The sequence below is a fragment of the Uloborus diversus genome, chromosome 7 (assembly GCF_026930045.1).
Source record: "Uloborus diversus isolate 005 chromosome 7, Udiv.v.3.1, whole genome shotgun sequence".
Taxonomy (NCBI): domain Eukaryota; kingdom Metazoa; phylum Arthropoda; class Arachnida; order Araneae; family Uloboridae; genus Uloborus; species Uloborus diversus.
In genome coordinates this window covers 72408286-72463704 of record NC_072737.1, presented here as the reverse complement: position 1 = coordinate 72463704, position 55419 = coordinate 72408286, and the positions used below count along the sequence as shown (strand labels likewise).

Sequence of the window (55419 nt, the reverse complement as noted above, 5' to 3'; positions counted from 1 at the left end):
ATCTACTGTGATGTTGTATATATGAAGATCAAAATACTACTAGAACAATGATACTAAATGAATTTCCTGTTTGCTTCAGAGGAGTCTTTATTCAAAAATTGCGATATGACTACGAATGATTAATGCAGGGGAAATAGTTAGGGAGGAGGGTACTCCCCCAAAGGAAGAGCCCCCTAAAAAGGAAAAATACCCCTCAAAACAGCCTCCCTCGCCCATAAGGGGGCACCCCTGACTAATATTAATGTTTTATGGTACTTTCTTTAACACTGAGTAAAGAAAGTACCTTTGTTTTATCGGGGGCACTTTTTTTAACAATGGATTTTATATTTAATCGTTTGATATTGAAATTGAATGAAGTTTATTGCTTTTTGCTATAACTTTTTTCTAGAACAAATATGGTGAAGCAAAAGTTTGGATCTTAAGTTAGATCCCTTCTATGCATTAAACAAAAAAAAAAAAAAACATAAAAATCGTTTCTTTAAGTGAGACGCTATGAGTTTACAAACAACACAGCACGAGTATGAAATTTATTTTATAATTCCAGTACAAAAATCAACTAAACTAAACACCTAGTTATAAAATAAACACTGATTTAATTACTATACGATGAATTATTTTAATACCTAACTAATTATGTACGATATCTTTTTTATAAACCTTTGAAGTCGGGGCCTCCTATAAACTACTACATAACGTAACTGACATCCCACCTGAGTTGAACACTAATTTAATTAAACGTGAAATTAGTCTTTAAATCTATCCTCTCCCTCGATTTCTCCAGGATCCCTTATACCCGGACTTGAAGACCATTAGACGACTAGACGACAGGGAGAAGTATACCGTTTCAAACAGAAAAAGAATTTTCCTATCTGTACAGGCGTCTTCTAGTAATCGGGGAGCATAGTGCATAAAAAAATTCCAACTAAATCTGTAAATTAATATTACCCTAACTGTAAATAAAGCTGACGGTGTCATGAAGTATTAAATCTAGAATACTAGTCAAACTTTAGAAATCGGACGCCAGTTACGATATATTTTTTAAGAAACATAAATTTAATCTTCAAAGGGAGCGGGTGGGGGATTTTTGTCTTAAATTCACCTTGAATGTAACACTAAATGCATTTGAAAACTAAAACATTAAAAAAAAAAAAAAAAACTTGGATGACTAAATGAAGTTATTTATTAGCAAAATAAAAAATATAATACATTAATTAATTCAACTATTTTCGTAGCAAAATGCATTTAATTTACTGATTTGCTACATGAGTAAGAAATGCAATAGTAAGACAAAAATAAAATTAGCAGGCGGCGCCGTGAAAATCAAACCCCGATGCGAGAGAATTATATACGTACTAGCCGCCTGCGGCGACCAGCCGGTCCGCTTTCTTACGCCATTCGCCTTTCTATGCAAGCAGCCACCTACGGCGGCTGCTTGGCTAACTTGTCATTTAAATTTTTATTTCAAGTTTGCCGCCTTCGGTGGCTGTTTAAATAAATTTGGCAGCAGTATTAATCACATATCTCTATCTTTTGTTGTGCCATTCACATTTTTACGTCAAGATTCTTCGGCGGCTATCTACCTTTACGATCTTTCTCTAAATTTTCTTATCCATCTCTATTTATTTTAACCTCCCCTCCCATTTCCTAATAAAAACAAAGATCACTCAAAAAAAAAAAAAAAAAAAACATCTTTTTTTTATTTAAGTAGAGCAAAAAAAAATAAAAGAAAAGTTATCTTCAAAATTCCCCATAGTGTGCAAAAAGTAGCGTTTGACAAAGAAAAAAAAATCTGTTATTATTGAATTAAATGTGCATAACTATGAAATGTAACGTAATATAGATGCAGCAAAACGTTCCAGCTTGGGGGGGGGGGGAATGGAAAAAGAAATAAATGCAATCCCTAAATAAAACAAAAAAAAGGAAAGAAAAAAGCAAGCTCTGCCGGAAAACACGTGGTCATCACGTCATAAAATGTAGAAGTAAGCTGTATAGTAAAAACAAAAGATAAACATTGTTTGCGATTAAGATTCCATCGTAAATACCGAATCGAAATCCAAGTAGTGACGTCAGAGGCATAAAAGATTTAAGAACGCTTTTTTCGACCGATGCGTGGAAAGACATAATGTGTTCAGCATTAAAAAATTGTTTAAAAAAAACTATTGCGTATTTTTAAGAACTTTTTTCTTCTGAAGAGGGCGAAATGGTTTTACTATTACCAACTTAAATTTTAGAAATGGGGCTTTGATACTTCTCGCAGGATGATATTTAAAAAAAACAAAACCCAGAAAAAATGCAAATTAAAGGTTTTTTGAAAAATTCATAAAAAATACAAAAATTGCTCCACTTTCAAAATTTTTTCACTCATCATATTTAATATTAAATCTTCTACTTTATAGTGCAAAAAATATTTGTGTGGCGCGATTGGTTCGGGGTCTGTGAGGTAAAAAGTGCAAAAAAACACATAAAACATTAAATAACTTTTTTTCTAATTAAAATATCAAAAATCGAAGCCCGAGGTGCACATCTTCAGCAAAAACTGCACCAGTATACCAAATTTCATCTTTCTAGGTCTTACCGTTTTCTCGGGATGCGCGTCACACACACACACAAACATCTTATTTTATTATATGTATAGATTGTTCAAAACAAGATACCTCTGTCGAAAAAATGCACCGTTCACGCCAAAACCACGCGACCTCCTGTGACGTATTGCGCAGTGACGAAAGCTGGTCTACGTAGCCACAACGTGTGAAATTTAAAGTTTCTTGGATTTCTCCGGGACCCCTCAACAGATCAAGACAAAATTAACATGGGACCATCTGGGAAGCATACCCTTCCAAAAAAAAAAAAAAAAGAATTTTTCAAACCGGTCCACTATTCTTCAAGTAATACGAAAACACACATAAAAAGCAAGCCGAAATCATAACCTCCTTTTTTGAAGTCGGTTAATAAACAATAGAAATACAGAGCAAAAGTAACAGATGAGGATGAGGATTTATTGGAACTGAAATATTTGAAGAGCCAAGGAAAGGTGTAGACTTTTTCTGAAGAAGTTTCGGGGGAAACCAAAACTCAACTGATTTGAAAACTTCCACAATCTACAATAATAAACTCGAGAAGATAGCTAACCTTCAAATGGAAGTCTGTATTTTCATTTTCACATATTTTTGGGATATTCTTTTCTAGAACGTCACATCTTGGGTTGTGCTTGATTCATTAGGCATGAAGTATCTGTGTCGTGAAAGATGATATTATTTGTTTCGAAAACAAGTATTGCACACACACAAAAAAAAAGAGCATTTTTCATTCTTATTTTTAAATCAAGAACGCGCTATTTGCATTTATGTTGGTGTTGTCGGTATTGTAAGGAGAACAATTAGTAACAATAATGGCATATTTTGAGACACTTCAAAGAGTGTCTTTGAAATTTAGTCCTAAATTAAACGCAACTTTTTAAAACTTACACTTCATGGAACAGAGAAGAAACACCATATTTTCTTGAAAAAAACGTTACGCGTAAGAAAAAGTTCAACCAATGGCTTGAAGTATAGTTAATACATGATATCTTACTTTTAGACTTTAACAGCGCTCTCCTGAAAAATCGTGTTTTTGAGGTATGACGTTGCTGAAAGGAGTGAGCGATATACCCACTACAGAAAAGTACGAGTACTTTCCGACATTTTAACGCAAAACCTTACTCGAATTTGCGCATGCGTCAGTTCTCTTCTGATTTTATCAAAACAGGGGTGATAGCAAGAAGGAAGTAATGAGCAAGCAAAAACCGAATGCATCGGGAAGTTTGGAACACCTGCTAGTCGCGGAGTTCGAGAACAGAGATTAACACCATCAACATTAGTAAAATAAATTGCTAATCAGCTTACATTTTTGATCATTCAGTGTATTATGTGGCTTGAAAGGAGGAAAACTCATGAATGTTGTTTGAATTTGAAGAGAAAATATATAATATACAATAAGGCCGATTACTTTAAAATCCGGAAACTTTTAGTATCATTAAATAAATAGATAATACTGAAAGTTAAAAAAAAAAAAGAAAGAAAGAAAGAAAGTCGTACATAAAATGTTTTTTTACGAGATTTTTTTTTTTTTTTTTGAAAGATTTAAGCGGAAAGAGCATCATGTGTTTCTTGGCTCTCATGTATTTTTTATGTAATAATTTGGTTTTGATATAAACAGCTTTAATTTTAATGTAATTGTGATGACTGAAAAACGAAAAAATCTGCAAAAAATAATCAAATTAACATTTTATTGGTTGAACAAAAATGCGCCATCTTCATACAAGCACAATTTTCTTTTCCAGCATAAAACAATTCTTTAGTGTTGTACACATATCACTCGCTTTTACAATGAATCTATTTTTCAGAAATGATTGTTCACAGTCTTTGCATCGTTTGACACAACGAAAAATATTACTCAGTTTTCACTGAGTTTATTGAGATTATGTTTTGTTAATTGACAATATTTGATCGAGCCAACATTACTTTTTAAAATCATGTAAATGAGTTTGTTTTATTATTTTTTTATCTTCAGATACGTTATATCAGTTTGTCTGGATTGCGTTTATCCAGTGAATCCCTTCTTCCGGGAAAGTTTGACGTTCGTAATTTGTGCAATTTCTAGATTAGGATCATTAAGTTGGTTGACGTCTTCCAAAGATTCTTCTGATCCTTCGTCGTAGTCGTATCCGAAAGGACATTCAAGGACATCTTCTCGTGCAAGAGAGTGAGAATCTACGTCATTAGGGTGGTAGCGATGTCTGTAATACTCTCTGTTTACGACCATAGTTGAAGTAATTTGTTCGACGTGTTTGACTCCTACGAAGAAAATTGAAAGAAGAGAAGATGGTTAAGACGAAATATTATCAATATTTTTTGTAATGGAAAAAATTAATAAAATGACATATGAGGTAAAAAGGGGGTAAAGTGGCAAAATAAAAAACAAATGGAGATAACCAGTACAAATGATAGGTGAACCTTTTTTCAGTTTCAGGGCAAAAGATGGTACTAGCAGCCCTGGTAGGTTCTGTTATACAGCATGATTATGGAAAACTTTTCAAGGAAAGCCTAACTAGGATCCTTATCTTTATACGCATTTTATTCAAAACTTGAAAACGTCCATTTACATCCCTCTGCTTCACACTGCTTCATATGTATCTTTATAATTATTACCTCAGTGATTGAAAAAAATAACATTTGTGAACACAAATAATCAAACTTTATAAATCTCTCATTCAAAAACATTGAACAGAGGACCTTGATGTGATAGAAGAATATATATTAACATAAGTGAGCACATGACAGGGTTGTTACCGGAGGAAACATACACTTTTCTGTAAAAAAAAAAGGGGGGGAAGACAAGAGAAAGAAAGTACAGGAAGTTAAGAAAAGAAAAAAAAATGAAAAAAGAAGTGAAACGTGTGTGTGTGTACCTAAATACTTTGCTAACAAAATTAAAATTGCGGTAAGTGTTATACGGTTTTAATTTACCCTCGTTTCAATAGAAATTTTCATTTGTAGCTTTTTTTTTGTGATTTTCAAAAGATTTTATTTTGGGATTTTCTAATATCATTCCTCAGATGGCAAAAAAAAAAAAAAAAAAAAAGTCCTGATCTTGCTTGATTCTTTAACATTTTTTGTTGAATACACGGTGGAATTTCCATTATGTTGGGGTGTTCCAATCTCATGTATTTCAGGGTTAGTTGTATCTCCTATTCTACAGTTCTGCTTAAGATTGTGTACATTAAGGCAGCGTTTTTTTTATCCTTTCAGTGCTCACTACACAGTTTCAAAAATTTATTTCCATCGGGCCTTTCATTTCTGAAACTTCAAGAGGGATCAGTAAGGTGATTTTTTGAGCACTGTGAGGTTCACACATGTTGTATTTTAAGTATGAAAATGTATCTTACCCATTAAGGCCATATCTCGATCCAGTTGATTTCTGAGTTCAGAAAGTACACGTCGCACGCCACATTTTCCCTAAACAATTACCAAAAAAAAAAAAAAAGTTACAATTTTAACGATATACCTTTTCAAATACATAGAAGTACTTTATAATGTTCAGAATTAATAAGAATTAAGAAATTCCAAACATTTATATAAATTATACCAGCAGTTTACACTTAATTTTAATATAGTATGTACTTGCATTAAAAAATAAATTAAAAAAGTGAAAAAAGAAGGAAAGAGTTGTTTAAGACACTTCTGAGAGTAACTTATATTTTCTTTTGGTAAAATGAAATTTTAATTTTTCAATGTAAAACAACATGAAATTCATTGTTTCAATCTATTAGAAGAAAATTGTAATTACAAGAATAATGTTAAGAAGCAATGGAAAAGCATCTTAAGTCCTTTCCGAAATTTACGTGCAAGTTTACTCTCTACTTAAGTCATTGAAAACTCATATTGCTTCCGATCAGGATTTTTGGGAATCGTTAAACTTTTGGAAAAAATGATACTTTCCTTGTCAATGATTGTCATCTGACAAAACATTTACGTTTCTGCATCCATTGACCAAGGAAACGGAAATGTAAGCCTTTTTCCCTAATTGAAGTTTGTTCTCAAGTGAAGTCCCCTGCGTCTTTCCTGTCGTTTCGGGTAATAAAACGTTTTTACATCCAAAAGCAGAAGAAACAAAATTAAAACGTAGTAGCTATATATTATCTTTCGGTCCATTTCATTATTTATTTTATGTTCACTTAATCGTTGTTTAGTCAATGACCATTATTTTTTGTAATAGCAAAAACTTGTTTTTTTAATCTCTCAATGGTTGTCGACGATTTTAAACTCTCGTTTTATCACTGTAATTTGTGCCTTCATAAGATTGAATGATTTTTCTCATCAGACTCAATCGTTCGACGAAATGAACATTTTAAAACATACCGATTAAACTTGTAACAAATTCTTGGCAGTAACAATGTTTGTTATATTCAAAATATAAGTTGCTTGTTTCGCAAAGTTCAATTTTTTTAAATACTAAAAAGTTTTTTTTTGCTCGTGCAGAAATTGTTTCAACAGTAAAGGACTTTCTTTGTTTTGCCTGAATAATATTTTAATAATTACAGTTATGAATTGAAATTTTCGCGCTGTATTCTTGCTTTGTCTTTAAATATATTGTAATAACTGAAAAAACAGAACCTACGCTGTGCAACATGGCCCAGGAAACTGGCCTCTGAACGAAAACTGCATCAGCACCGAGAGCAAGAGCTTTGATGATATCATGTCCCCAACGCACACCACCTTCTACAAAAATTTCTACATTTGGATAGACATCCAGAGCTTCAGATACTTCTGCGAGTGCCTCGATCTAAAAGAAGAAAAATCCATTTTAGAGCTGCTTACATCTTAAGAATAAGGGTTACAACTCATATTGAATCACTTAATATAGAGAGAGGAAGCCTAAAACGGGAAAGTTTGTACAAAACAGCATTAGCAATTTGCTAGTTCGTTTTGCATCATTAACATATTAAATTTTATTTTAATTCCTAATTTAATGATAACAAAAGTTCCGTTCAATACTAAACGGTACTACTTCCCCGTATACCAATTTTGACTTCTTAGTAGCTGATCCAAAATCTCAAAATTAACAAAAATTGCAAATTATTTTAAACGTGACTTTTTAACATGTTAACCTGATTTTTAGAAAGCAAATATGCCTATCTCATCTGCAGAAATATATGCTTAAAAATAAATTAACGAATACATCAAGTAGTAACACCTTTTTAATAAAGAAGCTTATGTATTTTTTTCCATTTAAAAAAAAATCTTTAATCGCTTTCAAAAAAAAAAAAAAAAGATTGAAAAGGCTCATTGAAATAAATACATTACGCCCAAAAATAATTTTTTTGTTGTCTTTTTTTCTTTGTTAAAAAAATGAGAAAAATAAAATAAAAAATGAATAAACTTACATTTCAAAAAATAAAAAAAAAATACATAAATAAATAAAAACAACAAAATTTCTACTTAAGGTTCATTAATTTTAGTTAAGTTAAGGGGTCTAAGGACCCTTAACCTTTAAACTTTTCGACCAAAAAGTTTTTCAAGTTATCGAAAAAATGGGTAAACTTTCCCCGTAGAGATTTATGTTAACAGCAGCTGTTTAAGCCTCTTTTTTCAGGTAGAGTTTTCTCAGGTTTCCCATTTTGCGTGCGTGATATCTCAGAAAGTTTCTCATATATTTCCGTAAAACTTTCAATACATGTTCGTCTGGTTAATTTTTATGATCTGAACCTAAATTTATTTGTTTATTTTTAATTATTTATTTATTTATTTATTTTTTGTAAATTTTATGTTAATCAGAATTTTCCAAAATTTTAAGTGAATATATATATATATATTTAATATTAACTTTCATTTTTAGTTAAAATTTAGGTTCAGTTCATAATAATGAAACGGAAATACATTAGAAACTTTGAGATATCACGCGCGCAAAACGAGAAACCGGCACCTGAGAAAAAGAGGCTTAAATAGCTGCGGTCAACATAAATCTCTATGGGGAATGTTTACGCATTTTTTCTATAACTTGAATTGTTTTTTGCGTATGGTAATAAATAAGGTATCGCATTGTTCAGAATTAAATTAGGCATAACATATATTTTTTCCAGAAAGTCGAAAATTTTGAAAGTTAAGGGTCCTTAGACCCCTTAAATTAATTTTAATAATAATTTTTTAAAAAAAAATCGTCTGCGCATATCCTTAAAGAAACATAAAGGACTCCAAATTTCTCCGCCAAACGCTGAATACTCAAATTAAAACTATAGAGTGAAAATAAAAACAAACTTTATCAACAATAATTATTTCAAAGTAAAAACATACCGACAGACAGACAAACACATTTTCCCACTTCAATATCCACTTTTCAATTTTTAATATTTATTCAATTATTTAATTTATTTTTGAGTTCTTTTTTGTTTTTCGCGATATTTTTAAGATGCATAAAGCCTTCTTTCATGCTTTTTCTTCTTTCTCTTACTGGGAAAATAGGCTAAAAACGGATTTTTGAAGAAGTACCAAAAGAATTATTTCACTTTTACAAAAGGGTAAAGTGATAATCTAAAATATCAGATATCACTCATGTACCTCGGTTACAAAAAAAAAAAAAAAAAAAAAAAAAAAAGATAATATTTATGTTGCGATTTTTTAAATAGCTTTGCATGCATATTTTATTATGCATATTAGTGCGTTACGTTTTACAGCAAAGGTAAGGAACAAAAATCGAAAACTGGCACTTTGCCTAGTGATATAGGATCTTATTGAATGATGAGACACAATCGTATTACATTGTACACTTACGGTTGCAGGAGCTGAATCCAAGCCATATCCTCCAGAATTGCTAACCATAACTGCTGCAGCACCACTCTCGACAGCTCTAATAGCATCGCAACCTAGTGAGAAGAAAAATCACTTTGAATTTGCTGCTATCATGGGACGATATTAATTTGAATGCTTTGAGTAGGCTCGGGATAACAGATGCTAAAAGACCACCAAGGTATATTTTCAAAAGGAAAATGTTTGCGAAAACTTATAGCGTACTTATGATGCACCTGCATCAACTAAGACAAACACAAATAAAGTTAATAATCCGTAAGTTACCGTCCTATAACCAGGGCTAAGGCAGAAATCCATGAAATACACCGCCAGTTCAGTCAATTCCAGCCGAGGACTGCAGTTTCGTGCTTATTAGCACTCATCAGCCCGGCATAGGAGTGACTGAGCTGGAGGTGGAAAATCCACCTGCCTTGCCTTCAATATTCGAGTTGAACCGAACCATTGTTTCGGTCACTCGTCTGGTCAGTGCTAATTCTGCATTAGCTACCAGTTTGTTTGGCACTCTTGACTTCCTTAAGAGGTCTTCCACCTCCAGCACAGTCACTCCTATGCCGGGCTGATGAGTGCTAACAAGCACGAAACTGCAGTCCTCGGCTGGAATTGACTGATCTGACGGTGCATTTCATGTACAAAGAAATTTGTTGTTGTCAATGTTCTAACAGTCCGTCACTAGGGCAAAATGTCTCATTAGGTCTCTTAGTTCATTTTCCGTCATGGTGTAGTCAGCAATCCATGGACTTCTCGGTAAAAATAAAAGATTCTATTTTTCAAATAAGCGACAGCCAGTGCGTACGTATGAGTGCTAAAGATATTAAAAATTCGAATTTTTTAAGAATTTAATAAAACTCTAATCATTTTGAAACTTTTGTCACATAAAAGGAATGCTTCAGCTGAGATTTTCCAATAAAAAATAAATCACGCATGCACTTAGAGGCAAAGCAACAAATTGGTGAAACAAAAAATTGAAAAAAAAAAAAAAAAAAAATTCACCCTTCATCGCAAATAGCGTGGAATAAGATGTAAATTTCTGGAATTTATTAACTTCGTATGTACAGTTGAGGCAGTAAGAAGCAAAGTGATGTAAGTAGACGTTTTCAAGTTTTGATTAATACGCAGTTAAAGATAAAGTCCTAGATAGGCATTCATTGAATTTTCTTTCTAAATCATGCTATACAGCAGCCATTTACAGGGCTACTAGTACTTGGGGCTCTTGCCCCAAGACAGAGGAGAGGTTCGGCTACTATTTGTACTGGTTACCTCAACATTTTTAATTTTGCCACTTACATTTCTTTGCTTCTCCCTGCCTCAATTATTCTATGTTCTATTCTCAATTATTCTACTCATACACGAAGATACAGGCATTCACTGCAAACTTCAATCGCTGGTTTTTAACAAGTAACTTGCAGAGCTTTTTTTCCAGAATCCCTTACCAAACATTCAGTAATCTTGTTATAAATATTATATTAAAATTAATTTTCTCTCTAAGTCGTTTAGTTTTTAATGTAATGCGTTTCCGAAAGTCATTATAATGCATCTCTTTAGCTTACCAATACTTTTTCAAAGTTTTTAAGATATTCAACTGGGTTATTTCAAAAGTTGCTACATAATTTTCGTTGAAAACGTATTACGTTGATAGTTATTAATTGCTATCTTTTGTGCATGCGTAGTAAAATTAATTGCTTGCAGTGTGGGGGAGGGAGGGGGAGTAGAAGAACTGCTAGGGGGCGCGTAGGTTTTAAACAAAAATATATAAAAGCAGAACTAACTATAATTTACTGCAGTCCTCGGTTGGAATTGATTGAGCTGGCGATATATTTTAAGTAACTATAATTTACTCGAATTTGTGGTTACATGGAAATATTTTCGACATTATCACGCATTTTTTTTTTTTTTTTTTTGAGGTTTTTAGTGCTGCTTTCATTCACATTTTTTTTTTGCGCATCTTGAGTTTTAGTATTAGCATACATGAAGTAATCAAAATATTGAGTAAAGTATTGAAAGTAACCTGCGGTGCTTTTTGTGACAGTTAAAACATAATATTCAAAAAATTGCATGGGAAACTTTAACAGACCTCCTATTGATGTTGTGAGAGTGACTCGCAGTTCATGTCATTCTCTGCTATACCCTTATTTACTTCAAATTAATTTGTAGTAAGTTTTTTTGATTACATGTTATCCAATAATTATGTTAAAAAAAGGGTAGTAATATTAAGTTTTTCTAAAAAACAAACTTTTCAAATTCCAAATGCATTACTTGTATTGACCACATGTGGTGGTGTGGAGGGGGCCAAGCCCAGTTGATATTGTCTCCGGTTAAAATCCAAGCCCACCAGAGCCCGAAGAAAACTTTCTTGTATCAAAAACCGAGCCTTCTACAGTCTAACATGATTTAATGAAAGATTAGTCTCAGCTGTTGTTTTTCAACAACTAAATATTGTTACTTTTAGTGCAACTGCGATTGGTACATTTTTTTTAACATCTATGTAAATGAAAAATGTTGTTTTAAATAGTCTCCATTAACAGAGAAGTTTCAAAATTTTCTCAAAATGTTCCTCTTCAAATGCATTACTGTTTGAGACACTGCAATAGTAATTGCAAAAAAAAAAAAAAAATATTATAAATAAGCGTTAGTTTATTTTCTGTTTTTTTTTTTTTTTTTTTTTTTTTTTTTTTTTTTTTTTTTACATTGATTGAACTGGTTTAAATATTGGTTCAGTTTCTCACAGCATGATAATGTTTATTTGCTTTGAATTTGTTTGGAGATAGACGATATATCTTAGCTTGAGTCCGAGCCCGAAACCCACTTTCGGCGAACCAACCCGAAGCGGGCTCGGGCTGAGCCCGTCTCATCTCTGGGCAGCAGACCAGAAAGTTTGAGAACACGTGTTTAAAATATAAAAGTTGCAATGAAAATCGTCACTTATTTCTTGTGAAATTGATAAAGTTGTGGATTTTTGAATCTGTCCCAAGTCCCAATACTGTTGGTTACATGGTGTACAGGCCCGTGTTCATATTTTCATAAAGGGAGGGGTTTTAAAACTTCCACATCCTTACCCGAGGGGGGGGGGGTTCAATCCACCACAAATTTTCGTTTTACGTTAAATTACAATCCCAGCATGGCATTTAAAGACCTGTAAAAACTGCCGTACTCTCCCCCCGCCCCGGAAAAATAATTCTATCTGTGCAAATAGCAGCAGCATTCCTTTATTTTACATCTTTTTAATCCAACCTTGTTTGTTTCTTTTTTAATCAAATTTGTTTACTAATGCGGTATATTGCAATTAATGTTAAAAACTGCCCACACAGTCTTTTACAATGTAGCATGTATATTAGGTTTCATATTCTGCTTAATAAATAAGAAAGAGCTTATTGCAGATGCAAATTAGATTACCAAATTCCTTCAATGCATCTACATAGCTGTAACATATACCGCATTCATCATAGCCTTCTCCTTGAGCATTGTTGCCGTTGTTAATACTTTGTGCTTACAAATCATTCAGCGGTTCTTCCACCATATTTTTTCCAAAAGGTTATTCCAGTTGGTAAAGCTCTAACAGCCTTAAATTGCTAAAAAACACCAGAAAGAAAGTTTATTATTTTTAAAGCCTTTTTTTTAAAGCCTTGCTCAAACTTTCACATTTTTACATAAAAGTTTTTCTTCAACTACAGTAAAATCCCTCTAATGCGGACACTAACGGGACAACTTTTTTTGTCCGCAATAGAGAGGTGTCCACAGGACAGGGGCTTAATAACGTTATTTGCATTTGAACTGTGGAATGAAAAATTGTCCGCATAAGAGGTCAGCTTTTGAGGGGTGTCCGTTAGGAGGGTTTTTACTGTATACATTTTCTTCTTTTGACTCATTATCTTTTCTACAATTAGAGGGGTTTAACCCCTAAAACCCTCCTCTTGAACACGGCACTGCATGGTGTAAAATGCGAGCAAATGTATGCGACAAAAATTTCATCTCTTTCACCCAATCGAAAAGATACCCACACGATCCATCCCTGAGAAATCAAGTTATAACGAACCTCTCGGTTAAAATTTATAATAAAAAGATCTTCACCTGTCACAACGCCTCTGATTACGATGGGTAAGTCAGTAAGTGTGGTGATCCATCGGAAGTCTTCCCAATTTTGCTCAGGATCAATGAGATAGTTTAGGTATTCATCCAATCCAAACGATCCAATACATTTTTCATATCGTTCGAATTTCTGATTTACTTTTTGGGTCTTGAAGTATCCTCTGCCTTTGATGAGTTCGATCTCTGCTAGGATATGATGTCGATGTAAGTATGCACCGTCACCGAAAAGCTCAACATTTGATTCATCATTTTCAATGTTTGGTACACTAAAAAAAAAAAAAACAAACAATTAGAGAAAACTGTAAAAGTCGATCTTTCTCTTTTTTTTGGCTCTCTCTCTTTTTTTTTTCTTTTTATTCAACTGCAAAAACATTTATTGTCTTAAACACAATAAGCATTTTGCGTCTAATTACAAATTGAGTTCTTATATTTATAGTTACATTAATTTTGATTTAGTATGAAGAGTACAGGAAAAAATTTTGTAGAGTACTTCCGGGGGTTAAGCCGCAATTTTTTTGTAGCTGTGTAAAATCTTAAGGCGCATATAAAATAAACTACATCCCGCTATGCTATTCAATGATAAATGTACAACATATATACTGCGACAAAAATAAAAATATTTATTTTTTTTCTAATTCCCTTTACTATGATGTGTTATTGTAAGTTCAGGGTATGACGCAGCACTTTTGCGATAGTTATGCCGTGCCTGTCAAAAAAGCAGAATAAAACAATGAATACCTGAACAAATGATTTTAGTGTTTTGAACTTGATACTGTTTGAACATTCGTAATACCTGATGATTCATCGCAGGGTCCTCACCTGATTGAAAACTAAGTTTTCTCTTAGCAGTTCTTCAGAAAAATAAAATTAAAAAAAAGGAATATATTCTCTAAATTTTGTTCATTTCCATTCCTATTATCGATACCGGCTAATAGTACAGGTGGTTTCTTGACTCACTATCACTTTTTAAAGCCTCGTAATAGAAGATATTTATTGAAGTGCTTATCAGGTGATAAACTGTTTTACTGTGCTGGTTCCAGGTTTTGCAGTTTGTAAGTTGATTCGAAGTATGCTGCTTTGAAAGCCATGAAAATATTTCTTTGTTTAGTATTTCCTTAAAAAATATTTTGGAAAACATGTGTGCGTAATGTGGTTAAATTGACGGTTTTGTCTAAATTTTTGAAAAATGGATTCCGAAATCTAAATATAATTTAAATTCGCTAATAGTTTTAATGTTATTTTAACGAAAACATCCTGAGAAATATTGACTATGAGGGAAAGGTGTTAGAAGTATGTATTGCAGAATTGTTATTATGCCTGAGAATGGGAGAGTTTCCGAAGAAAGAGGTTGCGGCTTTTGGAAAATATTTTACAACTATTCTGAGAGAAAATGATAATAAAATGGAACCAACCTTAGGTAATCTGGCAAAACAGGTCTGTCATGCCCGGATTTCACTTGTGTCCCGGCAACAGGTAAACTAATAGTGACAACAATTGCTCTATAACCTGCGGCCTCAGCACGTTCGACAATACTTTGAGTGATACTGCGATCTTTGAAAATGTAAGTCTCCATCCACAAGTTAGCATGAGGGGCCCTAGCAGCGACGTCCTCTAAATCTGTGTTTGCAAGAGCGCTGACTATGTACGGGACACCTTCACATTCAGCCGCTGCAAATGAAAAACATATTTATTGCAATCAGATAATCAAATCATAGGTGACGTTGTTTATAAACAGTAATGTTTCTAAGATGTTAATTCCAGAATAAAAGTGTGAACCAGTGCAGGAAATTTTAAAAATTAGAATATTTTCTCTTAAGTAGGAACATGGTCAAATTTTGATACTACATTCAGCATTTTACGTAATTTTCGAATTTTTTTTAAAAATTATTTGTTTGGTATTTACTGTAGAGGTTATAAATGCTTTGCCACGATGAAAGTAAAATTTCAGCATAAAACGAAAGTAATGAAGTGAAAGGCGCAAACGGAAGTACTGGCATGCAATGTTGACAATTTAGGAGCGAACTGGCTTCCAGATTGTTGAGCCTAATTCGATGAATTTGGCTCCAAAAATGAGACGTGAAATAAGCTGTTAGCTTAGTATTTTTTAGGCGTTTTTTGCACTTTTCGACATTAAACGATTGGCGAGGTTTTTTATTTGTAATGTGCTGTCCTTCACACATCAACGGTTCACAACAAACTAAGAAGTACTAAAAAAGTGCCAGTCTTCCCTTTAAGAGACTTTTAATTTGTATTTTTTTTTTCTTTAACACGTTCCGATTAGTTTTCTTTATTGGAATTTCAGATTTTAGATGCCCACAAAATCATCAAATTTTTTATACCTTATATGGAAATTAAACAAAACATTTTTTTTGTGCATCTAAAGGCCATTTTCACTAGAGACACATAATATTTTATAATTTTTTAGGAATAACGTGCTCTATGGTATAGCCTTTTTTTAATTTTGCTATGTTTCAAAATTCATGTCACTACCGTTTAAGAGACCGTCTAGTTTGTAAAAATGAAATTCTGAAAATTTGTTGCTGAGTAAAGAAACAGAAAAAGTTGTCTACAAAATAGTGTAATCTATCAAAATATTGCACCACTGTAACAGAGTTATTTCTATACATTTTTATAAGCTTTTTAATCTCTCGTAGTTGCAAATGACGAACTTTGTGCGCTGTTTACTGAAAAATTTGTATTGCAGATGACTCTGAATACCAGTTCCCGCAACAAAACGTTTTAAGTTCAATGTACCGAGTACACGACGCTGTAATCTGTAGCAATTAAGAACGGAGACACTCATAATGTCCGTTGAAATTAAATTGACAATAAAATGTGTTGATCTAAATGTGTGTGGTTATAAGTATGTGACAATAAAATGTGTTGTGAAACAAACCTAAAAATATACATGATTAAAAAGCTTTTTTGGTGGATAAAACTTAATTTAATTTTCGATTGAAGTCCTAAAAGCAATCCTAGCTCATAATATTAGATACCATTATGAATAGCATGATTCATCTTTATTAGTGTTGTTATAAAATTATTAAATTTACAAACTAATTATGTACATATTTAATTATCAACCAATAAAAATTGTTGAGAAAATTCAGATTGCTGAAAAGGTATTTATAATGTTCGTTAAGTTTGTATTTCATAACTTTTTTTGAATATATTAGGCAAATTGCAACAAAAATGTAAAAAAAAAAAAAAACTAGAAAGCTCGACATTGTTTAGGAAGAATTTAGAGTTAAAAAAAGAGAAACCTTTACATCTATTTAATTCTATTAAATTCAATTTAAAAAACCAGATAATTTTCAAAATTTCCTTCCCAAAAGAACTCGAATTTGTGTCCGGGAATAAACCAGTTTTAAAAATACATCATAAGGCTACTCTGGTGACAAGAAACCACAAATAAGTAATAAAACTGATGTGTTGTGCTCAGGTTAATGATAAAATCAGTGTTCCAAACACCGTAACAGCTATGTTTCCAACGAGCTGTTGTGATAAGTGCAGTAGATCTAAAGTTTAAAATAAAATCCAGTTTTCAAGAAAGAGTTATTTCTGTATTTTTACTTAAACCTTAAGCGATTTGTTAAGCACGCATACCTGGTAGTAGTCTAGAAATAATAACTTAAGTGCGTTGACATTTAAGGTACAAGCTGTTAAAAAGCATCAAATGTTTGATAACAAGTTTTATGGTTGAAAAGCTTCAAAATTCAACACAACACACACACACAAACAACAACACAATAATCGTAAACACAATAATCGGTTAAGCTCAATAATCGTAAGTACTACTGTATCACTGTTTTAACACCAATGTCAAGAAAATGGAATAATTCAAAAAGGTAGAGTTTCAGTGGTGGCAAAACAACTTGATAAACCATAAGACATCACCTGCCAGCATCACATTCCGATTTTTTATTCATCTAATTTACTGACCATTCTTCATCTCAAAAACATGACAAAAAAACCTAATCTTTTTTGAGCAATCACATTGCTTATTGTTCTTATTTGACTGTTTTGAATTCCTATGATTTTATTCTCCCCAACCCCCCCCCCCCCCTCCGCCTTCTACTGCAGCACCACCGGCGACCGGCCCCTCTCGATGCTACTACTCTACCGAAAACAGTCTCCAGGTTGCGTCCGTATCCTAGACACACACGCATACATACACACAACCTACATTACACACACACACCTACACTACACAGACACACACACCTACACCCACACACACACATACACACAATTTCACACATATACACTCATGCTTGCACGCAGACACAAACACACACGCCTACATACACACGTACATGATTGCGAAAAACATAATTTGAATTCAAGATGTCACAATTCAATTTTTTTGAGCAATACCGATTGCTTATTATTCTCAATTAACTGTTTTTGATGTTACGCTGATTTTAGTTTTCCGACAGCACCCTCTGCAGCATCACCGTCGACCGGCTCCTCACGATGCTGCTCCTCTTGCTAAAACCGTCTCCAGGTTGCGGCCATATCCTACACACACACACGCATACATACACACACCTACAAACTCACAGACATACACACACACCTACACATACACACACTCCTACACACACACATACACACACTCATGCCTGCACACAGACACAAACACACATGCCTACATACACACTCACACGAACGCCTACACACACACACACACACACACACACGAACGCCCACGCACAGCCACTGCATACACAACACGCACACACATGCATACATACACTCACACACATACGCCTACGCAAACACACACGCGCATACATACACACACACACTCGTGATTGCGAAAAATATAATTTGAATTCAAGATGAAAAAATTCAAATTAATATAATTTTTTATTATTATTGTTTTTCTGAATTTGTAATCATTTGCTTATCTTCTTAAATACTAACATATGTGTTACGTTTTGGGTTATAGCTTGTTTCATTCTGGGTGCTTATTTTTGTGGCAGGCTGTATTTTTGATTTGAAATATAACTTTTAAAGATAATCGAGCATATTGTGTAACAAAGCCTCGTTCGTAAATAAAATTTCAAAGTAGTATTATTATTATTCTCGAAAAAGTATTGTTATGCTATTTCAGGTAAAAACTCCAATTTACGACTGGTCGTTTACATTATGGTCGTTTCTAGAAAATTTTATTTTACTTTAATAGTGTCGTAATTATGAAATTTGAACTACCAAACTTCTTTAGAGCGGTGTGGTAATGGGTGGTCATATTTAAAGTTTCCTGTATAGACTTATGCAAAGCTCGTCCTACTAGACGTAAAGTATTCAGACTTGATGTACATACTACACGCACTACGAAAAAAGGAAACTTATAAAAAAAAAGAAGAAGAAAGGAAGAAACTGGCTAAAACATATCCCAGATAATGAAAAGGGGATGTAGGAAGAAAAACACAAAACTAGGAATTAAAAGCATCATTTTTATCACAGAATTTTCTCAATGGCTTTCAATTTGCTTCAATCATATGTTTAAAGTATGTAATGCGTTTTGCGAACAGTTTCCATTAATTTGCAGCAATTGGCATTTAAAATTGCAATCGATAAAAATGCAAAGAAACTCGAACCTGGTGGTAAAAACTTTGGACAAGTATTTGTTTTATGCATATTGTGTTATTGGTCCATAGATCGTGTATACCGATTTTCATTGACATACAATGATATTGAGACATTGAAAAGAGCACTAAGTGTCGCAACTGATCGAGGTTAGCCTTGGACTTTTATTTTGAACTTTCCTTCCACCACAGATGTGAAGTGAACTGAGTATAAATAAAAAAAAAATAAAACTGATGGAACACGGAACGAAGTTTTGGAGTCCGATTTGTAAATAGTTATTTGAAGTTGTAAATAATGTGTTGTATTAATGTATTGAGTTTTCTTTAAAAAGCACTGCGATTTTTTTTTGTAGTTGATTAAAATAACCCTCGAAGTAATAAAGATGCAGACGCCCAAAAAGAATCGGTAAAGGGTAAGAATTTTACCTTTTAATAAAATAAAAGATATCGATTAGTAGGTGATACACCTACTTTGATTAATTGTATCAATGTGTTTGAGAAAACAGAGTATACAGTGGCTTCCAAAAGTGTTCGTACACCTACGACTTTCAATGAAATAGGACCCTATCCATTGGTTAGATTTAATATTTCGGAATAGGTGTTTAATTATAAGATCTATGATCAATTATCTACAAAACTACATGAAAATTTTTAATAAAATATTGAAACTATTTTTTTCAAATCAAAAACCAAAAATTGCCGGAAATTTTATCTCACAAAAGTCTTTGTACACTTTAAAAAATGTCTATATATTATTGAATAATCTAAATTTTTATTAAGTTATTATTTAGTAGAATAACATCCAGTATCAACAACTCCTTTTAAACGACAGGGAATAAATTTCTTACTTTTGTTTTCTTTTTTTTTTTTTTTGCGTAATTTCTGAGTAAGTGTTCAGTTACACTTACTCAGAAATTAGTTTTACTGTTTCTAGCTCTATTTTTGTTTTAAAAACGAGTTTTCGTAATCTAGCCTCTAGATATCTCTAAGTATGTTACATTTAGTTCAAATCTGTGGAGATTGAAGGGGTATTTTCTAAACTTTAGGACAATTTTTGAGGCACTAGATGCAAACGTTGAAAACCGTGTGCTTCTCATCGCTATCTTGATAAAAAAAAAACAAAGTTGTTTCCGATAACCAAATTTTTGACTAATAATTTAAAAATGGTTTTTAAATATTTAATGAATAGCATGATTCATTATTTCATCAAAAAAATTAAAACTACAAAGTCCTAATGCTAATATGCACCCTTTCACAAGAACACCTTCACCGTCCTGATTAACTGGCCCAACTAAGTTCTTAAGAGTAAATTCCTAACTTTATTCTTCTATTTACAATAACAGAAGAATTGAACCAAAAATCTTGAATTAATTTTTATCTATGAGTAAGACGTAATTCCAAAACGTTTTGAGCTTATTTATCATTGATTTTACGACGAAAAGCGTAAACTTTCTGTTTTTTGTACGGCCAAGAAAATTTCTGCGGGAAGAGGTCCCATTTAATTTAGCTAATCAGAGAACTTAGCGAACAATTTTAGGTGAAAATTAAAGGTAAAAATTTTCATTTAACTCAGTAGAAACTTTTACAGCACTCACATGTGTATTTTTCATAAATTTTTTAATTGTAAATCCCCAATCACGCTTTATCAATTTTGCCGGTTGATTTTTTCTTACCTTGTTTTCGGTCCGATTCCTTTCTTTAAAGCATTCTATGAAGCACATTAATATAGAATGGAATAAATTAACTAATTTAGAGACATTTAAAACCAATTTACTTTTACTGTGAGGAAAGAATTCAAATTTCGAATGGTGTTTGTTTTTTTACGAATACCATCCATTTTAAAGTAATAAGACCAATATTAAGGAATAATAAAACAAAAAATTAAAGCCAAATGACTTTTAAGGATCAACACAATGCAAAAATAATAAAAAAACGGCATATGATAATTTTAATCAAGAATTTATTAGAAAATATTTGAGCGTACGATGACTTTTGTGGCGTATTATTTCTCTGTCTCTTCATTTTTTGACCCATTTCAAAAAGAAGATCCGTCAGTTTTTGAAAAAAAAAAAAAACTACAGGGTTTTGTTTAGAATAACATAGGAATGATGTGAAAAAATAGTGGACTTCATATTCGAATTCAGTTTCGCGTTATTTTTGCTTTACTAAAAAATTTCAAAGTGTACGAACACTTTTGGGAGCCACTGTAGCTCTGGAACTACAAAAATTATGTAGTTTCGGCGTTATCAGCAAAATATATTTTTATATATACAGGCGTCTCTCGTATAACACAGTTAAATTCGTTCCGTGTAGTATCGAAACCGTGTTATAAAAGATTTTTTAAAAAATAACTTTTTAACTATCGTGTTGTATCGAAACCGTGTTTCGTGTTATATCGAAACCATGTTAAACGAGACTTAGAAATAATGTAAATCAAGGGATGTGTACCGTGCTGTATCGAAACCAAGTCTCATAAAAACAAAGTAAAATATTGGAGTTATTACCAAAAATTAACAGAATGTATTAAATAAATTTGAATTCTGACACTTTGAATTCAAATTATGTTTTTCGCTATCACAAATTGCGACAGGACCCTACTCTTTGGGGTTATTGTTTCTAGAAATGACTCCTGTCCACCCAAGCCAAACCCTTCGCCTGGATGGTTACGTGTGTGTAGGTGTGTGTAGGCATGTGATGTAGGCATGTGATGTAGGTGTGTGTGCGTGTGTAGGCACCCGCGTGTGTGTAGGTGTGTTGTGTTGTGCGTGTGAGGAATGTGTGCACGCGTGTGTGTGTAGGAGCATGTGTGTGTGGAAGCATGTGTGTGTGCGTGTGTTTGCAGGAGCACGTGTGTGTGCGTGTGTTTTCAGGAGCACGTGTGTGTGCGTGTGTTTTCAGGAGCACGTGTGTGTGCGTGTGTTTTCAGAAGCACGTGTGTGTATGTGTATTGACAGTTCTGGCGCATTGGTGGGGAGAGTGGCGGAGGAGCAAGGGCCGGTGGTGCTGCAGATACCCCGGTTCAAACTGAAAAAGGAGCCAAAATATCAAGAACGGTAAAATAAAGACAATAAGCAATTGTGATTGCTCAATAGAAATGAAATTCCATCTTAAAAAAAATATCATTCGTGTTGTATCAAAACCATGAAGGATTAAATTAAAGCTTCCTGCCGTATAATATCGAAACTGTGTTGTACAAGTTCCGTGTTATACGAGGGACGCAGGTATTTCGTTTTAAATTGCTCATCTAATATGGCTAGAATGGGGTCGTTTCTAAAATTTTAAAAGTATTTTTTTTTCTGAAAGAACATGCTTAAAAACATAGGATCTGACCATTTTTTAAATAATTTGTTTAAGTTTAATATTTAAAAAAAAACCTCAATCGGAGCGCTTTCATTGTTTAAGCTTCTGCCAGAGACATCACAAATGATGAAATGCCATTTTGTGTTGCCATTCTCAGAGCAAAATATTTAATTCGCATCTTGACTCACGTGTATTGGCAACGATATGGTGGATAGCAAGAGTAGAGCGCAATTTTAATTCGCTTCTTGATTATCATAACGTGGAAATGTGGTGGAAAGATGCTCCAAAGAGCATCATTTGTGACGTCATCAAGACCACGTCTTGTTTGAAAAATCGGACCTTTTAAAAAATTAATTAAAAAATAATTGTTGGGAAAATAAAAATATTTCCTGGGTCCATGTTATTTTTTTTTCGCTTATTCTATCAATTTCACCGACTAAAAGTATTAATTTTGACTGAAGGAAACAACCCCATTAGGTGTTTTTCCAGGTTAGACAAAGCTCTTTCTCTGAATTTTCAAATCTCAACTTCACTCGAGAGATTGCAGCATTGCACCGTCTGATTCGGCGACTAACGTGGGGGACAAGTAAACGATCTCATAAAACCATAAAAGTTTTCAAGAATGTAGAGTTTTAGTAATGTATTCTTCTTTAGCCCATGCCAAGGGAGGGGAAAAAGCATTATATAACCGAGGACGTGAGGTCTTAGCGCTATTTTCTAATATTTTTAAAATCCTGTAGTTGAGATACATTCCTGGTATTTCCCTTAGATGTTCTTTGAACTTTTGAAAAAACAATATTTTGGAGTTTTTAATTAAAAAATATTTTTTTTCAAAGACATTTTACTAGAGTCATAAGATTTTTCGAGGAAAATCATATGCTGCGGAAAATAATGTACTACTCGTAATAAAAGACAAATAGATTATTTAGTAATGATTTTGTTTTAATTATTAATTATGTCGAGAAAAGTTTAATGCTAGAAAATTGATTACATCATATTATGAGAAAATTTCGGCGGTACCTTAAATATTAGTACATTATGTCGTATTTCCAGGAACAGTTCAGCTCTCTTTGTCCCTAGAACATTCATTGCATAACTTTTGGAAACATTTCAAACATTTCTCAACGTCATCTAGCAAGTTGCATCTCATCCACATTACGCGGATTAGAGAAATCATCTCTGCATTCCTAACGTAAGAGCCACGTATAGTACTGCCGAAAATTGTAACACTAAAAGGAAGGGGAAATCTCACAGACAGTTCTTGAAGAATGCAATGAAATTTTAACCAGATGCACTTGCAAAAGATGCTCATAAGCAAGAAGGGTGCTCAAGGTCACAAAACAAATAGCTATTGGGAAAGATCACGCAATCGGACTAAATATGGAACAATATGATGAAGTTTTGAGCGGTCTGTGTGGCCGAATGGCCCCTGTTACGGGTTTATGCTCTAGAACAGTAACACCGGTGTTTAACTATCAAATCCGATGGTAACTGACTCGAGCCTGGACAGACAAACAGCCGAAAAGGATGTCTTGATACATAGAAAAACATATTTTGATCGTCTTTGATACTTAGCGAGTTAGAAGCAGGAGACTAAGCGAAATGGTTTCTCGAGAATCTTCTAAATCTGGTGATAGATTTTCTGTTCTTACTAGACAGAAATCCGTAGTGGCGTGTGCAGAACCAGGCAGACTGCAAAGGTTTTAGTAATATAGATTCACTAATATAAATGTAAGATGACATCAGAACCCGGATGACGGCGTGAAACAATCCCAAATGTCAATCCATTAAAGCTCATTAAGTTGTTAAAAAGTATATATCTGTTATTTTATCTGATACTTTAAACCGGGACGAAAACTGGAGAAACTACTTTCCAATATGTTTTGAAATCATAACTCACAGATTTTGATATTATATTTAGCTTTCACTGAGCATGCGTGACTAAAAACGTACTCATGATTTTGTTAGTCACCAAAAAGTATATATATATATATATATATATATATATATATATATATATATATATATATATATATATATTTTTTTTTTACTATTTGTTTAACAAGTGCTATGATAATTTCAAATTTTTCTTCAGGGTGATTTGGGAAGGGGAATCGTTTTTATCAACATTTGTCAATAGCAATAAAACAATAAAAGGCACTTGTAATTAAAAGAAAAAAAATAACACTTTTACAAAAAAAGAAAAAACTGCAGTATTACTAGAAAAACTTTTTTAAAAGATAGATTACACATTTTCAAAATTTTATAATAACCTACACAGTTTGCCCCAAAAGTAATAAGACTCTTTTTTTTTTTTTTTGCTACGAGACTATCTTGCCCACACCTGCGCGACCGGTTGGAAGTGGTAGGGAGGGACTCTAAACTTTCCAGAGACACCAGGTTCAGTTGTCTACGAGCTCTCGGAGCGGTGGGAGGTCAATTTCAGAGAACCTCCGCGCAGAGCTTCGTAATGGAGAGACTTTGGAGCAATGCTATGCGATTAAGTTTTGCGTCAAACTCCAAAAGACGGCAGTGAAAACGTTTGATTAGTTCACTCAGGCCTTCAAGGATGATTGCTTGTCGTAAAAGGTGGTCAGAAAGTGGCGCATGTCGTTCAAAGACGGCCGGGAAGAAGTCGCCGATGAGGTTCCTTCTGGAGCGTCCATCATTTTCGCTATCGCGAACGGACAATAATGTCCCTCGTTTGCGAGATTTTCTGAATAAAGACCGCCGAATATGTGTTCGTTTGATGTCAGAACCATTAAATTTGCAGAAAACAGATGTTCATTGAACTGATACGAAGGACTTGGATTTGCGCGAAACTTTTGTCAAAAGTCTTGTACAACCGTTCCCATTGACGACTCCAATCTGACTTGGACCGGTGTTTCAACGGTGCCACTGACTCTCTATAGCCCCGGCAAACTACTTTCTCTCAAACGTGAAAAGGAAGCTGAAATGAAAGCATCTGGAGAACCTGAACAACATTCAAAAGACCACGTCGAGATGACTTAACAGCATTCCCAGAAGCGAGTTCTAGAGGACACTCGATGCGTGGAAAACAAATGGGCAAAGGTGTAGACGCAGGAGGAGACTATCTAAAAGAGTATTAAGTTTTATTACATGTTTGATCAATAAGAATTTTTTTTTTTTCAAGTCTCATTACTTTTGGGCTTTGGGACAAACCTTGTATATAGCTTATCCTGCAATAAAAAGACAATTTTACTTCAAAAAAGACAAAACGATTAAAAAAGCTGCATCGTTTACTGGAAAAATGTACGGAATCCTAGCTTCTCTAAGGGATTTTTAAGTAGCTACTTCAGTTTTCTTTTCCTTTTTTACAGCTTAGACTGGTAACGGTATATGCTTAATATTTTCCCAAGCTAATGTTATGCTTTTTGAATCCATCTAAACTAGGAAAGCTGAATCAAGACATCTTTTTTGGCACAGCTCAGTCAGAAGTTAATTTTAATTAGGTTTTACTGAAGCAAATCCGCTTTTTAGCTTACTTTCCCAGTAAAAGTCAGAGAAAGCAGATAAGAGCATGGAAGAAGGCTTAATGCATCTTTAAAATATTGCGAAAAAAAAAAGTCAAAAATAAATAAAATAATTACATAAATATCTAAAAATCTAAAATTGGAAAGTAGGGTATTGAGAGGGGGGGAATGTTTGTCGGTCTGTCCGTCTGTCCCCCCTAATAACTTTTGAGTGAATAGTCCGATTCGAACATTTTTTTTTTTTTTTTTTTTGTTGCTCGAAAGATCTGGGTGAGGAAGGACACTACAGACCTACATAACATTTTTTGGTTTGAACAATTTTTCGTTCAATTTTGAATACTTAAAAAATACATTGGCGACTACGGGAAAATTCAAGGCAAATATAAATCCTGAATTTAGAGGCGAATTTGCTTCAAAGAAACTTTGAAGGAAAAAGCTTTTGATGAAGAACATTTATGTAAAATATCTTTTTTATTTGAGCAATTTTCCATTCAATTTTGAACAGTTCAGATTCCTTTACATTAGCGCCTACGGTGAAACTGAAAGTCAATATAAATTCCTAACTTAAAGGTGGAATTACTTCAAACAAATTTTGTTGGAAATAGCTCTTGACGACCAACTACCGACTCCGAGAGTTTTGGGGCACTTGACTCCCATTCCGACTCTTGTGCCCGAAAATTAGTCGTACTCCGAGTACTCGACTTTGGTTATGACTTCGTAGTTTTGGCGAGAATTTATAAACGGAGGAAAAAAGACTGACCCCGACTCCAACTCCTTTATCTAAAGAAATTCCGACTCTGACCCCGAAAACATTGGTAGAGTTGCGTACTTTAAGGGAAAATGACTGATTCCTATTCCGAATCTTTGAATTAAAAACTTTCGGCTCCTGAATCTGACGCTTTTGTCCCAAAAGGAGATTGACTCCGTCTCCGAAGCTATGATTTTTACTGTGTAATTAATAATCATTGCTAATATGATTTGTTTTCATTTTCACTCTAAAATTTTAATTTATGTAATTAGTTTTTGCGGAGAAATTCAGAGTCCTTCATGTTTCTGCATAAAGGTATGCGTAGACGATTTTTATTTTTTTGGGGGAGGGGGGGGGGGGACAGTGAAAATTATTTCTTTAAGTTCACCTTTTATTGTTTTCATTTATTTTTGAAAGTGCATTAATTCATTTTTAAAATTATTTTTTGGCAACAGGGGAAAACAAACGATTTTTTTTTTTGATATGATGCATTTATTTTAATTAGCATAATTATTTTAATTCTTTTTTTTTCTGTTTGAAAGCGGTAAAAGATTTTTTAACGGAAAAAAATGTATTATCTGCTTTTTTTTAAAAGGTGCTGATAGTTTATTTGTTCGTTTATTTATTTATTTTTTCGCATTTAATTCTTTTAATGAGCGAGGCATATTTTATTTCTAGATATCAGCTTAAAACATAAAAAAACTGTGTTTTAAATAATTTGAGATTTTAGCTAATTTTGAGAATATTGATCAGATACCAGAATATACACTGGTGTAAGAAATTAAGAGAATTTTTAGATTTGGTCTATTATCTTCGGAACTACTGAACCGATTTGAATGAAATTTGGTATGTACATACATTGAAACAATACAAAACAAATAACCACCACGCATGATCATAAATAACACTCGTTAGAGTAGGATGGTATGAAACAGCGGTTGCAAAATTGAGCAAAAAAACTGGATTAGTAAGGGTATGGTCCCTTTAGCAGACACATAGGCCTTGCAGTGTGACTCTATACCTGAAATTAATTCGTTTATGGGATCCTGGGACAATTGTTTCCATTCGTTCAACAACGCTGTTCTCAGGCTATGGACGGTCCCCAGAGCAGTGTTTCGAATTGCGGTTGCCCTCCCTAGAGCGTCCCAGACATGCTCTATAGGATTGGAGTCTACAGATCTGCTTGACCAATCCATCCAGTGAATATCCTCCCTTCCAGAAATTCGTCGACCAGAAGAGCTCTATATGGACTTGCGTTAACATCCATTAAAATTAGCTCAGGGCTAGCAGTGCCCTTCAGAGGTGAGTAGAGGGTTCCAAGACCACATCCCCATACCTCGCAACTGTCACAGAGCCTCTCACAAACACATAGAGGGGTGTGCTGCCATCCAACATGATGTCTGCCCAGAGAGCCAAACCACCACCGGCATAATATTATATTTTGCGATATTGCAGGGTAGGTAGCGGGTTTCTATTTCTATCCAAATGAACATATGACAATAATAGTCGGTTAAGATGAACCGGGACCCGCTACCTGCCCTCCAATACCCCCAAAATCGACCATTATGGCGGTGGTGGTTTGGCGGACCGGGAAAACATCGTGTTGGATGACCGCACACCCCTCCATATGACCCCCCCCCCTGTGACAGTTGCGAGGTATAGGGATGTGGTCTTGGAACCCTCTGCTCACCTCTGAGGGGCACTGCTAGCCCTGAGCTAATTTTAATGGATGTTAACGCAAGTCCATATAGAGCTCTTCTGGGCGACGAATTTTTGGAAGGGAGGATATTCATTGGATGGATTGGCCAAGCAGATTTCTAGTCTCCAATCCTATAGAGCATATCTGGGACGCTCTCGGGAGGGCAATCGCAACTCGCAACACCCCTCCGGGGACCCTCCATAGCCTGAGAACAGCGTTAATGAACGAGTGGAAGCAATTGCCTTGAGATTTCATAAACTGCTTCATTTCAAGTATGGAGTCACACTGCGAGGCCTATATGTCTGTAAGGGGAACCATACCACCTACTAACACATTTTGTTGTTTAATTTTGCAACCGCTGTTTCATACCATTAGACTCTAACGAGTGTTATTTATGACCATGCGTGTTTATTTTAAATTTTGGATGGTTATTTGTTTTGTATTGTTTGCAATGTATGAACACGCCAAATTTCATTAAAATCGGTCCAGTAGTTCTGGAGATAATAGACCAAATCTAAAAATTCTCTTAATTTCTTACACCAGTGTACATATTGGATTGGTATACGGGGAAAAAGGCTCAGTTAATTCTGGACGGAACTTCTTGTTTAAGGATTTATATGCCCTTTGAACGTTTGCGTAAAAGTAATAATGAAATGTTTACTGAATATTTGTAGTGCTTTTGAAAACAACAGACCAAACCTCTTTCTTTTTTTTTTTACATACTCTACAAAAAGTCAGTTTTTGCTCAAAGAAGATCATCCTTCTGCCTAAACTATTATTGACTTACCTTATCTCTTTTGACTGATCTCAGCCATCTGAGCTCAACTACTTTTCTAATTTCTCTCAAGGTAAGTGAGGGGGACAGATAAACAAATCGACATGCATTACGTCTATTTCCAATTATTTTATTTTTCAATATTCGTTTTATAAATCATTTAGTTTTGACTTGATTTTAGTTTCTAGCGACGTTTTTGCAACGTATTAAACCTTCTCTAATGTCTTTATCCTTTTCACTTTTCGTGGTTGCGGCAAAACACGATAGTGGTTACACCGAAATTAATACACAGTTCCTAGAACGGTAATGTGTGAAACACAAGCTAATATTAACACCCATACTATGGCACCCATTTATCATCATATGCTGAAAAAAAAATTTGTTTTTCTTACCTTCAGCCACACCAATTTCTCCGTCAGGATCCGCATATTCTAGAAATGGTATTGGCGAAATTCCCAAGGGGAAGGAAATGCCATCCCCAAGAATACGGGTTGTTGTATCACGTACACCAACTCCTCGCAAAACTCTTGGTCTCAACCGCAGTCTAGAAAAAATAAAGTGTCAATAGATGTGCTTTTAACCACTAAAATTTACCTACTGTTGTCATTCATAATTATTGAGCAATCAAATTGCTTATTAGTTTTACTTTGCCATGATCTTGGCTGCAAAATTTTGCGAATACTAGATAGCTATTTACGTGAAATAAGCGAAAGCAAATAAACAAACGCATGTATGCTCGTAAGCTACTGTCTCTAGAAACGGCCGAAAGTTGCGCCTCGAGATAGTTATGAAAAATTCAAAATTCGCAGATAACTCATTTTTTTATGCCTCATCTTCATGGAGCAATAACTAATGGAGATACTGATAGTAATTTTCAATCATTTTCTACATGTAACGCTGAAAACATACTCAAACATACTAACTTTAAACTAATTGAATGAGTAGAGCTTTCACCGAAAAAGTTTTGTTCAAAGTTTCTAAGCTAATTAGAACTGAAGTTATAAGTATTGCAGCTCTAACTAGAAAGCCTTGACTCTATTAAAACCGTCCACATAATTACCTAACTCTTTTTCTTCTGTCGCCCTCCACTTTGATTTGGAACGATAAATTTTTTCGTACCTTATGGTGCTCCATTCCCCCCCCCCCCCCGCAAGTGTTATTTATAGGTATTTCGTTGAAGTTTACGGATAAAAAAGACGCTATTTTACCCTACTCATCAATAATTTCAAATGTTGATTTGTGCATAATTCAGTTTTCTTCTTTTAAGTTGTATTTAGTATTACAATTGCATACATATTATTTGACATGCATGATTTATTTTTAAAATATTATTGCATATTCGAAGCGTTTTCCAAAATTAGGGTTCATTTTGTTATAGAGCAAAACATATTCTTGAGAAAATCTTTTTTTTAACAGTACTTAATATTTTACTACGCATCTAGTTCCATTTTCTAATGGTTGCCGTTCAAATATACGTATAAAAATTCTACAGCGCTGCTATAATATCATTAACCCCTATCCAGAGGGTACAACCAAAGATATTTCACGAAAGATGTCCCACTCCGGTAGAAACGTATGTAACCTCCCTTTCGACCCCTGACGAAAAAGTGGTTCGACCAAAAAGTCGACATTCAGGAACAGGTTGGCGAGCCAAGTTTGAGAAAAAGCGTGCTTGAATGATCGAAAAGGCACTAAATCGCCAATGCTGATGTCGCTGCATTTGCAATGCGAATCCGGAGGTGAAGATATTTTCTCTATTCTCTCCCCTCGGCGAAAGCAATGAAAGGGAGGTAATTAAGCCTCATTTGCACGGTGGTTCATTGCTAAAGAGTAGTAAAAAAGTCATTGCAGAATCGTCAAGCGTAAGTTAGCTACACGTGATTTAAAAGAAATGGGGCGAAATTAGAATGGCGCAAAAGTATGAAACGAGTAAAAATTTTGAATCCTTAAAATAAAATATTTTGCAGGACAAAAGAAAACATGCGTTGTTTTTCACTTCCAAATTTTTTTTTTCTTTTGTCCTTTTTTTAAATCACAATTTGCTGAACACCAGGGCCTGTCATCAGTCGGTGGACCCTGGTATCAGATATTATAAAGAAACCGCTTGTGAACCCCCCCCCCCCTTTCACTTAATTTTTACGCGACATTTTTACCTCTTAAATATCCCCCCCTCTCTTAATTCTAAAAAGAGAGTACTAGTGGATTGGTAAGATAACTTTATATCAAAAGTACTAAATAAACGATCAGCAAACTTCAACATATTAATTAATTAGCATACTAATTTTCATCAGAACTAAACATCCGAAATCTAAATATTTTATTTTAGTTACTGGAAAAACCAAAGCATACTTTTTCATTGTGTTCGTGTGTTTTTCACTGTGGATTTCTGCAGTCACAATGCTCTAGACTTTTGATAAACGCTAAACACGTCTGTTATTTGTTCCCAAACGTGCTAAATACCCCTTATGTTGTTGTAAAACAATTGTTAGAAGATCTTCGAAAAAAAAAATTCATTTATTGAATTACCTTCTCAAATCAATTTGGCCAGCCTGAAAAATTGAGACAGATGGACATTCTCCCTATCCAATTCTAAGTTCCGCAGTAATTCTTAAAGCACGTGAATCAATTATATCACTGATATAGTAGAGATAGGCAATTTGCAATTATTCAAGTACATATGCATTTTCTTAAAATCTGAGCTCCCGTTATGTGTATGTGTGTGTATCTGTCTGTCGCTCTCTAGCACCAAAATGGATGGACAGCTTTATTTAAAAAAAAAATTCGAAAGGAGAGTTGATCGAGAGTGTTTTTAGCTAGGTTGCGTCTTTGGATGACAATAATTAACGAAGATATTAATTAAAAACCTCTAAAATGTTTTTCGCGATTTTTGCAGTGAGAAAGTTAAAAATTTCAAAATTTAATACCAAAATTTAGAGAATTTTTTTCCGCGTCTGATAAAATGTGTTTGGAGCTTCTATCTTTCATAAAATTCGAATTATGACGTTTTTTAAAGCAGATTTTAATAACGGCTAAGCCTTTATTCACGCGATTGAAAACCGAATGGGGTTGTTTCCTTCAGTCAAAAGTAGTACTTTTAGTCACTAAAATTGATAGAATAAGCAAAATAAAATAAAATAAAATAAAATAAATAAATAAATAAATAACATAACCCAGAAAATTCTTTCATTTTCCCAACAGTTATTTTTTAATTAATTTTTTAATATGTCCGATTTTTCAAACAAGGCGTGGTCTTGGTGACGTCACAAATGATGCTCTTTAACGCATCTTTGTACCACGTTTCCACGTTATGATAATCAAGAAGCGAATTAAAATTGCGCTCTGCGCTTGCTATTAACCATATCGTTGCCAATACACGTGAGTAAAGATGCGAATTAAATATTTTGCTCTGTGAATGGCATTTCAACATTTGTGATGTCATAGGCAAGAAATGTAAACAATGAAAGCGCGCAGATTTTAGCATTTTTTTTTTAAATATTAAACTTAAACAAATTATTTAAAAAATGGTCAGATCCTGTGTTTTTAAGCATGCTCTTTCAGAAAAAAATACTTTTAAAATTTTGGAAACGACCCCATTCATTGTTGGCCAACAAGGAAATTAAAAGCAGTGATTCAAAGTTTTTATCTGTTGCCAGTTTCTATTTAATAGTAAAAAAAAATACTTGACTTTGATTTTAATTAATATAAGACTTTTAAAAGGATTTTCAATTTTCCCTCTTGATTCTGCAGTTGCGACTCAATCGGGGGTTTTTAAAATTTTTAATTTTATCGTTCCTTACGCATTTGCGTTTTATTCCGCAATTTTAACTTTAGGACGATAAAAGTCTTCAGATTTCAAGCGATAAATGTTCGCATTGTATCCTTATCAACTAGAAATCAGTCCGCAGACCTTTTCACGACACTATATATAGTGACCTTTATAACTTTTTCCTGAAAATCACCTTTTTGGACAGCGTTTTTATATGAAGAAGGTTTTTCAAAAAAGTACAGAGATAAAAGAGTTACATGACGTTCTGTATTTAAGAGTTTTTTTTTTTTTTTTTTTTTGAACTACTAAAGCTTAACAAAAAGTAAATATTAGGTTTATTTTGCATTCAATATTATAATGCTTCTTGAGAACACAAAAAACGTTTCCCCAATAAGAAAAATATGCATGTTTGAACACTCAAAGTTATGATTGAAAGCTAGATAATGATAAGAAATTCTCTTTATGATTTGAGCCGCACTCTTCTTCGTTTGTGGTGTCATTTTCTTGGAATTTTCGAAAACTATAGGAATGCTTAAATTGTCCTTTCTGAAACAGAAAGGTTATTTTGTCCTTTTGAGTGCGTTATGAAAAGTGCTTAGTATTTTTAAAAAAAAATTCTGTTATTTCAGCCCTTTTATTATACTTGGCATGATTGTCTCGGAGAAATCTGAGCCCTGGTTTTGCTTATATCTCTTCTATTAGATCACTTAGAGACTTCAGGATTTCACTAAATGATTTGCTTAATCTTAAGGTACAACTTAGCACTGAAAAAATAAAATTCTAAAATAAAATAATTATTTCAGTTAAGATGAAAAAGTTTCATGTAATTTCCCCATTAAATGTTTAAATATAAAATCCATTGTTACAAATTTCGTTGCCTTTCAACACTAATGTTAAAAGCAATCATAATGAAAATTTTGAATCAAGGCTCCTCTGAAGCAAGCATGAAATTAGCAAACGTAAATCCTACAGAGGAACAAGGATTAAATTTTAGTGCCTACTGCTTAAAGTTTTATACACGTACATAGGTTTTCTTCCCTTTTAGTGGGGAGCATTTTTATTAAAAACGTGAGGGTAAAATTATTCTATTTCTGAAATACATTTACACTAAAAAGAATAAAAGAACAGAATGTTTTTAAAAATACCAAGCACTTTTCATAATGCACTCAAAAGGACAAAATAACTTTTCTAGATCAGAAAGGGCAATTTAAGAATTCTTGTATTTTTTCGAAAATTCTAAGAAAATGACACCACAAACGAAGAAAAGTGCGGTTCTAGTCATTTCAAACCAAACTTTCCCAATAAGAAAAATATGCATGTTTCAACACTCAAAGTTATGATTGAAAGCTAGATAATAATAAATCCTCTTCATGACGTGAGTCGCACTTTTCTCCGTTTGTGATATCATTTTCGAAAACTACAGGAATTCTTAAATTGTCCTTTGTGACTCAGAAAAATTATTTTGTACTTTTGAGTTCATTATGAAAAGTTCTTGGTATTTTTTAAAAAAATTCTGTTATTTGTTTGTTTACAAAATAAGTCAATTTTTGTTCTGCGCACTTGGTTTGCAATGGAAACACAATGTTGTCAGCCCCGCTTAATCTTGTAACGAAAACCCCGCTTATACGAATAAAATCTCCAGGAACCGAATATTTCCCAATGTTAGATATTTCGGAATGTTAGGGATTCCGCTTAAACGAACAATTTCCCCAGTTAATCGAATAATAGTGATCAGCTTTCGCATATGTTTTAGCTGAGAAAATTTTTGAATACATTAAAAATTAATTAAGAGCAATTACTGACGCAAAAATTAAAAATTGTATTTTTCGGCAAACAACCGGCGGGGAAAAAACATTCATAATCTATCAAAGCATATCCACTATTCTATTTATTTTCTTTTATCGTTGCCATTACCAACAGACAGTTGATAATTAAATTAAAAAACACAACGAAATATAAACATTGCAGAAGATAAGAAATTGATAGATATTAATTGCGTAAAACACGGTAATTGAAGTTAGAAAGGTGATCTCAAAATACCTTGAGCAGGGAATTCACTATTATGGAGTGTCTCCAAGAAATATTAACTGAAAAAAGGTGTCGAAACAAAGATTCACTACCCACAGTTGTAAGTGACATATAATTTTCATACGTACTTTTATTTACTTAGCTTATTTAAAACGCTTTTTAATAAAAAACATGTTACTTCTATTACTTAGAAATTGATTTATTACAACGTTTTAAGACAAACGTTGTCAATCAGGAAAAATAAATAAAATTTCCCCGCTTAATCGAATAATATTTCTTGGAACTCACGGTGTTCGTTTAAGCGGGGCAGAGTACCAGTTTTCCATTCAGTAGGGGAAATTCATCACAGACCGCCAACGATCAAGAAAAACCATCGTTCAGCTCGCCTTAAACCTTATTATAGTATTGCACCATTGATATCCTTAGACCTCATTAACAATTTCACTGATGATCTCCGGGGGGGGGGGGGACTAACCTTACGGACATAGCTTTTTCTTCCGTGCCTCTGGGGGTGATGGGGTAGTGACTGGTGTTTTCGGAGGAAAGGAAGAGAAGAGAGAACTAATAAGAAGAGAGATGGGGAAGGCGGGAAGCCAGCGGTAAATGTATCTTTACAGAGTTTCCTAAAAAGTATCAGCGGCTAGGATAATTCAGCATTTTTCCAAAAATCATTAGTGGGTCCCCTTATTAAGCGTGCAAGTTACTCCGATATTCGATAAAGTTCGATAATTTTCCATGATTAAGTAGGAAGAGAATAAGCTTGATCCATTTCGCCGTATGAAACTATTCAAATTAGTTATACCTGGATGGAAACAATTAAAAACTCATGTTTAAAACTATTTTCGTCCAGAAATGTACTCGAGAGAACTCTTACTGAAACTTCACTTTGACAAATTCAACAGGTTCTAATAAAAGTGAAAATGTTTTAGATTGTGCAAAAAAAAAAAAAAAAAAAAAAATTTAACAAAGGTTGGTAACATGATAATGAGTGATAGTCTTTCAATGATGAAAAATAATGAAAGATGTCTAATTTAAAAAATAGCTTTGATCCCACAAATTCAATTCATTTCTGTTGAAATCATTGAATGTTTTTCATAATACAATGTTTTTTAATGCTACGTACTACAGCCTATATAGAGCTAATATTCTAATGATCAATAGGCAATTTCATTAGTTATTTCCTTTTATATTAAATTTATCTTGACTTCAATCAGTTTGGTATGTATGCTCATTTTCCCAATTGTATTGTTTGCATCAAAAATAAAGATTGCATTAAAAATTTGAGTCAATAAAATTCATAATACACTGAAACACTTGATTACATAAAATAAGAATATTTACATGATTAGTTCATTAGTTTGCTTCCATATCATTACATTTCTTATTGTTGTCAGGTCAACAAATTAATTACACACTATATTTCACTAGAAATCTGCTTAGATGCAATGACAAAAAAATTGGTTAGAGCAATTTTTTTTTTTTTCTTTTTGGCATTTTGAACTGAAAAACATTTGAATTGCAACAAGCAGCATTTTGAATTCGATTTTGTGAACAATTGTAGGAGAAGATTGAAAACTCAAGTCCCAAATTGTATCCTTTCTTCGAAAAAATGTAAGCAATAATTAAATAATATACTATTTCCATTTTAGAGCAGTCTCAAATTTCATTCTATGTATTAGACTAACTTACATTGCGTAATATAGAATAACATTGCAACTGTAACAAAAACCCTTTAAAGCGGCCACCCATTTTGAACGGCCGAAATTTTGCGGAACGAAGGGGTGGCTGCTCTTACAGGTTGCACGGTTAAGGTATATTTGCAGAAACTAAGGACCTAGACGCCAAAATAAAATTTGATTCATATTGTTTGTTCAATTTATGGTTTAGGCTACTTTTACGATATCTAACACTTTCTGCGCAATTCCTAAAACAGATAGTCCGTGGGGCAGTCAACCATATTGTTTCATTCTACGATCATGGAATTGCAAAATGAAAAAAACAGCAGAAATGAACAAGAAAATATTCCATGGTTAAAATACTAAAATATCTTGATTCGAAGTTTTATTCATAGTGTATTATACAAAAGAATCAGAGCTCAATTACCAACCAGACCAATTAGGCTGTTGGCCATGTGTCCCCAATTTTTAAGAGCCCCAAAAATACTAAAATTGCTGTAGTTTCTATTTAAGAAAATTAAGGTACTCTCCTGAATTTATCTACAGTTTTTCATGTGTACAAGTGTGGGTTGCTTTGAATAAGTGATTTAACACCTGAACACCCCTGAAACTACCACCCCTGATTCTTTATTAATGCTTTTGTTTATAAGGATTGACTGTAGAAGACCCCCAAAAAAGTTTGTTTATGGTCTACATTAGTCGGACCCTGAAAATATTACATACAAAGATCCAATTCGTCACACATCACGCAAAGCGAATATATGCATTGCAAGAACTTACAAGTTGACCGTAATTCGTTGAAGCCTTGTTACTAAACTTGCTAGATATTTACTCCATGTAGTGAGTTTTTCTGAATGTAACTAGACTGCAAACTGATTATAGCAGAGTAAATATGCTGGAGGCAGTCCTTGTTTCAGAAGCCTACACTTAGATTTAGAAATGCATAAAATGGAGTTAAAACTGCATAATTTGGGTAAAGCAGCTGAAATTATCTGAAAACTAGAGCTGCTAGAGAAAAACTAATTTCATATTTTGATTCAGAGCCCCAAATTTATCTAAAATCAGTCCTCAAACTCTGGGCACCGAAAATACAACATTTTTTTTGTGCTGTAAAGTAGATGCTGAGACACTTGGTGTTCCTGTCAAAGGGGTAAAATTAAGCAAAAAAAATATTAACTATTTTTAAATTTATTTCTTCGTTTAAACCATTTCTTTAAATTAAAAAAAAGAAGAATACTCCCCTAAAACAACTCCCGTAGCAGACCAAAAAGGTTATTTTGTTTTTACAACCTCAATGATATAAATCAGCAAAAGTGGAAATGAATAATAATGTTTCTTCGGGGAAATTTAGGGCGAATTCATTTTGATTAGTAGATGCATCAGTTCGCACAACGCTCAGGGGTCGAACGGCGCGATGACACTTCTTCCAGGCCCACTCAAAGAGAAAAATCGTGGTATCAGTTGCGGTTTTTCAACAGTAGCGAATGAGTACATTAGTTAAAAGAGAAGAACGATTGAACATCTGGAACTCTTCAAATCTTCAGATACAAAAGGCTTTAGAATCTCCATGGGGGGTGTGTCTCCCCGACCATACGAGGAAATGGCAACCCTCCGCCAAGTCAGTTCACCGTTGGCGACGAATTTGTTCCTAAATGTCGGCTTTTGTCCCAAAACATGTTTTCGTTAGTATTTTATTTTCTCTGCGGAGCTTACAAACTGGTCTCGAAGTGGAAGTTCTTCTCGGTACAACCGCCTGGGAATTAAGTCAGTTGCTTAAGCGAGTCTTGAGTTCGTCCGTTTTGCCTCGTCTTTTTTTTTTCTTTAATGCAACAGGAGTACGAAGTGCGTGGTGCTAAGGAGGGCGATCAATAGGCCCTCGAAGGAAATTCGGAATCTAATCCTTGATATTGGCAGCGGCGGGAGGGCGTGTGATCTTGGTTTGCATATTTGGTATATCTAACGATAAAATTTATTAGCCAACGACTACTGTGCAAGTAAAAATATTTTCCCGCTGCCCACCTCCCAACTATAGGGATTTGCAATTTTCTTGTCCATAGGAATCTGCCGTCATCGCTGGTAAAGGATTAATGAGTCAAAACAGCACCTAAAATTGTTAGTGGGAATTAGTAAGAAGATCTGCTTGAATAACACTTATTCACCTTCAGTCTTCATCGGACTGACTCATTTGTCATCGAACCTTACTTTTGGAATTAGTCCTTATAATGGTGTATTTTAAAGTGTGTCAATGTATTAGTGTTCCTACAATTTTTCGATTTAGATCTAATGCAATACTTCACGTAATTTCTTGTTTTGTTCTTCATCTGTATTACTATTTTTGTAGCATTGAAAATGTTTTAGGGAACGGTATTCGGTGATTTTTTTTAAGTATCAAATTTTTAAACTTCGCTTCGATTTTATTTACTTATTTTTATGCATAATAAAATTTATTCAATTAAATTTATCAAGAAATTAACTGTGACTTTTGAAATGGAAAATACAGATCTTACCAATCGGTCAATACTAAACATCTTACAAAACGAATTTGGCAGCGTTATATATTTAAACCTTTAAACAATATTTGTTGATTTTATCGGCTTATTTTCTTACTGTTAGCTCTTTTAATTGATTTTCTTGTACATAGATTAACACATTTTCAAGCAAGAAAAAAAAGAAGTTTGTTCGAGTCGGGCTATTCACTAAAAAGTTATTGGGGGGGGGGGGGAGGGCAAATAGATAGACTGATAGTTACACATTTTCTCCATCTAAAAACACTACATTCCATTCAAAAAATCAATAATCCAACGTCATAAAACACAAAAATTCCAGAAAATTGCAGACACGTGTTTCGGTGTTACAAGGAACACCTTTTTCGATGCAAAGAGGTGTGAGCTTCTGGACGAAAAATCATCCGAGAAAAGCAACACGGTGGAACAGGAGATAGTGTAAATATCAAAAAATCGAAATTAAACAAAACAAAAAAGATAAAATGACACCTGGAGGCAAAATTTATTATATAATTCCATCAGGAAAAAACCGTTAAGTAATAAATTTTACAAGAAAACCCATAAACAATGCGAAAAGTTCAAAAATGAAACCACTCTGAATAAATTAGTAATAAATTTACCAGCGGGAAAAACATTGTATGGAAGCAATGTATAAAATGGAGAAATGTAGGAAAAAACAAAGTGAAGGATAAACATATTGGAATTAGTTAATCACAAAAACGAAATAAGAAAGCAAAAAAAATGAAAACAATAAAAGTTACTTTTATTGTTTTCAAAAAAAAAAAAACTACAAAAGCAGGCGCACGATACTGTATAGACTTCGCGAAAGATAAAGGAAACTTTTTTGACACGATGCTATCCGTGGTATAACCGAGGTAAGGCATAGCGGAATTCTGCTGTACTATGCAGAGAACGTACAATAGCAAATACAAAAGGTAAGACTTCCACAAAAGTTTAGGTAATGATAATGGAACTAGGCAATCAAAAGAGACTTAATGGGTACATGATCAAAATTATGACTGACTTCCCAGATCGTGATAAAAATACTATGGTCTCCAGTATCCAGACGATCAAGCCATCCAGAACTTGAATATGAAGAAAATTGAAAGCTGGTAGGCTCATAAAGACACCATCATTTCAAAACAACTGTTTCAACTTTTTTGAACTTTTGTTTCCAACATTTCAGTGCTGTTTAGCGATTCAAATATTTTACATGTTTAACTTTAGCTATCGGCATTTATAAAAGATATGAGTGTGTTACAATTAAATTCTTATTTACTTTTAATTTCGCTTTTTTTTTTCGTTTTTAAGGAAGAAAAAATTAGTTTAAAATAAAAATTAAAAAAAAAACCCCGTGATATCAAAACAAACAAAAAAATCACTGATTGATAAAGTAATATTCCTAGATAATTACTTATAGATTAGCGTACTACTAGATTTGGGTACTTCTTGTGCTGGAGGTATTATTAATAAAGTCAGTGTGGAGGTAAATTTTTTCGTGGTCTACTTTTGTAAATGCGTTTCACGGAATTAAGCATCCCTGAGAAATATTCAAATTTTATAACCTGCTCATAACGTCTGATGGACATCACTAATAGTATTCCAACAACATCTATAAAGTGAACTAAAACTGTACACAAAGCACGAACCTGTCATACGCATCTACATTGTCGAAGGCTGTCGTCTCATTCTCGGAACCAACTGTGAAGAAGTTGAACCTTACAGCATCTACCTGTCTGTATGCATACTGTCTGAAGTCCTCCACGCAAACGAAATCTTGATATCTTCTTTCTAAGTATCTGAAATTAAATTAAACACAAATGTAAACAAATTTAATAGAGTTTGAATTATGACTATTTTAAAGCTAGGAATGTGCATCATCAATGATTAATTGTTTCGCCTAAAGAAGCAAAGGGAAAAATACAAATTTATAGAAGCTCCATTCACTTAATCGGGAGAAAAAAAAAAGGTTAAAATAAATTATTTATTAATAACAGCTGCTTATCTTTAGGCTTAGAGTATTACTACTTTTATTTGTAATCTTGCAGCTGTTGAATGTTTCCCAGAAATTGTTGCAAGTTGCTTATTATCAACTTAAAACTTTCTAATGAATACAAAAAACTGAGAAAGAAAACAATAAGTTGGCTTCACTTTTTCAGTAAGCTTTTTTTTAAGTATAATGAAAGCTGCCTTAGTACGACGAAGTTTTTAAAACATTGATTCAGATGAAAATTTAAATTTTACAATCATTTTTCAAATTATCGAACTTTTTTCAAGCACACCAATTATTTTTTTTTCTTTCAAATTCGAGCATTCTGCAATAGGATAAGCTTAGACTTTAGTTGTTAAGGTAAGAAATCTCTTAGATAACAAAGCACTCTAGAGCATCGTTAAGCTTTATCAAGTTATTTCTTTTAAATTAGTTGGTTCATTAGTTGGTTCATTTTTTTGATTCTGACACAAACGTTTTTATCATTAAAAAAGAATTTTTTATCGACAAATAGATGTAGAAAAATACATACTTAGCTATTTCATTTAAATCTCTTTTATGAACGACGTTTTGGAGTTTTGTCATGTTTACATTAGAAATACTTCCTATTAAGTTTTCAAATAACGTTTCCAGAAATATATAACGTAAACCAGAGCAATGTAATTCTGCATCGAACCAATACTAGTGTTGCCTAATATGAATTAGATGAAGATCGCCTGGTTCTATTTTGATCTATTTAGCGAGTTAAATGTTTGGACAAAAACCCTGCGTGTATGCTTGCCAAAAATATAAAACTAGCAGTTATAAGGTTATATTAATTTATCTCCAACTATATTTTTGCTGAATCTATGTTCCTCTAAGAGATATGTTACTTCGATTAAAATTTTCTGGACTTATCACAGTAGATAAATCACGATTCTATGTATTTAAGGAAGTTATATGCTACTATTATTTGGGAAAACGGTTTTTCTGAGTATCGAAGAGATACCTCAAACTTAGCATACACATAGCCATTCTTTTATGTTAATATATATTAATTATGATCAATTAGGACTTATGTGAGTAAGTACTTACAGTATATCGTCATAAAATGCATTGTCACCTAGTCTGCAGTCACAGTTGTCATCCCATTCACCAGGTCCTTCGAAAACGGAAGAATCGTCTCCCTATTAAAAAAAAAACTTTGTCAATGCAACTCACGTGTTTTTTCTTTACACATTTCTAGAGCAGAGTCAAGAAAATAATACTTTCAAATAACTCTAAAATTCTCTCACATATGATTTTTTTTTTTAAATCTGTATTACTTAGTTACTGTTTCAGCTGCTTCTAAATTTATATTTCTTTTTTCTTTTAATCTCCACTTAATTTTATTTCTTCTTTCTCAAAATATTTTGAGAATTTTTCCATTAACTGCCCGTTTTGTTAAACTTTCGTTATTTATTATTTATAAATCTCACTGACAATAAAATAGTGTAACCTTGCTCCATAAAATCAGTGACAGCATAGCTGATTTCTGCGCAAGGTTACACCAAAATTTTCTGTATATTTCCAGAAAATTACTTTAAAGGATACACATTAACACAAATTAAGCTTTCGTCTGACTTTCCTGAACTAGTACTCATTTTTCGTGTATCTTATATTTCAAGTTAACTATCCGACGGTTTAAATTAAACAAATACCTATATTAAATAATGAAGTAAACACTTTTTTCTATATGTTTTAAATGGAAAGTATAAAAATAAATAAGTAGGTTACAATACTTTAAATTTCATTATAACGGTAAAAAAAAATCATGCTAGAAACTTAGAGCAGGAACTAGTTAATGGAGAAAGCAAGTGAAATCATTGGCATAACAAACTGTGACAAGGTTAAGACCCCAAGCCACGTGACTCAACAACGGCGAATGGTTGACACGTTTTACGTGAAACTAGCGAAAGAAGCCTGATTTCTTCCTATGCTTTTCTTTAAAATTTATCACGTGACTTGGGGTCTTTACTTCACGAGTGAAAGCCTTCACTCCCTCCATTTTATCGCTTCTCAATGGCTAGAAACCACTTTTTTTTGTATTCCTTACAATTTTTATTTTCAAGTATTCGTTTATTCAATATTTATAAAGCTCATATTTTTTTTACATCCAATATACAACAAACACTTTTATACACATTCTAAATTAATAGAACTATTTTAATATAGAACATCTACTGTGTGTAGCTGTAAATTACAAGTGCAACTTAACACAAACCATAGTGTAAGGTTCCTCCAACATTTTGATTTCTTAAAAAATGACACTACTTACTGCCGATCTCGTGTATTATTACACTCATTAATCCTTGTAATCTTGCGCTAATTGTTTTACAGTTCTCACATCGCAGTCGGATTTTCTTCTCACAACGTATGTTCAAATCTTTTTGTGAACTTCCACTTTAATACTTGAATATACCCTCCAAAAATTGAATCTTGACAAAAAACGTAAATAGTTTGAAGTGTATAAGTGAACAATGAAATGTCCCTTCCGCAACTAAAAAGTTGAACATAGTTTGGCGTACAGTAGGTTCTTAATGTAGGGGAATGTGGGGTAAAGTGAAATGGTTAAGATGACGGAGCTTTTTCAAACAAATGAACAAATATGATTTTTTTTTTTTTTTTTGAAAATTACAGTGCATGAAGAAAGAACATTGCATTTTATAATTAAAATTTTATTGAAATAGTATTTTTTATTTTTGGCAGTAAATTTTTGCTTTAAAAAAAAGTGGAGAAGAAAATTTTCCCTTTTTTCCATGGGGCAAAGTGAAAAATTAAATATTTTTGTAGTGAAATATTTTGTATTCAATTATAAGAAGTATTTTTGATCGAATGAATCATTCAATAAAAGGTTGTATGAATAAATTAAATTATACTGAAAGAAATAAAAGAATAATTAAATTAATTAACTAAGTAATGTATGAGGACAAATAAATGAGTAAGTAAAATAGTGAATGCATATGAAAATAAGTGAATAAATGAATAAAAACCACGAATTGCTAAATTAAGGTATGTTAATAAAGCAATTAAGAAAAAAATGCGTGACAATTGAACAATTAAACGAAATTAACTATTTCAGTACTTGTTTAATTGTACAAAATATTTAAAATACAAATAAGCCTAATATAACTAAATAAATACTGCACCGAATATTAGAAGGTCTCAATTAATATTTCAACTGTTAATTACAAGAACTTTATTATTTAGTAATGCCAAAAATAATTTTAGACTTACAACAAAATATTACAATATAAGTATCAATTTTTAAAAATTGCTTGTATTATCACACTCTATAATTTTCAGATGTAATTTTTTGCTCGACTGGAGTAGACTACATGTGTTATTACAATGTTAAATTATTATCAGATAAGTGGCACTGAAAGCAAAGTAAATATTTGTCCATTATACTTTGCCCCGCTATTTCACTTTGCCCTATACTCCCCTACTATATTTTAGATCGTCACTGGAAATAACAGGTTCTTCATGCTCTATTTTTTAGGTCGTTACTGGAATAATATTTATTTTACTTAATTATTTATCGTTCTTCCCATCTACGGATTAATCCCCACTGTAAGGATTAGTAGATATTTCTTGCATACAACCAAAATGGAAAACTATAACTTAAATCTATCGGTAAATATCGTTGTTCATATACTTACGTGGACATCGACGTCTATTCCAGCACCAACACCAACGTCTGCACCTACGTCTACAGCAGCACCGACATCAACATCAGCGCCGATTCCAGCTCCATCAGGTGCTGCGTAGACGACGGATAGGGCCGATAGGACAAAAAGGAACAGCAGCCGAAGTTTCATGTCTGGTATTTGGGGATTTGTTTCTTTTCGGCTGTCCCTGAAAACAAGATCTATTTTAAAACCATGTTTATGTGTAAGGAGCAAATTTATGAAGTGTAGTACAAAACAGTGTACGATCTTGCAGTTTTTGCGAAGAAAAATTGTCTGTTTTGGAACAGCGATATTGTAAAAAAAGAGAAATTGAAACCCGTAGTTTGTAAAAAACCCAACCTGGCAGCATTGTGAAAGCTACGCAAATCCTAATCACATCATCACGACGTTGCCAGGTAAGGTTTGCCCCAACTTGGTTCACTAACACCGCCATTGAATTTCAATTTCTGAAAAAATAAACAGTACTGAAAGTCGCCACTAGAAAATTTCAGCGTGACAAAGAGAAAGTCTTCTTTCAACACCCATATATGCAGGATGGTGTTGATTTCCGCATTGGATTTTAGGTACAGTGTGTAACGCTGATAATTCTTTAATAGCAGGCATTAGTTGTGCATTTCCTACAGTATCGTCGCCATGGTCGTCCAACCTATATCTTTGTGACCTTTGGTAGTGGGGAGATCTTAAACTTGGTGTGTTTCAAGGGCATGCTCCTGATATCGCAAACTTCGAAAAATCAACTGATCTTACAGTTAGGACTAATTTATTCGAATCTGTAGAAAAATGTCAGACATCGTACATATTTCTTGGAACATTACGATGGCGGTCCTATTAAACGATATTTGTAAATAAATATCATTCGCTGTTGTTAAAATTGATGCATATTTTGTTTGTTAGTTGGTTGTCCACTAAAATGAAACATAACCGTTACCAAAGCTAGTTTCAAACTGCATTTTTAACGCTAAGAAACTTTTCAGGGAAGCATGACCTCTCCTCCGTTCCCGCCATCATCATTAAATATCGCCTTAAATTCGTATATTAGGGCGTCAATTTCATAAAGAAAATCCGAGAGAGAGATTCTCAGAACTTCCCTCTCAATATCATCGAAACGCGACTAAAATTTCGCTTTTGTAGCTTCAATTTCGAATTAAGACATGCCCCCTAACGTAGCCAATGATGTCCCACAATTGCGTCTGTAAGAGCTAAATATCGAAGAATTTCCAGCGGAGGGTCTTCAAATCACCTATGATCGTATAAAACTTTTTATAACTACAATCGTAAGAAAGTTCGATTGAAGAGATCCCTCTCCCCCGTCCATTCAGACATAAAGGGGTTTGTAGGGGGGGGGGGGGTGTTTTAAGTTCAAAAGTTTGCTAGAGGGAGGGTTCACCAAACTTCTTCTTCCCCTTTTAATTACTAAAGATTGCCTAAAACTACATTTTAAAGCTACAACATCGAAAATTATTCAACGGAAACCCCTATGCCATTTCTGAGCGAACATTATGATAGCGATAGGGGTCATATTGCTCAGATTCGTCAATAACGCTCTCTTAAACCAAAAGCTAGATCCGCTCTCTCTCTCTCTCTCTCTCTGACCGTATTTCTATTTGTATATAGAGGAGTGGGTGTAAAAATGGGACTGCAATTGGAAACATTCTTTCAAGTAGTGTGGATTGTCTTATTGCGCAAATTTATGTTTTTTTAGACGGCAAACTATTTAGAGGTATGTAAAGTCGTTTCTTGTTTTCATGTTTATTTAAAAGCAATTTCAAAGTTACTTCCGGAAAGCGGAGATCTTACGCTACTTTTCAAAGCACACCTTTAGTCACGCACGTTTGATTAATAATTGATAATTTGGCCATCTTTCTTAGGTGCAGTTGGTGTAAATATGGACCCCCCACTTAAAAAGTGCCTATAACTATATCACATCTTTTTTTAAAGCAACTATTTTTTTTTTCTCAAGCGATGCAACTTACAACTTTCGAGATGGAAAGTTGCTTGAAGACACTTGGGAAGAGCTGTGGGTGAAATGTGTGCCTCACATCCGACACTCTTTGTGAGCCAAATGTGGACACACTTGCACTGTGCCGGGGCTGTAAAATAGCCGGTTATGTTTGCGATTTCTATCAATATGCATGGTGTTCGAAAAGCCCTTGACACATTTAAAAAATTCACTATGCTATGATATACTTGCATACATATGCTACGCTTGCATAGCATATACTGACACCCTGGCTGCAAAATGCCTTTTTTCTTCTCCCCCCCCCTTTTCATTTTTTTTTTTTCGATGTCATAAAAACTCTTGAACCTGTGTAGTATTATGGTGGAAACCTCAAATTCATATAACAATTTGTTGGTTTTCTATGAATTTTTAAATGTGTCAAGGACTTTTCGGACACCCTGTATTTTTTCCCGTGCAGTTTTATATAGTTTTATCCTGTTTTTAAATTATTTTTGGTAAATTTTTTGAAGGGTGCCGATATTTACACCCCATTTTTTTAGGTGCTGTTTTTAAAACTTTTTGTAAATCACCGTTTTTGAAATAAAATCATTGTTATTAGTCATTGTTACGCCTTCGCGCATATAGGATACTTGCTGTAGTTGTTAAAAAAAAGAAAAAAATCTAAAATTTTTTGAATTAAAAGTAACTTTAAATAAAAAACAAAAGAGGCTGCCCATATTTACACCTTTTCCTCTATGTTTGAAAAATAATAAAAGTACGAAAAACTCATGCACACACACAATATTTCTCGATATCGTGATGATCCTATGAATTTTAATGTTATCATTTTTTTACTAAAGGTTTGCACCCGTCCCCCTCCCTTTTTTTTTTGCATTTTGTGGTCACTTGAAATTCAGATTCACTGACTAGAGTGCGTAGATTACATAAATGTGAAAATAGTTTCATAGACAGATACATTGCATAGATTTGAATTGCTGGGTAGACGACAGAGATATAATTATTGATTGAAATTATTCTAATACCTAAGCTAAATTTATGTAAGTAACCGAAGGCGACCTTCTTAGCAGTCAATCATTTCGACTTTAAATTGACCTATTTAAGTCAATGTAACACAGCGTTAGGGAAAAGAGGGGATTCTCCATCGTTGATATTTTATTTCAGATTATTTTAAAGTTTCAACTTACTAATTTTGCTAATGTGCGAAATATATCTCCTTGTTTACGTTTTAAACTTGTTTCTATTCATTTAGATGATACCATGTCATACTAATAATTAAAAATTCCAGTTAATTTCTGATCTAACAGACGATTGAAACTTTGCATTTGCTTTCCTTAAAAGTAGAAGCCTTTTTTAAAGCCCTTAAGAAGTAAGTCTTTAGGAAAAATGGTTTTTAATTTGGTTTCATTTTTTACTTGTTCCGTTTTGACATTTTACGTTGGAAAGGTGTTGCAATTTAGTCCTATGTTTTTTTCAGAGTTTATTTTACTTGACTAAAGAACATTGAAAAGCAAGGATACCTAATTTGAAATTTTTCCTACTTAAAAAATTAAGTTGCAGAGCTTATACTATTCCCCTTCTAGCAAATTGAAGAGCAAATCTTTATATTAAAAGTTTCTACAATAAAAATTAAGTTTGTAGTTGTTTTGAAATAGAGTACGATAAATTGTTTTCTATGTACGGAAAAAAACATTGATTTTCTTTTGAGTTAAGTGTAATGAAAACTGTTTAAAATGGTATATTTTGAAAAAACTTGAAGGCTGAAATATAGAAGAGAGAAAAAGAAAGCTGTTTCTAACGGTACTGTTAGTGTAAGGAATGTTCTTTAGTTCTGGACCATGTTTTTGTAAATGTTTCTTCTAATATATAGTATAAAAAAATAAATATTGAAGCTCAGATGCACTTTCATCCGCTTTGTGGAAGCATTTCGTCTTAGACCTGAAGTATCGTTAACTCTTTCTTCTTTTCTTTTCAGTGAAATTGTTTTTCATAAAGTGTTTTTAATAAGTGTAAAAATGAAGATAACTTTTAATTTTCATAATTTGTTTAATGGCAAGTGTAAATTAAAACGCAGTAGACACTTACCTTCCCTATATCGATGCTACACGAATGCCGTTCTTTAAAGCGTCTAACTGCCGCTCTTGTTTCCGAACGACAGCAAAATTCTAAGATGTTTTTACTTATGTTCTTATATTTCGGTACACGTCACAGCAGTGACGTTTCACAATGGCTCCTCACTTTCTACTTATTGTAAGGAGGAGACTTCAGACCACACCTTCCCATGTTTTGGCCTCGCCCGATCTTGCCTTCTCCCACCCCTATTTACAAAGCTGTGAAAAATTGTTTAGTTTTAATATAAGTTTAAGCTTATTTTGAGCAGCTGCTTCTCTTGGATTATCAAATGGTTGGCACTTTTTAATAACAAAAGAAGATTTATATTATTGACTAGAGCCCTTGAGGTTCCGCAACAGCGCAGTTTAGTTAACAAAGGTGTTTTCTTTTTGTTGTGTTTGAAATTTTATGGCATTGCATTTAAAGATAGCTTATGACTTCTGACACACACACACACACACACACACACACACACATATATATATATATATATATATATATATATATATATATATATATATATATATATATATATATATATATATATATATATATATATATATATATATATTTCTAGCAAATAATCTAAGAGTAGTCAAAAAGGGGGGGGGGGAGAATAAAAATTATTTAGTTATTATAACAATAACACAGGTATAAACATTAATTTAATGCAGTTAAATGATGCACATTTAATGAGAGCGAGTTACATACACGTTACAAATTGATTATTTTTTCTTGTAATTCAAGGAATTTGTGTAGTCAGTTCAAATTTTGGAAATTTATGTATGTTAGATAAACTACTCAAAATTTATCTGTATAGCTATTGTTTTTAAGCTAAGCCAAGAAAAAAATCTTACTTTCATAGTCTCGGAAGTTTTTTAATTGAACTTGTGTTAAAATTAAAAAAAAAGGTGTAGGAATGTTTTTGGTTTTCCAAAAAAAAAAAAAAAAAATCCGGAGCGAGAAACAGGGGGAGAGGGCTGCCTTTTTTATTTATATTTATTTCTTTTCTTTTCTTTTTTTTCTTTCAAGAATGACAATTTGAAATTTTTTTTATTTTAGTTTTACTTAAAATCAGTATTATTGAGTACTGCATTCTGTGAAGAGAAGAGCTTCCACTTCTAAAACTTACTTTTTAGAAACATAAAAAATAATCAGTTTTACAAGCACTGTATATTTTAGGGTAAACCTAAAAAAGTCGTTTTTAGATCCTGAATAAGTTAATAAAAAACAACTAAAGTACAGACCTTTTATTAAGCTATATAACCTCTTTTTTGCTTTGTTTTCTCTTTATCCAGGAGTTTTATTTTTGTGAAAAAAAGAAAACAATCTTATAGCAACAAGCATAATGGTAGTGCGTGGAAAAAAAAATTTGCATTAAAGTTTAAGCTAGAATTTCGACAAATATTACTTTATTGTGCCCCTAAAACATTAAAATTCTAGAAAACGTGGCTGTTTAAAGAATTTTTAGGTGTACAGTTACGCATTAGGATGGGTCGATTTTATCTTTTTTTTTTTTTTTTTGTTATTACGAAAACGCCTGTCTTGTGAGAAAAATTGCGTATTGGCATTAAATGTTCGTGTTAAAATGTTTTTTGCAAATCCAAATATATTTAGATCCCCCGCCAGCCCCTTGAAGGTTCATTAAATATGCATAAATTGACATTCAAAAATCCTGGCCGTCGAAATTTGCTCAACTTGCTATTTTTCTTAGCTCTTTCTGCTTAGTTTTGACTGTCATTGACAGATGGTGAGATGGCGCAGAATATTTTTTGTTCTTTTTCTGTGGTACATATAACGAAACTCCTTTCATCACCCACCCCCTGTCTCATAAATCAGCCAGATCTTGGCATTTATCCATGCAAATGTAATCCGTATAGAAGTCGATATGTTCTAGATTCAACTGATATGTTCTGGTATATGTTGTCCAAAATTAGTGCCCATCAAACCACCAGATAAGCTATTTACAACAGCAAACAACTTGCTTCGTTTATATGTTGGTACAAAAGAGCCATTATATGAAATAGAGACTTGACTATTGTTTAATATATTGTAAAAGTGTATGTAAAAGTTTGGTTTCTTACTATAAACTGATGCACACCCGGTGCACAGCACTTTTTTTAAAGTTGTCCTCTACTCAAGATGTCTTAGCGAGGATCTGAAATTATTAGTTGATCATGTTATTCAAAAGGAATAATTTTTATGGTCATCCAAAAAATCTGCTGATTACATGAGCAACAACACACTCTCCTGTGAAGAAATTAGGCCACAGAACAATACTAAAGACCCAAACTTTTACTAATAAAACTGTTGGTGATTTTGCCGTTTCAGCTCTCAATTTTCAAGAAAAAGACTATACAAAATTGATCAACGGGCGAAATTATGTACTTAAAGAGCCTCCAATGTTCAAACAGATACCTAATGCGGAACTTGAGAAAAGGGATAAAACGAGTGATATTTGCGGGTGACGCATCTACGGTCCTCCAGTGCTTTAATATTTTGTACTTTAGTTTTAATTCGAAATGCGAAAGAATTCTGTAGTATTATCATAAGAAAAAAAATTTAAAAATGGCTTACACCAAAAAAAAAAAAAAACAAAAATCAAATTTTGCTTTAAAACATCAAACTAATAAAAACTCTGCGAATATTCCAAATTTCACGGGTTGGGGGGGAGGGGGGCCCTAATATCGTACGATATCAATTTTTTTTTAAATTTTTTTAAATGAGCAAAAAATTGTACTGAGCAACCATTTCCACGACAGATGATTTTTAAAAAATTACGTGTAAAAAATTTTAAAAAATAGGAAATAAATTTCAATTTTTACATATTTGGCTAAAACTTAAGGACCTGACCGCGGCTCTAAATATGTTTTGACTACCAAAATGTTTTTTAAACAAGTATTAACAGTCAATACGCAACTTTTCTAACCCCTGTCGAATAAAAATTTTATACAATTTTTATATGGACGTTTGATTTCAATACACACACCAAAAAAAAAAGTAGAAATCTACCCCCTCCCCCCTCCATGATATATACAGTGCCAGTAAAAGTCTGATTTTGAAAATAATTCTGAAAACTTTCGAATTAAAAAAAAATGATAACGCTCTTTTTGAGAGAATTTCCTACATAATTGTGTTGATTAACAGTGAAAAAAATCAAAAATGTCAAACACAACTTTTTTAAAAAGAAAAAAAGTCGAAATTGATTAACATTTTTTGCAAAAGATTAGCAAAAAAAATTAGGCCCATTATCTAGAACTAGTGCCTATTTCAAAAAGAAAAAAAAAAGAAAGGAAAAAAAAAGTGTCTGTCGAATAAAAATTCCCGTAACCAAGTGCATTATACCGTTCCGGAGGTGAAGCAATTAAAATTTATTTGTAAAATATACACAAGTGAGAATGTTTTTTTCCGGGATTTTAACATATGTTTAATTTAAAAACGTGAAAAACTATGAAAAAAGCCCCCTCTCTGAGTTGGCGTGTCATTCATGACTTTTCTTTTATACTAGAAAATCGCTCGTTAAGGTATGGCTTGTTAAAATTACTTCTACTCTTCATTTGAACGAAGCAATTACCTGTTCTGTGATATTTTGATAGTTGAAACTTTAATCCTAACACCAGTGAATTAACCTTAACTCCAGTAGATAGCGTTAATTGTTTTCGTTTCTTCACTGCCCTGAAATGGCACAGTCTTATTAGTAAAACTGTTAAGTTACCGGATCGAGTACAGCCTTGTCACAATAAAGTCTTTCCTTGCATGTTAAACATTACCAAAACATATTATCAAATTATCATGCCATGGCGCGAGTTTCATTGTTGAAAAACGCGGTTTACTCGATCATCAGCTATTATTAATGTGAGGATGTCCAATAATATCCATTGATGATTCAGCAGTTTAAGAAGTCTTTTCTAATCGACAATACGAATAGCCAGTTGAGACGTACGAGAAAAGCAGAAAGTCACTCCATATTGATACGGCAATCTGTATTGTTTCAACGTTCTCACAAAAGCCTAACAACCGCAGCGTTGTCAAAAAAAAAAAAAGCTTGAAGTAAAAGATAAAATTACAAAAACCTTCACCCAGTTTTAAATTCATTTTTTAAAAACATTGAAATTAGGCACCTCTACATCACTTTTGCAGTTTTCACAGCAAATGCCTCATTTGAGAAGTAAAGGGTTTTTCTTTTTGCAGTGAGTAATAACTGATTTTCGATTTCAGTACGAAGCCAGCTTGAACGTTATTTTTTGAAGCTGAATAAATAAAATTACACTCTGGAGCCAAATGTAAAGAAAAATGCTTGGTTACTCTAAAGAGTTGTATTGATAAAATACTACTAAGCTTGACGCGGAAGAAAACTAGTTGGAAATCTTAATCGTCTTAAAATTGATTATTTCAGTTAGTGTGCTCTGTTTAAGTTAAGAATAAATGAAAAAATGAGAAAAAATATGAAATCGGGATTTATTGTTAAAGAAAGTTTTATGCTTTAATGCAATATATAACCCATTATATACGTTGTACTCAGATATAAGGCATTTTTTGATAATTTTTACAGTAAAAATACATTAACTCTTTTTTTTTTTTTTTTGTAAATTTTGCTGCAAGTTTAAAATTGTTTAATAAATAAAAGTTGTTAGAGTGTCTTGTCTGAGTATATTTTGTTAGGCTAATGGATTCACATTCCTATTTTCGAAATTATTCATTGTAGGGTCTGGTGGGGGAAAGTGGTCAATGAGGTAAAGTGGTCATACGTCAAATAAATGACTATAGCTTGGAAATAAATGTTCGAATGAATGTGAAAATTTTATTTTAGATTCGGGGAGTTAGAAACTACATTTTTAATACAAAATTTCCAAACCTGGAAAAATTTTATTTGGTAAACAAAATATTTTGTGTAAATATGAAAATTTTAAAAATCTAAACACCTCTTTTAACTTCTTTGGGAAATTTTGTCTGTTAGAATTATGAACAGATTCACGGCACAGGAAGCTTCCTACATGTCTTAAGATCGCTTACTCATTAGCAGTTAGCTGAATATATTTTAGATCATTTTTTAGAACAATTTCAGTAAGATGGGGTAAAGTGGTCATAATATTAGGTTTAACGAATATTGTTCTTCTAATGTCACTTAAGAGTTATGTATAAGGCAGATATGAATTAAATATTAATTTCGCTTAATATGTATTGTTTTTACCGTAAATGGGGTTAAATATACGAGTATATACGTATGCATACGCATATACTCGTGTAGGCACGTATACAAACGTATTCACATAAATGCACCAATAAATACGTATATGAGTATCTGCGATAAGGGTATTTTTTATCTATGCAGACTTACATTCGACTATGCAATTATATACTTGTTTTTACTCGTATGTATACGAACACTTATGTACTCAGGTAGACACGTATATACACGTACGTACTCGAGTAGATACTTACATACAAGCACATGACATACAAGTATACAGGGTTAGTTTAAACTCTTGGGAAAATTTTTACCAGGTGTTAGAGGGGAGGATAAGAAGCAAGAATCCCAAGGAACATATGGTCACAAACACAATGCTGACGCGCTACATGCACGCAAAGCCAAAGACTGATGGATGCAAAACAGGTCACAAATTTGTTACACTAAGACAATTTTGCACAACATTTTAGGTTGTAAGAAGGTTTTAAAGCGATTGAAGAAATTTGCGGCCTGCAGCTGTAATGCATGCGTCGCAATCACAAAGCACTCTCTGTTTTAATAACGAGACTTTTGAAAAACTTTCATCCGTCGCTGCGCCTTTGTTGCGATGCGTGTATTAGAACTACTACGGGCCGTAACTTTTAAAAAGTGCTCTAAATATTCTTAAAAACTAAATTTTGAGTAAAATCATCTTTGTGTAAAAAATTTGTGACCTGTTTTGCATCCATCAGTTTCTGGCTTTGTGTGCATGTACCGCGTCAACGACCATAAACTCTTTATTATTCTTTGCTTTTTATCCTCACTTCTCACACCCCTTAGATTTTTGCTCAAGAGCATGGATTCACTCTGTAGGCATACATGTATGTAAGCGTATATACTCGTGAATACATATATGTACTGGTTGACGAGTGTGTACGGACACATAAATGTACGTATATACGTTTTTTCAGGTATATAATTGTGTTTACACGTGCTTCCATATATACGTGTATATACGTGAGTAGAGACGTGCAAACACGCACTGGATGAATCCACGAATTAACTCGTGTATACCCGTATATACATTTATGTACAGTTATGTATATACCCACATGTACACTTGTACATATATGCGTATATACGTCTACTATACACGTATATACTCAGGTATGCACGGTATCTACTCATATTTGAACGTGATTACTCATGTTTACACGACACGTATATACTCGTGAATACACGCATATATTAGTGCATATACTTGTAACCATAAAAATAATTGAAATATACAAATATTAGGGTTATTTAATACGGTTTTGCATTTATTTTTAACTATGACCACTTTACCCCATGCTATGACCACTTTCCCCCATCCCATGGGGTAAAGTGGTCATAAATACAAAGGAAAAAGAAAGTGTTATAAAACTAATTAAATCAATATTTTTTTTTTCTAAACTTCAGTGTACTGTGTTCTT

General features: G+C 33.1%; 1 protein-coding gene across 1 annotated transcript; it reads right to left on the bottom strand.

Moving 5' to 3' along the window:
• Nucleotides 1-4247: 4247 nt before the first annotated feature.
• LOC129225564 (2-Hydroxyacid oxidase 1-like) lies at nt 4248-48908 on the bottom strand. The gene is made up of 11 exons (XM_054860009.1): nt 48751-48908; nt 44679-44874; nt 42073-42164; nt 40658-40807; nt 29427-29578; nt 14837-15092; nt 13407-13690; nt 9306-9397; nt 7156-7320; nt 5924-5993; nt 4248-4832 (listed from the first exon to the last, which is right to left on the bottom strand). Exons 2-11 carry the CDS (start codon nt 44835-44837, stop codon nt 4579-4581), a joined length of 1674 nt encoding a protein of 557 aa, XP_054715984.1. The 5' UTR covers nt 44838-44874; nt 48751-48908; the 3' UTR covers nt 4248-4578.
• Between the last annotated feature and the right edge of the window lie 6511 nt (nt 48909-55419).

Bases quoted from the DNA above. Each gene is read 5' to 3' on its own strand.
- LOC129225564 (XM_054860009.1), bottom strand. From the start codon at position 44,837: ATGAAACTTCGGCTGCTGTTCCTTTTTGTCCTATCGGCCCTATCCGTC. The intron at 29,579-40,657 runs GTTCGTGCTTTG...TATTTTTTCTAG, and splicing joins AATGTAGATGCGTATGACAG to ACTGCGGTTGAGACCAAGAG. The intron at 13,691-14,836 runs GTTGGTTCCATT...TTTTTTTTTTAG, and splicing joins GTTTTGCCAGATTACCTAAG to TGTACCAAACATTGAAAATG.